Source organism: Saccostrea echinata, unplaced genomic scaffold (assembly GCF_033153115.1).
Source record: "Saccostrea echinata isolate AGI-Se365-2 ecotype Australia unplaced genomic scaffold, CSIRO_AGI_Sech_v1 ptg000003l, whole genome shotgun sequence".
Taxonomy (NCBI): domain Eukaryota; kingdom Metazoa; phylum Mollusca; class Bivalvia; order Ostreida; family Ostreidae; genus Saccostrea; species Saccostrea echinata.
In genome coordinates, this window is record NW_026889752.1 from 13,026,258 (window position 1) to 13,092,500 (window position 66,243).

The 66,243-nt window shown below is 34.6% G+C and overlaps 2 protein-coding genes across 2 annotated transcripts; one reads left to right on the forward strand and one right to left on the reverse strand.

Moving 5' to 3' along the window:
• Positions 1-39,862: 39,862 nt before the first annotated feature.
• Positions 39,863-41,464, reverse strand: LOC133178482 (uncharacterized). Its single transcript, XM_061313176.1, has one exon. It carries the CDS (start codon positions 41,462-41,464, stop codon positions 39,863-39,865), a length of 1,602 nt encoding a protein of 533 aa, XP_061169160.1.
• Positions 41,465-48,488: 7,024 nt separating this feature from the next.
• LOC133178483 (uncharacterized) lies at positions 48,489-60,264 on the forward strand. The gene is made up of 3 exons (XM_061313177.1): positions 48,489-49,385; positions 49,506-49,692; positions 60,188-60,264. Exons 1-3 carry the CDS (start codon positions 48,489-48,491, stop codon positions 60,262-60,264), a joined length of 1,161 nt encoding a protein of 386 aa, XP_061169161.1.
• Positions 60,265-66,243: the final 5,979 nt, after the last annotated feature.

Consider the following 66,243-nt stretch of genomic DNA (forward strand, 5'->3'; position numbering starts at 1 on the left):
TCATTAAAAATTTCTTTCAAACAACTAACATATGTTTCTGCTTTGCCATCTACAACCTCCCTCAACCCAGCTGTAAAAGTTTTTTCATTTGTGGAAACTTCCACTCCATAATAATGTTTTCCTTTCTTTGTTGTTGCATCTCTGTGAATTGTTAAATTATTTAAGTCTTTTACTTCCGAACAAATATGAGCACGACTAATAATACCTAGCTCACTACTTAATTTTGCAACAGTTGATGGATGTGGCAACTCCTCTACACAAACATCAACTAGACCTAACACTTCTTCAATAATGGGATTAATATGTTGAGAAGGAATATTTCTACTTCTAAATTCATATAAAATTTTTCTTAATTTGAAATGGTACGGATTGCCTCTACATTCAGTGTTTCTGAAATTTAATATTTTCTGATTTTCATTTTCTTCATGATGTTCATAGACATTATCTTCCAGAGATGATTTTAAGTTTTCAATTTCTTCTCTTAAGGCATTTATATCCGTTTTTATCGTGTTACATTGGGTACCAACAGTAGTAAAAATTTTATTTTGTTTATTTTTTTCTCTGGATGACACAGACTGTTTTAATTTTATACGGAGGCTGCTGATTGTGGCCTGTAATCTTTGAATAGTGCGTTGATTTCTCTTTAACTTCTGATTCAGGACATGTTCTTTGATATTTTTTAGCCTTTTTTTTTTTTTACTTTTTTGTTTTCTTTTCGCAAATGCTCACAATCAGCACAGGAATCGTGTTCAGTTTTTTGTCTTTTATTTTCTTTTTGTACACTGTCAACTTGGTTTTGTTTCATAGAAGGCAAAATGAATTCTAACTTTAATTTTTCTAAATACTTCTCCTTATTTGGAAATTTCTTAAGTCTTTTAATTTCATTTAAAGTTCGTTTTGCTTTTGTAAATAAACTTATGGGATTTACAAGGTCCTTTTCTATTTGAAGCACTTTACAAATTTCTTCATGAAATGCTCTGGAATCTCCTTGCACCTTTTGAAAAATGTTCTGAATGTCAGAATTATTTATCATGTTGGTGAGTTTCACAACTATAACGAAATATTTACCATATATGCTGTAAATGATAAGCATAAATTTCCATGTCTTAACGTATATATGCATGTATTTTTCTGTATTTAAAACAGAAGAAAATATTTTATACATGTATGGAGGCTTACAAAAAAGAAAATAAAGGTTTGTTTCCACTTATAGCACTGACCCTTATTTTTGTCTATAAAGCTACACAAACAAAAACATACTGGTCTACCTATCCTACTTTTTTTCAATCTGAAAGCGGAATCAGATTTTTTATAGGCCTTATAACATACTCTATTATATACCATGGGAAACTTACACGCTAAGATAAGGCAATAGCAGTGCAGATAACAGAGAATATTTTTCTTTCCAATGAAATTTGTGCACAAAACACACACACAAAATTAGGAAAAGGATAAGTACCTATTTTCTGCATATATGGTACTGGATTTGAATCTGGAATTATGTCTTCTCTACAAAAAATAAAACCAAAAAAAAAAAAAAAATTAAACTGATGCATAAAGTTAAAATAATATTACTTTATTACGATACATCCAGTATATATTAACTTATCTTTATTAATTTCAATTATTATAACTGTGATTGTTATACTGTAATCATCATCATAAATAGTGAAATAAATTATCATTACTATAAATATTTATTTATAAGTAAAAGAAAACATGTAAATACAAATATTATAATTATTTAAGAACTCCACATACCTTATGTGGGCTTACCCATGATGATATAATATAGAAACAAACTATAAACAGCTGATTGAAAAGGGACGTAATTAAAAGAACAAAATACCGCTTCAATATATTTAAAAATGATTGACAAAAATTGCTTCATTTATATCACTTGTGATTTTTCATATATATTTTTTTCATATTTCCCCATCTATTAATCAATGATAGAGCTTGCAAGAAGCAGAAATACCTGAGCAAAAAAATATTTTTTTGTATTCTACATTTCAGTCATATGTTTTTAAATTCTATTTTCTTTCAAATTAATCAAGTAAGTAGCATAAACTTAATAAAATAATCAAACCAAATACCTATACATGTTTAATTTTACTTACCTACACAATGTCACTTCCCAGGTAATGTTCTGCGTCGAGATATATCGAAAGACTGTGTGGCGCGTCTCTGATTGCACGGACTCCACTCCACAAATCACAACTTCCGCTGATTTAGAGTTATCGTTCTTTGCCGCCCCCTAGCGTTCAGTAGAAATGCTAAATAATGTTCGACGTGTCCGACGCCATGTTTGTTTATACTGTTCACTCATGCATCACAGATTCACCTAACTTTTACCTGTGCTATTTATAGGACGGAATGGTAATCATGTCTTCGTGCCTTTTATTGTTCACCGAATTGTTCAATTTTAGATCAGAAATACTAAAATAATACACAATATTTCGGCATTTAACTGCTCTATACTGTTTGTAAACACCTTAAATACCTTCTTTACGTATGTCCTGACTGTATTAATGCACTTTTTTGGATGAAATCTTGAATTTTTTCTCTCTCTGAAATCAGAAATGAAGCGATGTTTCTCCAAACTCACGCATGCGTAAAATACCAGTATATCGTTATACTCCAAGTAATTACTCTGTGTTATGATATAACTGGTAATTACTCTGTGTAATGATATAACAGATAATAAGTGATATGACATACATTGTATTACTACTTTAAGTAGAAATTTCTGTGAAATTCTTTCAATGCACCATTCCCCTTACAGTTATGATCTGATTTATAATAACACTTGGTTCAAAAGAAAACTACACTAAGAAATATAAATCTCCATATCAAGTTTTCATTTCAACAACCGTGGATATAGCTGCTGTTTTACTAAAAATAGAATTTTATGTAAAAACCTTTGAAGGTTTAAAGATTAAGGATAAATTTTAATATGGGAATGTGCAAGAATGTTAGACAATCAATTCTGGCTGGAATTTGTAGTTCTGAAAATTTTCAGATAAAAGCAGTTTCTAACTACACTTTTAAAATATGCTTACCTGAAATGTTCAACAACATGAAAGTCATGTCTCAATAAAATTCTACCAAAAATTTTAAAGAATATAGACCTCAAAGTGGTGTCTATACTCCTTTAAAGAAGATTATTCTTTTCGTTGATCAAGTTGCCCTAAGAGATGAATTACAGTATTTTGTGTTTTCCTTGCAGTCTGTACCAGTGCTGGAACACACTTTAACCCCTTCAGCAAAGACCATGCTGGCCCAGACGATGCAGACAGACACGTAGGGGACCAGGGAAATGTCACCGCTAGCGAGGACGGGGTCGCCAAGATTGACATCTCTGATAAAGTGATTGATTTAGCTGGTTTGCAGTACATCATTGGCAGAACAATGGTGGAAAGTTCTGGTATATTCATTTAGCTGGTCCCCAGTACCTCATTGGGCAAACTAGGTCGTGTAGTTCAGATTTGCATTCAAGAGTTTAGTGACATGTAGCTTTACGTAGCCCCTACAATCTTGAACAATATGCTAGCCTAGCGATAACAAGCGATATACGTACAGGGTGTTCAGTATGACCTAGATATCTAACCTAGCAGCTAGACTAGCTGCTACAATCTTGAATGCCCTGATGTACTGAGTCAGCTGGTCCCCAGTCCACCATGGTGATAAATTCTATTGTATAGAAGGTTTGGTAATGTTGAAGATAATTTTGATGATAATCTAAAGCACATGAGTATATACACGTTTGTCTTGTTGGATGGAGCAAGGTTTAGGGTTAGATACATATTGCACCATGGCAATCTTTCTAGAGTTATCTTCCTTTAACCTTCGTATAATTCTGTCAAGCACTCTAAATTCCTAACTTAAATTGGTAAAAGAATTGAATTACAGAATATATCAGATTAGAATTGAATTACAGAATATATCAGATTACACAATGTGCTAAAATATAGTGCATATTTATTATGAAATATATGCTTGGACTTTTTTTCACAGGTCAAATCATTTTTCAACTCAGATAAAAGTGAAAATGTAAATATGAAGTTCCTTTAAAGTTTTTAGTATTAGAATCTTGAAAATTCACAGAGGTGTAAACTCTAGAAAATTCCTGTTAGAAATTTTCTCTAAGCAAAAGCAATCAGCTTTTGTTTTTTAAAACAGCCTAAGAGAAAGCTGAATTTGGTTGATTTGGATGTTTTTGTTGAGATAAGCCGCATGAGCTTCTTGAATCCCACCCAATCCTCCTTCAACATATACACCAAGTGGCCTAATGGATTTTTTTGGGTATACTTTTTGTTTCTGAATCATTTATTCTTCTCGCACATTAACAAAGCGTTCAATATGAAAAAAAAAATAAAGGAAGGATATAACATTTTATTAAAATCTCATAGTCGCAACCCCATAAAATATAATAACGCGACTATGATTTTTTTTTATATAAAACATTTATTTCACCGCATGGACTTTAGCTTAATGCAACGTAATAAATTTTATATTTTACGAGTTGACAAATCGTAAGTCTACGAAATATAATGTTTAATTTTGCATTGACATGCTAGTACTTTTCATTTAGATTTTGCACACAATAGCTAAAAATAAAAATTGTGATAGTACAATTTACAAATTACAAATTTACAATATACTGTTTAAGAAATTACAATGCTGGACACTATTGCCTTCCATAATTCACAGATTCTCGCGCCATCTAGTGTTAAATCAGCTAATGACTGTTGGTTTTATTTTATTGTGTTTGTTTTGTATTTCATTATGTTTTTGATAATTAATTCTTCCTTTTGCATTAAGTCTTTTCTACCCTTTCCACTGCCCATATCTTTATCTTTTATTCCCTCATCATCTGAATATAATGGTGATTTAAATTTTCTACATGAATAGGAAACTTCCTTTCTTCTTATTCAAGATCAAAAACGATTTTTCCTATAGACAGTATTTTCGCTGCTTAAAACATCCTGAAAATCATGCTTATGAAGATTGACTATTTTCGGGAAGATTTTGCATAGTTAATACCCAACATACTGACATAGAGATACACGATCACTACATAGGGGATGGTCACAAGACTGACAGAAAAGTGGAAAGAGATCTCTATCTAGGTTTACAATGTACATGTAATTTCTTCGTTGACAGGTATGTCAAATATTTTTCCCCGAGCTTATATACATTTGACTATTTAAATCTTATGAAAACAACAGAATGATTGATTGATTGTATATTCTTTTACGTCCCATTCAAGAATTTTTCACTCATATAGAAGACGTCACAATATACCTGTAAAGGGTTTCAAATTTATACGTTTACTCGGCATTCAGGGTCATTGAGCAGTGAGGGTTCTTTATCGTGCCAACATCTACCGTGACTCGGGGCCTCTGTTTTTAAGGTCTCATTCGAATGACCCGTTGCTTTCTCTTCTAGTGCCGTGCGTTTGGCGAAGGAACAGTCACTTCCTAAATATACGTCTTAGGTTTGACGAGGCGTGGAGAACGAGAACCAAAGCAAGGCCTACCAGTCAAGAAGCGACTACAACTAGGATAACGTGACCGGTACAACGGAATGAAGAAAGTATTAGACTTTCGTTTTGAATGGAAAAACACCATAAATTGCAGCTTTTCGGAGTATCCTCGCGTTTTTAACGTCAAAGTAGTTTTCACAAATATTACCTCCTTGAAACAAAAACCGAAAGGGTGACATCTTTAATCAAAAGAGCGTGTTTAATATTACACTGATGATAAAGATCGTACATAGATTACATGACAGTGTTGCCAATCATTTGCATCTACTAAAGATGATGAATAGTGTTATGATAATTTGGAAAATCATAATATAAACTTATTTTTTGATCTAATAAATAATGCAAATACCAGCCAACAGTAAGCAAAATCTCCCAAAAGATACAATAGATACAATGTACACATATTAACAAGAATTATCAAGAAAACAATATTCTTGATATAAGAGGAAATGGTTAAGCAAATTTAATATAATAGTTTTTCAGTTCACTGAAATTAGAAACATTTATGTACATGACATGACATTTTTGTATCTTGATTTATGAATTTTCTTCTCTTTCAATCAGTGCCCTTTTGGTTCGTTCAGTCGTCTTTAAATAATCATAATCGAAGAGACGGAGGTAACCTGCCTCAGCATTCCAACCTACGCACCACAACCATCCTTCTCCGTCAACAGATAGAGATGTAAGACCTAATAATCCGTCTTCTGGCCAAATAATTATCCTTAGAAACTGGCCACTAATATCTAACATGTGAATGGAGCAATTGTGTATATTTGCAACTAAAATGTTGTTGTGTTGATCCAGACAAGTGGTTGACGCAGAAAATAGCACATTTACACTATTTTGAGTTCTCCCATCGTATGTAAACAGAGTATTTAATTGATGATCGTACACTTGAAGTGAATTTCTACATATGATGGCTATTTGTGACTTCGTATCTTTCAGAACGCAGAGTTTTCCTAGATTCGAAGACGAGTAATCGCCGTCCCTTTGATTTGAAACGATATATGCTTGGCCATTTTCGTCTACTCGATAAACTGATAACTTAAAATATTTTTGGTTAAAGGAGATTGAATATTTTTCAGTTAACAAAGATATGCCCATTTTTTCATTTTCTTCTACTGCCAGTATTTTCTCAGCAGCTTGCTGAGTTGAGAACAAAGACATACACCTTCCATTATGTAAATAAAGACCTAGTTCCGATCCATATCTATTGTATCTTATAAATAGGATTCCACGTCCTGACGAAAGCCCAACACAATCACCAATATTTTGAAGTACTTCACGCACAGGATTATCGTCCGTGGTTAAATAGAGCTTGTCGCCAACACACATGAACATTTTTTCTCCAGAAAATAAAATTTCTCTGAATTGTTTTATTGTGTCAACATTGGGTTTAAACTGGAAACAGATAATTCGGTTTTCTTGGACTTTAATTTTCCTATTGCAAAACAATATTTTGCTTACATTTTTGTCATGAAACGGGGATTTCCTCTCAATTTGCCGGTCTTCATCAGAAGACAGACATAAATCATGTTGTACGACCACGTTTCCGAACAGCTCCTCTACTTGTTTTCTACTGAGACTTATATCAGCTTCGAATGCAACGTTCACTGGGTCATGAAGTTTCATTTCCCTTTCCAGTCTTCGTAGTTCACTATGACATTGCAATATTTTAATGCAGTTTGTTTCTGTCGTAGTGTCAAATTCAGGAACTTCTAAATTTTTTACTTCTTTCTTACTCTTTTGAATTTTTTCTACACATTCAGATACAGCATCAGAAACAGTTTTCTTGAGGTGTTTCCCAATGTCTCTCACTTCCGCAACAATGGCTTCCTCTTTGCTGCTAATTTCGTCGATAAGTTTAATTTGCCTTTCTTCTAAGGTTTTATGCTTAGAAATCAGATCATTTTTCATCTTTTCAATCAAGGAATTTTCTCCATGCAAAGATTTCATAAGTTCCCCACGCCGTTTCTGAACATAAACAGATGCCTCGCATATTTTATGTTGTAGATGAGATGTTGTCATGCACTTCATACAAACTGGACATTCACAGTCTTCACAATATATCGGCATAAGTTTTTTGTCGTGAGATCTGCACATTAGATAATCTGCACCGTGATCCATTGTGAAATTTATATGTGTACACACAATTCGGTTGGTGCTTGACAAACTGAACACAGACAAACGGATGGCTGCACACCCTGTTATTGATTTCTGTACAGTCAATGATTACGAAATGCAAATCGTGAAATTATTACATAATTTTGCCATTCTTTCCTTACTTCATACAAGTTTTAAAATATCGTTGTCTTTTATTTAACCATGAATTCTCATACCATACAATATGGAAATGTAAAGTATTAATTGTAATTTTACAAGTTAATGATTTCAGAGTATAATAACAGATCTTAACATGTAATTAAATTAAATGTTAATACTTTGAACCCTTCTGAGATCGAAAACCTTAGATCCGATCCAAGAGAAGACCTGAAACAGCTATTGTAAAGGGGGGTCGTTGAGAGAGAAATGATAATATTTTCAGAAAGTAACTAGTCAGTAAATTTGTAAATAACTGCATTTATCCGTATCTATATTGTCATTGTAAAAAATTTCAATTTTACTATAAGCAATCATCAAAAATTGCATACCTAAAAAAGAAGCCGAGTAGTTACAACGACAAAATTCAGGATAATAGACACAATAATAGATTGATGATTGCATGATGAATGAATAATACAAAGTACCGAGTAGACCTGTTTGTTTGTTGCGTAAAAATCTATACACTAACTGGAATTCTGGGGGGGGGGGGGGACTTAAGTATGGCGAAATTTTGATACCCAGAATTAAACCAATCTTTAAATTAATTTCTTTAATTTCTAAAATAAATATAGGACTTGTCTGTAAATTATACACAGAATAGTGAACAGAAACGGATAGGCAGCTATTGAGAGATGAGCAAGAGTGTCTCTTCCAAAATTGTGAATTTCATAACCCCAGGGTCAGGGGTTCTGTTGTTAGGACAGGGCTCTATTGATTATATAGTGAAAATGCATTAATTCTTCAAAAATCTTCTTCTCTGCTCCTGGGTATCAAATAAAGTAACTTAGTACATAGTTATGATGAGCAAGAGTGCCTCTTCCAAAATTGTGAATTTCATGTACCCTGGGTCAGGGGTTCTGGTGAAAGGGGGGGGGGGGGGCTCTATTGATTATATAGTTAAAATGCATTAATTCTTTGAAAATCTTCTTCTCTGCTCCTGGGTATTAAATAAAGTAACTAAGTACATAGTTATGATGAGCAAGAGTGTCTCTTCCAAAATTGTGAATTTCATGGCCCCAGGGTCAGGGGTTCTTGTGTGAGGGCGGGGCTCTATTGATTATATAGTGAAAATGCATTAATTCTTTGAAAACCTTCTTCTCTGCTCCTGGGTATTATTCAAACAGATGAAGTGCATGGTTATGATAAGGAAGAATGCCTCTTCCAAAATTGTGAAATTCATGTACCCTGGGTCAGGGGTTGTGGTGAAAAGGGGGGGGGGGCTCTATTGATTATATAGTGAAAATACATAATTTCTTTCAAAATATTTTTTACTACGTGGTTATAAAGCTAAGAAACAAGTGTTTAGTTATGATGAGCAAGAGTGCGTGCTTCTTCTTTCCAGAATTGTGAGTTCATGGCCCCTGGGTCAGATGTTCCGGTGTAAGGATCGGGCTTTATTTATTTAATAATATAGTGAAAATGCATTTCTTTGAAAATCTTCTATGCTTCTGGGCATATTCGAGGCAAACAGAGTAAAAGTTTTAATATGCAAGGGTATTTTTACTAGAATTTTGAACACATGGACCATTTAGTCAAGTGTTCTGGTCCTGACCAGGGCTCTATTAACTTGTATTCTGCTGAGCAAAGTTATTCCCCTTTGCCATTCACCTTTGATAATTAATCACTGTAAATAATGTATTTAAAAGGTCAATAGAATACGAGAATTATGCAAGAATATTTATTGTATAATACAAAAAGTACTTTCATAGTTTAAATGATCAGGTAGACTTGGAAATAATAGATGAATAAAAATGAGACAAAAATAACTAATCTTTTTAAATGTTCTTAAAAGGCCAAGAGAGGCCAATGCCAGAAGTATTAATATGGCGTTAAAAAATAGACATTTTGTTACTAGTCTGCATGGTAATAGTGATAAATGGGGGACAGATAGATACAAGACCAATTATTTTGTTTATGCTAATCATACTATTTTTCTTGTTTAGGGACAACAAAGCTTCACTTATCAGTTTATAGATCCTTTAAATTGTTGTACTGTACTCAGGTGACCGTTAAGGCCCTTGGGCCTCTTGTTTTTATAAGAGGAGAAATTGATTCCATTACCAATGTCATACACTGGTTTCAAACATTGTTTAAGTTGCTATTTCTCGAACTATAAAGTAAACACATTGCAAAAAATATGTAATGCAAGTAGAAAATATCAGAAAAATCTTAGATATATGATGCAGGCAGTCTGTCTCAAAACCACCTTACTTAAATTAAGACATGCATCCGGATGATGCATATTGAATATAAACGTACAATTTCAGCGTTCAGAGTTAGTAGAAAAATCTCGACGTGATGGAAAGAAGACGCAAAATCTGATATAAACTTTATCATTTTTTTTTATTTTTCATTCTTCAAGCGAAATCTTTTTTTCGCTTTTTGCAGGAAATGACTTCAGCATATTGAGACTCTTGGAAATAGATGCACATGTACGTCACCATCAAGAGAAACCGACAATTTACGATGAATACATGGAATACTGAACCAGGAAAATCTTGTACGTATATCCATGATACAAAGTGTTCAAAATCTTATGATTGACATGTTGACAAGGAAAACCCAGTACGATACGTTAGAAAAGAAGTTGAAGACCTTCGTAAAGAAAACCAAAAAGATGATTTAAAAGAACTCTGACGTGGGCCAAAAGATAAAAAACCTTAAAAATGAGTTAATCTAGGTTTTTTTTCTTTGGAGAAAATCGTCACGGCAGCTCAGTCGGTAGAGCGCTCGCTCCGTGATCGGAAGGTCGTGGGTTCAAACCCGGTCGCCACTGACCTAAGCCGGGTAGGAACTGTTCCTTCCCCAAGCGCTCGGCACTTTAAAGTGAAAACTGTGGGTTTTTTGGATGAGATCTTAAAAACCGAGGCCCCGTGTCATGGCTATCGTTGGACGATAAAGATCCCTCACTACTTAATGGTCCTGAGTGCCGAGTAAAGGTCAAAAGTTGAAGCCTTTCACCGGTATATGGTGACATCTCTATATGACTGGAGAATTCTCGAACGGGACGTGAAACAACATACAATCAATCAATCTGTCAAAATGTGTCAATTAATAGCACATTGGGGTGTGTTAATGAAGATCTTTTATCAACGAGAGAAATACAGCGAAATGTTATTATGTAGGTGTCCGATTTTAAGGAATGTACGTAGTAATATTGTTTGATAATAATAAATTCTATATCTCTTGTCTTTCATTTGATCAGCTTAAACACATGTATAAGGATCTTGCACCATCTTATACTTGCCATCTTCATGATAAACGCTCACTTTTGTTCGTTTGTTGTTCTTTGTTCATTCAAAACTTTTATGCAGAACTGATCTTCATTATTTCTTCCTTTTTAAGATCATGAGGCCGTATTTTCTACGCACATGTAATCAGTAAAAAGCTAGGGACAAGATGTTTTTTAATACTGCTTTAAGTCAATGAAGGCAATTGCAATGCAAATGGAATCATCACATCGCCATCTTCTGGAGCGCAATTTTTTTCATTGGCAGCACTCAGAAATCCTGGAAACGCAGCCCATTCCTATAGATCTACTGGATAATGGTTTGTACAAATGCAAGACAACTATTAAACAGTTATATCTGGATCGTCGCAACAGATCTGAAGTTTAAATAAGTTTAAACTCTATCATGATTGCATCAGGATATCTTGGAGCATATTTTCCTCTTTCTCGGGATGGCAACAGATTAATATACGGTTTCATTGTTTGCTTGAAGACTACCAAGGACTTTTTAATCCAATGGCTACAATACAGAATTTTTTTTAACAATTACTCAATATTTGCAAAAAAAAAAAAAAAATCAATGTAGTACCAATTGCTGTTCTTTCGGTAAACATCAAGTTGAGACAATTCAACATATTTTCAATTACCGCGAAAAGGTATCCCTACTATAAAGTAAACTTAGCATGCACATTTATCAAACAACTTCAAAAAGAATTGGTCTTAATGTAATTAATATTTTATTAGGTGAGCTAACTTTGACTAAAGGTATTAAATAGAGTTGCAAATTGTCTGACCCTGTATACAAAACGATATACTTTTTCATGTTTGAAAAAAAGGCAAACTGCGAAGTTTGCTGGAACTTCTATTTCACTTATACAAGACATAGAGGTTTGAAAAATATATTGCAAGCCAGAATTTTGAAATGCTAAAGTTTAATAATACCTGGCAAATATGAAAAGGTCAATTTGACAATTTAAAGTCCCTATATAATCTACACAAACGTAAACGGTTCATAACACTACATATTCACTGGATTTGAAGCCGTATTCACAGGAGGGTCAGTGCGCGTGGAGCGGCGAATGTGACGTCACAAACGACATTTCAAACAACGTTGTAAACAATGGTTGGAACGGACAGAGCCAGCTGTGTATCTGAGCAGAAGAAAATGTTAGGTAAGTCTATCACCGGATTATTTTTGCAAACATTTCTATCTTACACACAACGAAATAAAAAAAACACGGAAGTTATAACTTGTGATCTGGACATTTTCAATCTTTCTACGACAGAAATCTGTTACACGTAATACAATGGTGTCATCATGCAGCCTTCAATGTTTTATTCTTTAAATCCAGACTATATAATAAAATGTGAGGGATGAAGTCTATCGCAATATTTTTTCCAAATACTTCTATGTCCTACACAGCGAAAGGAAAACACGTAGTTATAAGTTGTAATCTGTACGTCTTTCTATTTTGTCTTCTACAGAAGTTCGTTAATAAAAATGGTAGATCGTCTTGCAGCCTTCAGTGTCTTATTTATTCAAATCCGGACTATATAATAAAACAATTTTGGACTCTTTTCGTGGTGAATATGGTTTGTTATTCTCCAGAAAAATATCAATATTGACCTCGGCTTCGCCGTTGCCCAGGTCAATATTGATTTTTTCTGGTGAACCACCGAAAGAGTCCATAATTGTATAAAATGTTACAATATGTGAGGTTTTTCTTACTTTAGTGTATTTATATTGATGTATTTTTTCTCTCTTTCTGTTAAAATATATTAACAAGTAGGCTTCCACTTATTAAATGGATGAGTTTGAGTGAGAAAGTGAGCAAATGGGTAAAAAAAAAACAATATGTACTTAATATCGTAAGTTTGTGTTCATATGTACACATACCGCTATTATTTTAATTGTGTAAATGTCATGACTACAGAATTGTCAAATGCGTCTTATCTTTCAAATAGAGTGAATATTTTAAAAAATTAAATGTTTGAAAAATTTAATTAAAGATTGTTTAGCTTTGCTGTAATGTAAAGCATGTATAACAAATGATCATGTGCAACACTGAGGTCAAGTATCGTCTCTGGCTATTTCATTACGAAATTACTTTATTGACCACACTCCATATCCAGATCCATCATAAGGGTTTAACGGAGACGCATAGATTTTGGATTGATTTGTTTGTTTGTTTGTATGTTGTTTAACGTCCCTCTCGAGAATTTTTCACTCATATGGAGACGCCACCACTTGCCGGTGGAGAGCTGCAAATTTCGTCCTATACTCGGCACTTACGGCCACTGAGCAGTGAGGGATCTTTATCGTGCCAGCACCTACTGCGATACGGGATCTCGGTTTATACGGTCTCATCCGAAGGACCGGTCTCCACGTCCCACAGTGAAATTCGAACCCGCGACGTAAGGATCAACTCCTTATTTCGCGACTCTAGAGCAGACGCTCTAACCACTGCACCACGCGGGCGACTAATTTTGGATTGATAATGTGTTTTAAATACAAACATATTTTTCTCTGATAACGTACTCTGTTTCTTTCTTGGCTTTGTAAATAATTATCATTAAACATACTTATGTCTAGTAATTGAGATTTTTAATACCAGGTCTTAACAACAACAGTCTGAATCAAACAGCTTAAAATATACTCCTCTTTTCCTATATAGAGAGTTAAATTTTCGCTTCTACACCCTATGATTCACGCCGATGAAGCTTTACTTCTTTCGAGATATTCAGTGTGCCGACCAAGAGTTACACGAACATGTTACATGTATAGAAAACTTACAGTAAAGGTGAAGTAAGCCATTACAGTGTATATTACATCTCCGTTAAAGTCCTCCGTTAACTCCTACCGGCATATCAGCTAATTTTCTCGACCCTGTTTAGATTAAAAGTCTATCTGCATCCTTTACGTAAAACTTATGAAAAACAACGGAATAAACTAAAGAAACTTACTAATGCTAAATAGAAAAACGCCATGGATCGCAGCTTGTCGAAAAAATCATACTCCCCGTCAATTACACAATAAAAATATCCGTTATCGTTTAACGCGGACAAGGAGAATACTGGTTTATTAATCGTCGAAACCCACTGGTTTTCTGTTCGTTACATGACTGTACGGAGAGAAAAGTTGTGGATTCTGATGATGTTACTATACCCCCCCCCCCCACCCCCCGGGTTAATAATATAAAATAAAAATTGGGAAATAATATTACAGGATTTAATATCAAGTATTTTGCAGACTCCATTCTCATAACTACTGCACCACACTATACAACTGAGTTATTTACATAGATTAAGGTACAGTGGTAAACATGTAAATTATTGTTGTGTCCTATTTCCACACAAAATTGCTTATTGCATACGTCGCGGGTTCGAATCCACTGTGTGACGCGGAGATCGGTCCTACTGATAAGACCGTATAAGCAGAGGTCCCGTATCGCAGGAGATGCTGGCACGAAAAAGATTCCTCACTGCTCAAAAGGCCTTAAGTGCCGAGTGCAGATCTAAATTTGAAGCCCTCCACCGGCAAATGGTTGCATCTCAATATGAGGGAAAAATTCTCAAAGAAACGTTAAACAAACAAATTGTATACATTGCCTTCTGAGGTAAAACTTTAAAACGGCAAATCTTTAATCAAAAGTGTACGTTTTACTCTGATGAGATCGTAAGAGGATGACAGTGTTGCCAATTATTTGCTTCCGATGTAGATACAGTGATAAGACATTGTAGTTTCATATGAACATATAATTTGAAAAAAGATTAGAATGGAAAGACCAACACTTTATAATCAAAAACTCCACAAATAGATGCACAAAACAAAAATAATTAACAATAATTTTGAAGAGGCATTTACTTAATATAACATTTTGATTTACATATAATATAAAGCAACATGCATCACATGATTTGAAAGTTTTCTTCAGTTTCAGTCAATGCCCTCTTGGTTCTGTCATTTGTCTTTAAATAATCATAATCAAAGAGACGGAGGTAACTTCCCTCATTATTCTCACCTACGCACCACAACCACCCTTCTCCGTCAACTGAGAAACTGACCACTAATGTCTAACATGTGGATGGAATTATCCTTTTTGTTAGCAGCTAAAATGTTGTCGTTTTGATCAAGACAAGCAAATGCTGTTGAAAATGACGAGCATATGCTGTTTCGAATACTCCCATTGTATATAAACAGAGTTGATAATTGTTGATCGTACAATTGAAGTGATTTTCTACAAATGATGGCTATTTGTGACCCTGTATCTTTTAGGGCACAGCTTTTTGCAACTTCTGAATGATCAGAATCAGCAAAACAACTTGGTTTTGCAAAGACGTCTGCTTCTCCATTTTTGTTTACTCGATACATTAATAATTTGTAAATCGCAGAACCAAAGCTTTGATTTGATTTCTCCGTTAACAAAGATATACGTAATTTTTCATTTTCTTCTACTGCCAGTATTTTCTCATTTTCGTGCTTTTGGACTGAAAACAAAGACGAACATTTTCCGTTAAGTAAGTAAAGACTCGGCGCTGATCTGTTGTTCCTAATGAAAAGGATTCCACTTCCTGACGAAAGCCCAACACAACCACCCACATTTTGAAGTACTTTCTTCACAGAAGTGTCATCAATCGCTACAAAGAGTTTGTCCAAAACATGCATGAACATTTTCCCTTCATGAGATTAAATTTCTTTAAGTTGATTTATTGCACCAATGTTGGGTTGAATTTTGGAACAAATAACTCGGTTTTCTTGGTCTTTAATATTCTTCTTGCAGAACAATATCTTTCTTCCAGTTTTGTTATGAAAGGGAGATTTTCTCTCAATTTGCCGGTCTTGATCAGAAGACAGACATAAATCATGTTGTACGACCACGTTTCCGAACAGCTCCTCTACTTGTTTTCTACTGAGACTTATATCAGTTTCGAATGTAACGTTCACTGGGTCGTGAAGTTTCATTTCTATTTCAAGCCGTCGTAGTTCGCTATGACATTGCAATATTTTAATACAGTTTGTTTCCGTTTCTGTGTCAAAATCGGGAATTTTTGGTAAGTTTTCTAATTCTTTCTCGTTCTTCTGAATTTTTTCTTCACATTCTGAAATAGCTTCATATACAGTTTTCTTAAATTGTTTCCCAATATCTCTCACTTCTGCAATAATGGCTTCCTCTCTGCTGCTTATTTCGTCGATCAGTTTAATTTTCCTTTCGTCTAAGGTTTTACGCTTAGAAATCAGTTCATTTTTTCATTTTTTCAGTCAGTGAATTTTCTCCATGCAAGGACTCCATCAGTTCCTCTAGCAGTTCCTGAAAATAAGTAGATACCTTGCATGGCCGTAGGAACCGGGGGGGGGACGCTTGCTTGTCAAGGAATTTTCGGTAGTTGATAGTGCCCCCTCAACTGAAAATGTATAGCTGTGCCCCCCCCCCCCCCCAACTGAAATTGCTTCCTAGATGAGAAGTTGTTAAACACGTCATACAAACTGGACACTCACAGTCCTCACAAAATATCGGCATGAGGTTCTCCCCGTGAGATTTGCATATTTGATACTTTGTACTATGATCCATAGTGAAATTGGTACATGTACACACAATTAAATTGATGTTTGACAAACTTTACACAGGCAAAAGAATGATTGCGCCCGCCCCTTTTACTTCCTTTATTACACAGCCAGTGATTACGATGTGCAGATCGTGAAATTATTGACAGTTCTTCCTCTACTTCCTGCAACATTTAAATTGTTGTCAGGAATATGGAGATGTAAAGTATTTTAGTTTAAGGGTATTAAAGTACAGTTACACAAGCAAACACCAGATCTTAACACAATATTGTTTAGTGTACACAGGGAAAAGTTGCTCGCATGATTTTCATGCATTTGCCTTTTCGCATGAAATTTATGCGAAAATCATACAAAAATCATGTGAAAAGTCCCACATGCGAATTTCATGCGAATGTTATCACACAAATTTCATGCGAAATTCATGCGATTTTCATGCGACTAAAATTTCGCATGACATCCATGCAAATTCCACTTTGTCTTTTTTTCATGTGAAAATCGTGTGATATTCACAAGAATATTATGCAATATTAATACCATATGAGGAAAAGCAATGAACAAAAAAATTTAACATTTCAATGTTTATTTAGATGCATCTATCACAGTGAGTGGTAAGAAATTGCCAGTCTCTGATGATCCTAATATCATATTGTTTGGATGCTCCTTATGAATCCATTTACATTAATGATGGCTGTGTTTAAAGGCAGTTTTTCAGTCTTTTTCAGTCTTTTGTTCTGACAAGCATTTCCTACAAAGAAATTAAATCATAATTTTTTTTATTATATTACTACCCATACTGATATTCCAATTGTTTCAGTCGAAGGGGCTAACTCCTATAATTACTGAATAGGATCTGTCATTACATACAATAAATTCCATGTTATCACCTGAAAGGTCCATGTTTTGTCAACTTGTTTATGTTAAACTGCACTGGTATTTCATGTTTTGAGCAAAACAGAAGACCCTGTGTTTTGTACATTAATAACTGCACAATAGAGGCATATGTCAGACATCAGAACATGTTATTGACCATGCAACTCTCTATATAAGTAGTGATTTCCCTAAGAACCAGCTATCGGCCAAATTAATCGCTTCAATTGATAAAAATGACGCTTTGCAATAAAAAAAAAAATAAAAATAAAATTTAATTGTTGTAAGGTCCACAGAGATTTGTCATAAACATCAACCCAAAGCCAGATGCAATTGATCTATACAGCTCTAATGCTTTACTTTGAAATAAAGGGAAAACACTGTATAAGGTTGTTATTGGAACCTATTGTCCAAATTAGATATAATAGTCCATTTTAGTTATGATATTCCAATTGAATTTATGAGTTTTACAGACATTATGATGCTGAAAAGATGGATTTTTTTAATCTGCATAAAATAATTAGAATATATCAAATGCAACAGTTTAATTATTACAAGGAATTTTTCTCATTCATAACCCTCACATTTGTGAGATTAATCCCCAAGAAAATTGGATCTTTTGTGGGACCTGCGTCCTAAAATATTTTGTGTGATACACTGTAAAAGTCGTGTTCGGCACGTCGATTTACCCAAATGGACCCAAATGGACACAAATGGAACCCAAATGGACCCAAATGGACACAAATGGACCCAAATGGAAACACAAATGGACCCAAATGGAAATCAAACGGACCCAAATGGAAACCAAATGGAATATTAAATATATATCATCATATTATCAAGTTGTTACTTATTTAAAATGATGAAAAATAATGAAATGAGTGCGCCTCTCTCGTGCCCCCCCCCCCCCGGGTTGCTACGGCCATGAAATCTATAAACTTTAATATGAAATACTTCCATTTTGTATTCAATGATATGCAAAAGTTATTTCAAATAGAACAAAAAATTCCTATTTTAAAATACAATATTAGAAATGAATAATTAATATTTTCCATTTGCAAGTTTATTATTTTCATCATTTTGAATAAGTAACAACTTGAGAATACGATAATATATATTTAATATTCCATTTGGGTCCATTTGATTTCCATTTGGGTCCATTTGTGTTTCCATTTGGGTCCATTTGGGTTCCATTTGGGTCCATTTGGGTCCATTTGGGTAAATCGACGCACCCGTCGTGTTTACAAGTCTCTGCACGTGTCAGAACAATATACGCAGTTAAAAATCACTTTTAATGTTAATTACTTACTCAAAATTTAGTAAAGCCTTCAAATAAATGTCGCTTAGCATAAAAAATGCATAACTTCATTATGACTTCGATGAAACGGAACCATTCGATTCACCTGGCCGTGTTACGTTGAACTGTTGAACCTGAAACGAAAACGAGATCCGAATTTACTCTGAAATTTTTCGTTGCAAAATGAATAACAATAAGAATCTACATGTTAAACACAAATATGACAAACAATTAACAGTACATACATATTCACCGTCGTTTCAAGGGATTAGAGCACATAAATCCCAAAGGAAACTCTGGAACAAGCCACAGGAGGGTACACTCGGTTTTTTTTCTGTAATAGGAAGTGCAAGTAGAACCTGGCTAAATCGGCCAGTCAATTTCGTATTCATCACAGAATCGGGAAATATCTAAATAACTATAATTTTTGTCCTTTAAATCTTTATTTTGAAAATTTATTTCCGCGTCGAAGTCGGAACTTTGATGACTACGGGGTATACACTTATTTAACGAAACCAAAAGTAGTTTTTTATGGAATGCCGTACGTCACATATTACGTCATGATGCGGCTGAGAAAGCAGACAAGAAAGAGCAGAGTAAATTCAACTGCATATTTTTCTGTAAGTTTGTCATATTTTTATCATCTCCTTTATCACCAGATGAATGTAATATAATTTATTGGCAATATACATGTAAGCTGACAGCTTAATAAATAGATATGTTGAAATAAGATGGACCTGGCACAGGCACTCTTTGCCTGTTGCACCTAGGTCTGGTGTAAACCTCACCAAGCAATATACAGCACTGTAAAGTTATACATGTATATTAGGATATTCCTAATTCTTTTTAATCAGATTGTAAGTCAATCATTTTGTTTTAAAAATAGATACATAATGGAAGGGTGGCCTGGAAAAAAGTGGGGTGGGTCTTTAATTTATCCTTCTCCTAGCTCCCATCCCTTCAACTCTACTATTTTGAATTTCCTTTATCTTCCTCTGTCTGACTCCAACCTTCCCTATTTCTTCCTCTCCAAACTCTCCTTTACACCTCACATTCACCCATCACCACCAATCAAAACATTTATTTGTAAATGTACATGTATAATCACAAAGAGGTTACTATCTCTATATATAGAACCATGATATTTATATAATTGCTACAATGTACTAATGACATGCACAGTGGGGGCACATCTGTTTAGATACATTGTAGTTCATGTTCACTAGTTTGCAAATAGTAAATGAGTTGTGTCCCTTTGTGGGGTCTTTTTTTTCCTATGTGGTACAATCCACTATAATCACTTAACCAAAAGGTCAAGACTTAAAGAGTGAAAAGAATAATGTTTTCTTTGATCTTTTTGCCACCAGGGCAGGCATTGGGGTGTGCTGTGATAAATTCAGTGTTTTAAAAACACTAGGAGGTTAATTATAAATGGGGATAGATATAAAAAATGTTTATAATTCTGCATTTCATCGAGTTTGAAGTTTGACGCTCTGTTTGCAATATTAATAAAAGCAGTAATGTAATATAGCTAATAAATCAATTGGTTTCTGATTGAGCTAGAGATAAAAAGTATTTATTTAGGAGCACTAATGCCACTGTAAACATATCTATACATTTTAAATTGAAAATACAACAGAACTCAGTTCTCATAAAAAGAGGTAAATCTCAGTTGTTTTAGGAGTTAAACTTTTATGCATTCCAAAATACATGCAGATATATAAAGAAGCTTAGTTATAAGAAAGCAAGTCAGAGTAACTTCCCTGTAAATGAGTTGTACTGTATATTCTATTTTGTGTTTACTAATGACATGTTTGAGAAATATTTACTAAAATGTTGTATTCTTAACTTGCAGGTATTTGCTAGAAGATGAGCAGATGGTCCCCCACTATACCACACTGATAGCTTCTCAAAGATTATACATATATGTTACATGCAAACAGGTAAAAAAAAATCTAGAATGAAATATTGATTGCAAAGGTATATAGATCAATATATATAAATAATGTTGTTATTTATGATCAAGTGGCTGACATACTTTTCCCCCCATCTTATTTTTGCAACCTGTCTGCTTTTCTGCGACTACTCCATGCTGCTTTTCCATGATTGGTTTTAAACTCACCTGAGCCAAAGGCTCAAGGGAGCTTCTCTGATCAAAATTTGTCCATCGTCTGTCATTGTTGTCATAAACTTTTCACATTTTCATCTTCTTCTCCACCACTGGGCCAATTTCAACCAAACTTAATACAGAGTATCCTTTATGGTAAAGGGGTTTCAAATTTGTTCAAATTAAGGGCCATACCCTCTTTCCAATGGGAGATGAGTAAGAAATAGTAAAAATTGGGTGTGGATATTTAAAAATCTTCTTCTCAAGAACCACTGGGTCAGAAAGATGAAACTTATGTGAAAGCTTTCTGACATAATGTAGATTCAAGTTTGTTCAAATCATGACCCCTTGGGATAGGGTGGGGCCACAGTGGGTGATCAAAGTTTTACATAGGAAAACATGAAAAATCTTTAAAATTTCTTCTTTTCAGGAAAGTAAAGCCATGATTGGTGATTTTTATGAAGAAGCATCCTTAAGTAGCGTAGATTCAAGTTTGTTCAAACCATGACCCCCGTGGCTAGGGTGGGATCACAATGAGTGAACAATTTTACATATAAGAAATGTATATATATAGAAAAAAATCTTAAAATCTCCTTCTTAAGAACAGCAAAGCCATATTTATATGAAAGCATTGTCAGGTAGTAAAGATTAAAGTTTGTTCAATTCATTACCCCTAGGGGTTGGGAGGGCCTAAATGGGTGATCAAATTTTTTATGTTAGGCACACATGTGAAAAATCTTCTTCTCAAGAACAGTTAAGCAGTGATTAGACATATTTATATGTAAGCATCCTTGATAGTTTACATTCAAGGTTGTTCAAATCATGTCCCCTTAGGGGTAGGGAGGGGACATACTTGGTGATCAAAGTTTAAAATGAGAATACATAGGAGAAATCATTTAAAATCTTCCTCCAAAGAATTGCAAATCCATGATTAGCCATATAAATTTAGAAGCATCCTCAGGTAAGGTTAGGTATAATTCAAATTTGTTCAAACCATGTCCCCTGGGGATAGGGTGGGGCCATAATAGAAGATCAAACATAGAAAAGCAAAAATATAATTGCAGAAAATCAGGATAAGGCCGCAGAAAAGCAGGATTTTTTTTCCTGTGAATTATTTGAATCAGACTAGCAGAACCTTAAGCATTCAGGTTATTTCTGCTTATCTAATTCTTAAATATATTCTGCTAATTTATAGAATAAATGCATAAAAATGCAGTGGTACTAAGGAGATAATTAACCAAATGCTATTGAATTGACAGTATCTGACATTTTTTAATTTTCACTGTAGGCACAGTTAGCATGTCATCACAGCTTCAAATACCAGAGTACCTATATCCTCAGAAGATACATGCAAACAGATTTGTCAGTGGTACATGTAAGTAAATACATGTATGATTTTTTTTTTTCCGACAATTTAAATTTGACATTAAGCTGAACATATTTAATTTAATTATTCCATCTAAGCCAGAAGTTTTAGTATGCTTTTTACTGTCAAAACTTGTCTGTCTGTTGTTGTAATCTTTTGCACTTTCCAGACGTACGTATTACATTCTCTAGAATCACACCTAAATGCCAATTTTAACCATTGCAAACTTGGCCAGTTAGCACAACTCATGTTTTGTTTAAGTCTCAGATTAAGGAAATTCAAGTTTTAACAGAAATGTACAGACTAACCATTTTCCAGTGGGAGAGCATTTAGGGATAACGAAAACAGTGATGTGGGTGTAGTAAAACATTGAATTATCTCAAAAGTCAAGATCACTGGGCCATATATTATTGGTAAAAGCTAAAACTTTTTTGCCCCTACAATGAAGTTATATACTAGCTCCTACAAAGGAGTTGTAAGGGTGTCCTGGAATCACCATGTTTGTTTGTCTGTCTGTAGACATGTTTTGTCTGGAAATTATCTTTTAAACCACTTTATAATAATGCCCTGGTAATCGAAGAGTCCGTGGGTATATAAGGTTTTGCCCCGTCCGTCCATATTTCACATGTGTATTTATTGACTAGACCTTCCTTTTGGTACCAACATATTTGACCTTGACCTTGGAGTTTGACCCACTTTTGTAAAAATTTACCCAACTTTAACCTTGGCCATAACTTTTGAACAGTTGGTGCTAGGGCTTTCAGATTTCACATGTGTATTTATCCTGACAAGACCTTTCCTTGGGTATAAATATTTTTGACTTTTTGACCTTGACCTTAGAGTTTGACCCACTTTTAAAAAACTTTAACCTTGGCCATAACTTTTGACCCACTTTTAAAAAACTTTAACCTTGGCCATAACTTTTGAATAGTTAGTACTAGGGCTTTCAAATTTCACAGGTGTATTCCTTGTGACAAGACCTTCCTTTGGATATCAACACTTTTGACCTTGCCCTTTGAGTTTGACCTACTTTTGAAAAACTTTAACCTTGACCATAACTTTTGAACTGTTGGTGCTAGGGCTTTTATATTCTGCATGTATATTTCTTATGACAAGGTCTTCCCCCTGAATACCATTAATTTTGACCCTTTGACCTTGACCTTGGAGTTTGGCCCACTTTTAGAAAACATTAACCTTGACCATAACTTTTGAATGGTTGGTGCTTGGGCATTTTTGATCTCTCGACTTTGCAGTTTGACTTGCATTTGAGAAAGTTTAACCTTCGCCATAAGCTGCCATATGGGGGCATCAGTGCTTCACAAACACATCTTGTTTTTTCCCTACACTTTGCAATTATATATGAACTAACTGGTAACAGGAATTTACAGACTGATTTGTCAAACTTTTAAAAAGAGGAATAAGAGAATTAAATTCTTATTTGAACATGACTTTGTAACCAAGAAGACAATCTTAGGCTCATAACTGATAGAAAGGTAGCTTGTGTCCAGAGATGAGTCTTGATCCAGTACCAAGGGCATTTTAGATATGTTCAAGGTCAAAAGGGTACAAATGTATTAAATTATTTTCATTCACAACTCTATAATGGAAACACAGTAGACATACCTGAGACAAAACTCGCCTGTGACTCAAAGGTATATCCCAAGACTAACATAGGGTTATTTGAACTAGATATATTGTTTTTAAGGTTGCTTAATTATGACTAGAGGCAGTGAAACAATCCTGCCTGTTGGTCATTTAAGCAATGTAGAGGTAACAGGAATTGAAGTTAAATTCTTGGCCATAACATAATTGTATATTGAAAAAAGTAACTCCCAAAGATCATACTGCCCTAATGGTTGATAATGATCATAAGATATGCCATTTCCAGAACAGAGGTCATAAGACAAGGTCAAGGTCATAGAGTTGATAGAAGTATCTCCGAAAATGCAACTTTTTTTTGGAGTAGTATCTGGAGAACAACTTGGCATACAGGTGATTATGACCAAGAGGTATTAATCCTACTTAAGGGCCTAGGGTAGTCATAGTTAATTTTAAAAAAATATTGTCCATTATGAATTTCAATAACCTGAGATTGTTTACTTTTGTATTTTCAGCTATAACGACAACACCCTCTCAACAGAATCCTCAAGATAAAGAAATCTTATGTGATGAGAACCTCAATAAAGAAGATAGAAAAAGATCAATTTTTTTAGTTTTCAATGTAGAAATTGATGTCACAGATGTCTTTATTTAGTCAGGGAGTCCAGAAACACAAGTTTTGATTCTTTCAAATTCAAAGTTACTTTTTGTATAATCATGCATTACTTGTGTCTGGATTAACTAAGTAAGAAAAAGAGAATTTTTCAAGAAAACTTCATTTGCAAGAAGCAAAAATTCTGTTTCCAAGGAAGAAGGATAGAATTAATGGATTAGGTTTGGTGCACTCATAGATAATAGCTTGATATTAATATCTGGGGTACAAAAAATATGCTTGTCTTCGCATGATATTCATATGAAACCTGAGTTCTTTTTTTCACATGAATTTTGTGCGATTTTCTTTTCGCATGATATTCGTGTGAATTTCATGTGAAAATTGCATGATATTTTCGTGCGAATATCATGCGTGGTCCTTTTCGTCTCCTTCTCATGCGAAGAAATCGCATGATATTCATGCGAATTTTATATGAAGTTCATGCGAGCCACTTTTCCCTGTGTACCCTTATGAAATGAAGTCACCTTATCCATGAGAAGACCTAACCAAGGCTTTTAGTCAATGTAAAAAAAAATGAGGTGGGGTGAGAGTGAGGGAGATTTGATGATATTTTCAGTTCAATTTATAAATAGCTGCATTTATATGTCAATTTCAGATTAAGAAAATATTGGAAAAAATACATACGACAAGAAAGAAACTGAGTGATTACAACAGAATTGAATGAGATAGAAAAAGTAATAGATTGATGTCATATTCAGTGCCTTGTTAAAAGATTTATAATTTGAACTTTAAATTTAAGATAAAAGTTTTTCTGTATGGAAAAGCATTTTACACCAAGGCATTGTGCATGCTCATATAATGCGCCATAGTTTAGGACAATGTACATGTATAAATTACTAACTACCAAGTAAAGCATTTTTTTCGTGCATAAAAACTTGTAAAGTCATTGAATTTTTAAGGAAGAAAATAACGTAATCTAACAGTACACAGGGAAAAGTGGCTCGCATGAACTTCATATAAAATTCGCACGAATACCATGCCAATTCTTCACATGAGAAGGAGACGAAAAGGACCACGCATAATATTCGCACGAAAATATCATGCAATTTTCACATGAAATTCACACGAATATCAAGCGAAAAGAAAATCGCACGAAATTCATGTGAAAAAAAGAACCCAGGTTTCATATGAATATCATGCGAAGACAAGCATATTTTTTGTACCCCAGATATTAATATCAAGCTATTATCTATGAGTGCACCAAACCTAATCCATTAATTCTATCCTTCTTCCTTGGAAACAGAATTTTTGCTTCTTGCAAATGAAGTTTTCTTGAAAAATTCTCCTTTCCTTACTTAGTCAGTTAATCCAGACACAAGTAATGCATGATTATACAAAAAGTAACTTTGAATTTGAAAGAATCAAAACTTGTTTTCTGGACTCTCTGACAAGACATCTGTGACATCAATTTCTACATTGAAAACTAAAACAATTGATCTTTTTCTATCTTTTTTATTGAGGTTCTCATCACAAAAGATTTCTTTATCTTGAGGATTCTGTTGAGAGGGTGTTGTCGTTATAGCTGAAAATACAAAAGTAAACAATCTCAGGTTATTAAAATTCATAATGGACAATATTTTTTTTTAATTAACTATGACTACCCTAGGTCCTTAAGTAGGATTAATACCTCTTGGTCATAATCACCTGTATGCCAAGTATGTTCTCTAGATACTACTCCAATAAAAAGTTGTATTTTCTGAGATACCTCTATCAACTCTATGACCTTGACCTTGTCTTATGACCTCTGTTCTGGAAATGGCATATCTTATGATCCTTATCAACCATTAGGGCAGTATGATCTTTGGGAGTTACTTTTTTCAATATACAATTATGTTATGGCCAAGAATTTAAACTTCAATTCCTGTTACCTCTATATTGCTTAAATGACCAACATGCAGGGTTGTTTCACTGCCTCTAGTCATAATTAAACAACCTTTGTATTTAGTATATATCCTCATAAAAGTTATGATTATTTTATATTTTAAAAACACATCTAGTTCAAATTACACTATGTTAGACTTGGGATATACCTTTGAGTCACAGGTGAGTTTCTACTGTGTTTCCATCATAGAGTTGTGAATGAAAATAATTTAATACATTTGTACCCTTTTGACCTTGAACATATCTAAAATGCCCTTGGTACTGGCTCAAGGCTCATCTCTGACACAAGCTACCTTTCTATCAGTTATGAGCCTAAGATTGTTTTCTTGGTTACAAAGTCATGTTCAAATAAGAATTAATTCTCTTATTCCTCTTTTTAAAAGTTTGACAAATCAGTCTGTAAATTCCTGTTACCAGTTAGTGCATATATAGTTACAAAGTGTAGGGAAAAACAAGATGTGTTTGTGAAACACTGATGCCCCCGTATGACAGCTTATGGCGAAGGTTAAAGTTTCCCAAATGCAAGTCAAACTGCAAAGTCGAGAGATCAAAAATGCCCCAGCACCAACCATTCAAAAGTTATGGTCAAGGTTAATGTTTTCTAAAAGTGGGTCAAACTTCAAGGTCAAAGGGTCAAAATTAGTGGTATTCAGGGGGAAGACCTTGTCATAAGAAATATACATGCAGAATATAAAAGCCCTAGCACCAACTGTTCAGAAGTTATGGTCTAGGTTAAAGTTTTTCAAAAGTAGGTCAAACTCAAAGGGCAAGGTCAAAGGAAGGTCTTGTCACAAGGAATACACCTGTGAAATTTGAAAGCCCTAGTACTAACTATTCAAAGGTTATGGCCAAGGTTAAAGTTTTTAAAAGTGGGTCAAAAGTTATGGCCAAGGTTAAAGTTTTTTAAAAGTGGGTCAAACTCTAAGGTCAAGGTCAAAAAGTCAAAAATATTTATACCCAAGGAAAGGTCTTGTCAGGATAAATAAACATGTGAAATCTGAAAGCCCTAGCACCAACTGTTCAAAAGTTATGGCCAAGGTTAAAGTTGGGTAAATTTTTACAAAAGTGGGTCAAACTCCAAGGTCAAGGTCAAATATGTTGGTACCAAAAGGAAGGTCTAGTCAATAAATACACATGTGAAATGGGCAAAAACTTATATACCCATGACTCTTCGATTACCAGGGCATTATTATAAAGTGGTTTAAAAGATAATTTCCAGACAAAACATGTCTACAGACAGACAAACAGACATGGTGATTCCAGGACACCCTTACAACTTCTTTGTAGGAGCTAGCTACATTGTAGGGGCAAAAAAGTTTTAGCTTTTACCAATAATATATGGCCCAGTGATCTTGACTTTTGAGATAATTCAATGTTCTACACCCACATCACTGTTTTCGTTATCCCTAAATGCTCTCCCATTGGAAAATGGTTAGTCTGTACATTTCTGTTAAAACTTGAATTTCCTTAATCTGAGACTTAAACAAAACATGAGTTGTGCTAACTGGCCAAGTTTGCAATGGTTAAAATTGGCATTTAGGTGTGATTCTAGAGAATGGAATACGTATGTCTGGAAAGTGCAAAAGTTTACAACAGACAGACAAGTTTTGACAGTAAAAAGCTTACTAAAGCTTCTGGCTTAGATGGGAATAATTAAATTAAATATGTTCAGCTTAATGTCAAATTTAAATTGTCAACAACAAAAAAAAATTCATACATGTATTTACTTACATGTACCATTGACAAATCTGCTTGCATGTATCTTCTGAGGATATAGGTACTCTGGTATTTGAAGCTGGGATGACATGCTAACTGTGCTCACAGTGAAAAGTAAAAATGTCAAATACTGTCAATTCAATAGCATTTGGTTAATTATCTCTTTAGTACCACTGCATTTTTATGCATTTATTCTATAAATTAGCAGAATATATTTAAGAATTATAAGATAAGCCGAAATAATCTGAATGCTTATGGTTCTGCTAGTCTGATTCACATAATTCACAGGAAAAAAATTCCTGCTTTTCTGCGGCCTTATCCTGCTTTTCTGCAATTATAATTCTGCTTTTCTATGTTTGATCTTCTATTATGGCCCCACCCTACCCTCACAGGACATGATTTGAACAAATTTGAATATACCTAACCTTACCTGGGGATGCTTCTGAATTTATATGGCTAATCATGGATTTGCAATTCTTTGGAAGAGGATTTTTAACGATTTCTCCTATGTATTCTCATTTTAAACTTTGATCACCAATTATGGCCCCTCCCTACCCAGGGAGGACAGGATTTGAACAACCTTGAATGTAAACTATCAAGGATGCTTCAATATAAATATGTCCAATCACTGCTTAACTGTGCTTGAGAAGAAGATTTTTCACATGTATGCCTAACATAAAAATTTGATCACCCATTTAGGCCCTCCCAACCCCCAGGGGTAATAATTTGAACAAACTTTAATTTATACTACCTGACAATGCTTCCATTTAAATATGACCAATCACGGCTTTGCTGTTCTTGAGAAGGAGACTTTTAAAGATTTCTTCTATATATATATATTTCTATGTAAAAATTTGTTCACTCATTGTGATCCCACCCTAGCCCCGGGGGTCATAGTTTGAACAAACTTGAATCTACGCTACTTAAGGATGCTTCTTCATAAAAATCACCAATCATGGCTTTACTGTTCCTGAAAAGAAGAAATTTTAAAGATTTTTCATATGTTTTCCTATTTAAAACTTTGATCACGCACTGTGGTCCCACCCTATCCCAAGGGGTCATGATTTGAACAAACTTGAATCTACATTATGTCAGAAAGCTTTCACGTAAGTTTCATCTTTCTGACCCAGTGGTTCTTGAGAAGAAGATTTTTAAATACCCACACCCAATTTTCACTATTTCTTAGTTATCTCCCCTTGGAAAGAGGGTATGGCCCTTCATTTGAACAAATTTGAAACCCCTTTACCAAAGGATACTCTGTATTAAGTTTGGTTGAAATTGGCCCAGTGGTGGAGAAGAAGATGAAAATGTGAAAAGTTTATGACAACGACGACAGACGATGGACAAATTTTGATCAGAGAAGCTCCCTTGAGCCTTTGGCTCAGATGAGCTTAAAACCAATCATGGAAAAGCAGCATGGAGTAGTCGCAGAAAAGCAGACAGGTTGCGAAAATAAGATGGTGGGAAAAGTATGTCAGCCACATGATCATAAATAACAACATTATTTATATATATATTGATGTATACCTTTGCAATAAATGTTTCATTTTAGATTTTTTTTTTTTACCTGTTTGCATGTAACATATATATATATAATCTTTCAGAAGCTATCAGTGTGGTATAGTGGGGGACCATCTGCTCATTTTCTAGCAAATACCTGCAAGTTAAGAATACAACATTTTAGTAAATATTTCTCAAACATGTCATTAGTAAACACAAAATAGAATATACAGTACAACTCATTTACAGCGAAGTTACTCGGACTTGCTTTCTTATAACTAAGCTTCTTTATATATCTGCATGTATTTTGGAATGCATAAAAGTTTAACTCCTAAAACAACTGAGATTTACTTATAAGCAACTCTTTTTATGAGAACTGAGTTCTGTTGTATTTTCAATTAGAAATGTATAAATATGTTTGCAGTGGCATTAAGTGCTCCTAAATAAATACTTTTTATCTCTAGCTCAATCAGAAATCAATTAATTTATTAGCTATATTACATTACTGCTTTTATTAATATTGCAAACAGAGCATCAAACTTCAAACTCGATGAATTATAAACATTTTTTTATATCTATTCCCATTTATAATTAACCTAGTGTTTTTAAAACACTGAATTTATCACAGCACACCCAATGCCTGCCTTGGTGGCAAAAAGATCAAAGAAAACATTCTTCTTTTCACTCTTTAAGTCTTGACCTTTTGGGTTAAGTGATTATAGTGGATTGTACCACATAGGAAGAAAAAAAAGACCCCACAAAGGGACACAACTCATTTACTATTTGCAAACTAGTGAACATGAACTACAATATATCTAAACAGATGTGCCCCCACTGTGCATGTCATTAGTACATTGTAGTATATAAATATCATGGTTCTAGAGAGAGAGTAACCTCTTTGTGAATGCATGCATGTACATTTACAAATAAATGTTTTAATTGGTGGTGATGGGTGAATGTGAGGTGTAAAGGAGAGTTTGGAGAGGAAGAAAAGGAGAGTTTGGAGAGGAAGAAATAGGGAAGGTCGGAGTCAGACAGAGGAAGAAAAAGGAAATTAATTCAAAATGGTAGAGTTGAAGGGATGGGAGCTAGGAGAAGGATAAATTAAAGACCCACCCCACTTTTTTCCAGGCCACCCTTCCATTATGTATCTATTTTTAGAACAAAATGATTGACTTACAGTCTGATTAAAAAAAAAATTAGGTATATCCTAATATACATGTATAACTCTACAGTGCTGTATATTGCTTGGTGCGGTTTACACCAGACCCAGGTGCAACAGGCAAAGAGTGCCTGTGCCAGGTCCATCTTATTTCAACATATCTATTTATTAAGCTGTCAGCATACGTGTATATATTGCCAATAAATTATATTACATCCATCTGGTGATAAAGGAAATGGTAAAAATATGACAAACTTACAGAAAATATGCAGTTGAATTTACTCTGCTCTTTCTTGTCCGCGTCTGCTTTCCCAGCCGCTTCATGACGTAATATGTGACGTACGGCATTCCATAAAAAAACCTACTTTTGGTTTCGTAAAATAAGTGTATACCCCGTAGTCATCAAAGTTCCGACTTCGACGCGGAAATAAATTTTCAAAATAAAGATTTAAAGCCTTAGGACAAAAATTATAGTTATTTAGATATTTCCTGATCCTGTGATGAATACGAAATTGACTGGCCGATTTAGCCAGGTTCTGTACTTGCACTTCCTGGTTACATCAACAACAAAAAACGAGTGTACCCTTCTATGGCTTGTTCCAGAGTTTCCTTTTGGATTTATGTGCTCTTATCCCTTGAAACGACGGTGAATATGTATGTACTGTTAATTGTTTGTCATATTTTGTGTTTGAAATGTAGATTCTTCTTGTTATTCATTTTGCAACGAAAATTTTCAGAGTAAATTCGGATCTCGTTTTCATTTCAGGTTCAACGTAACACGGCCAGGTGAATCGAATGGTTCCGTTTCATCGAAGTCATAATGAAGTTATGCATTTTTTATGCTAAGCGACAACTATTTGAAGGCTTTACTAAATTCTGAGTAAGTAATTAACATTAAAAGTGATTTTTAACTGTGTATATTGTTCTGACACATGTGCAGAGACTTGTAAACACGACTTAACAGTGTATTACACAAAATATTTTAGGAAGCAGGTCCCACAAAAGATCCAATTTTCTTGGGGATTAATCTCACAAATGTGAAGGTTGTGAATGGAAAAAAACTCCTTGTAATAAATAAACTGTTGCATTTGATATATTCTTATTATTTTATGCAGATATAAAAAAAAATCCATCTTTTCAGCATTATAATGTCTGTAAAACTCATAAATCCAAATGGAATATCATAACTAAAATGGACTATTATATCTCATTTGGACAATAGGTTCCAATAACAACCTTATATACAGTGTTTTCCCTTTATTTCAATTAAGCAAAGGGTAAGAGATAAATTGTATCAGGCTTTTGGTTGATGTTTATGACAAATCTCTGTGGACCTTACAACAATTAATTTTTTTTTCTTAATTTCAAAGCGGCATTTTTATCAATTGAAGCGATCAATTTTGCCGGTAGCTGGTTCTTAGGGAAATTAATCACTACTTATATTGAGAGTTGGTCAATAACATGTTCTGATGTCTGACATATGCCTCTATTGTGCAGTTATTAATGTACAAAACACAGGGTCTTCTGTTTTGCTCAAAACATGTAATACCAGTGCAGTTTAACATAAACAAGTTGACAAAACATGGACCTTTCAGGTGATAACATGGAATTTACTGTATGTATATAATGACGTCCTATTCAGTAATTATAGGAGTTAGCCCCTTTGACTGAAACAATTGGAATATCAGTATGGGTAGTAATATAATAAAAAAATTTATGATTTAATTTCTTTGTAGGAAATGCTTGTCAGGACAAAAGACTGAAAAAGACTGAAAAACTGCCTTTAAACACAGCCATCATTAATGTTAATGGATTCATAAGGAGCATCCAAACAATATGATATTAGGATCATCAGAGACTGGCAATTTTTTACCACTCACTGTGACAGATGCATCTAAATAAACATTGAAATGTTCAATTCTTTTGTTCATTGCTTTTCCTCATTTGGTATGAATATTGCATAACATTCTTGTGAATATCGCACGATTTTCACACGAAAAACAGACAAAGTGGAATTCACATGGATATCATGCAAAATTTTAGTCGCATGAAAATCGCATGAATTTCGCATGAAATTTGTGTGGTAACATTCACATGAAATTCGCATGTGGGATTTTTCGCATGATTTTTGTATGATTTTCGCATAAATTTCATGCGAAAAGGCAAATGCATGAAAATCATGCGAGCCACTTTTTCCTGTGTAACACTGGTATTAAATACTGATTTCAATGTTGTTTAAATTGCTAATTTCTCGCACACTAATGTTAACACAGCGGAAAAAATATAAAGTGTGAAGAATGTTCTTCCCTAAACAAAATGTCATAGAAGTCTTCGATTTATATAATGCAAGCAGCTTGTCTCCAAACAGGTTTACATACAATGTAAAGTCATCCGATCGATGCATCAACTACAATTTCAGTGTGCAGAGTAAGAAGACAAACCCGTCCTGATGATAGAAATGAGGAGATGAAATTTGATACATGCTGCAAAAAATTTCTTTCATATTTCAAGGGAATTCGACTTCGCTTTTGACAGGAAATGACACCGGTAGTATTGAAAGTCTTGGAAATACTTCATTACCAAGAAAAGCCGATATTTTACGACTGAACCAGGAAAATCTTGTGCGGATGTACATGGTACAAAGTCTTCAAGCTCTGCTGATGGACGTGCGGACATGCAAAAACAACTACATGTATGATACATCAAAAAAGAAGTTGAAGACCTTCGGAGAGAAAAACCAAAAGATGATTGAAAAGAATTGGCAGTTCTGAAAAGATCTGTGACCAGAAAGTAACGAACTTAAACAAGGCTGTTTAACCTGGACCGTTTTTCTTAGAAAAAATTGAGAAAGGACAACAAAGTATCATAGAACAACTTAGTATGACCGAGGAAAATCACCGTGAATTAGCTGGGAAAATGAATAGCACATTGGGGTCTGTTAATGAAGGTCTTTTATCTTAAGAGAACAGCAGCGAAATATTGCAAAATCCTTATCCATCCTGAAGGAATGTAAGTAGTAACATAGTACTGATTAATATATATGTATCTTTTTAAAATTATGTATGTCCGTTAAATTTTAATTAGCTTTATACAGGAATCGTACATTTATATTGTTGCCAATGATTTACACTGTACTAGTATTGTTAACGAAGACCAAACATAAGCATCTGTTAAAAGATGCAGCATAGTTTCAAAATCTTTCCGCTGAATCTAAGTCAATGACCAATATATATACTTTACATGTATACGAAGAAATATATCAAATCCATAAAATTCATAATGAGGGTAAGGGAGTGTCCAGAAGCCATCCCATTGATTTTTCTGCCATGTTAACCATTAAACATTCCCTACATCAATTTCGTTATGTTTTGTGACCAGTGACTGATTCAGAAGCATCCTCTCGGTAAAATAACTAGAGGCTCATGGGCCACATCGCTCACCTGAGCACCTTTGGCTAGGAAAACACAGAAATGAGTTCAGTATTGAAGAAAGTTAAATGTATGTGGTCCAAACCTATGGGGGGGGGGGGGGGTATGATTTGAACAAATTTAAATTTATACTAACCGAGGATGCTTGAATATTTCTTTGACTATTAATGGCTTTAGAAGATTTTTAAAGATTATATTCTATAAGTTTTATCTTCTATCCCCCCGGGTTATTAATTGATTTGAATAATCTTGAATCTACACTATTTGAGAATGCTTCTGTATTAATATGACTAATCATGGCTTTGTTGTTCTTTGTAAGAAAAGGTTTTTCTTATGATCTTTCCTATATATACCTATGTAAAACTTTGATCCCTTATTTTAGCCCCACCCGGCCCCCAGGGATCAAGATTTTAACAAATTTAATGCTACACTGCCTGAGAATGATTCCATATAAATATTTCAAATCATAGCTTTGCTGTTCTTGAGAAGATTTTTTAAAGATTTTCCCTATGTATTCCTAAGTAACACTTTGATCGTCCATTGTGGCCCCACCCTACCCCCGGGGGTCATGATTTTAACAAATTCAAATCTACACTACCTGACATGCTCCCATATAAATATGACCAATCATATCTTTGCTGTTCTTGAGATTTCTTATGTATTCCTATGCGAAACTGATCATCCATTCTGGTTCCATCCCACCCCCGTGGGTCATGATTTGAACAAACTTCAATCTACACTACCTGAGAATACTTCCATATAAATATGACCAATCATGACTTTGCTGTTTTTAGAAGAAGATTTTTAAACATTTTACCTATATATTCCTTTGTAAAACTTTGATCGCCCATTGCAGCCCCGCCCTACCCCCAGGGGTCATTTAAACAAATTTAAATCTACACTACCTGAGGATGCGTCCACATAAGTTTTTTTTTATTTTCTGGCCCACTGGTTTTTAAGAAAAAAAATTTTTAATGATGCCCTTAAATTTTCACTAATTCGTAATTATCTCGATCCCTTGGAAGCATTTGAACAAACTTGAATCTCCTTCAGCCGAGGATTCTTTGTGGCAAGTTTGGTTGAAAAATATCCCAGTCGTTCTAGAGAAGATGATGAAATTGTAAAAAAGTGAACGACAACAACGACGACAGACAACGGAGAAATTTTGATTAGAAAAGTTTACTTGAGCCTTCGGCTCAGATGAGCTAAAAAGGACTAACATATCATGTTTTCAATGCATTAAAGGAAAGTTGTAGATTATTTTTATCATTGTATGATAATCACAAGACGTAATGAACTGATACCAGTGCTTTCATAAACATGAACGTTTTAATAAAGCAATCCATCTCGAAAGAACACCCCTTCGTCGGATACCCACGGGTGATCTCGTCTTTTACTTATATCACCCCTGGACATCGTCGTATGTAATCAATATGCGAGGGTCATTTCATTGGCTACTGGACAGAATCGCGATGGCATATGAAAGAATCACAGTTTACGTTACGTATGTAAGTTCGGCAATGACAAACGCTTTTCCATAGTTAACATACCGATTGCACTCACTGGTATATTTGGCTATTTGAGAAAGGAATTCTCCTATATTATTACTGACTGATATTTGATGCCAGTGACATGTACGACTTGTCTTTTTATCGCTGTAAAACAAAATTAACATGTTTTAACGCCGTGACGATATTAGCATAAATAGCAAACTAATAAACGTATTTTCAAAACTGAAGAGTTCCAACTTTCTGATTAGTTGGCTATAATCAACGAATTTGCATTTTAAAAGACGATATTTCAGCGAGTTTCCCACTGGTGATAAGCAAAAGACGAGATCACCCGTGGGTGTCCGACGATAGGAACACCCACGACGAGCAAAGTCTTGGGCGATACTTGACAAGGTGTCGTTTACGACTGTCACATTTTTGACTTCTTCTCAAGAACCACTGGCCAATTCTAACCAAAATTGTTACAAAAGCATCCTTTGGTAAAGAAAATTAAAAACTTTTTGAATGAAGAACCAAGACCCTTTCCAAAGGGAGATAATCAAGAAAAGACAGATATAGAGTCGGGTCATAAAAAATCTTCTCAAAAACCACTGGGCCAGAAAAGATAATTAAACTTGTGTATTAGCTTCCTAGTGTCGTATGGATTCTAAAATGTTCAAATGGTGACCCCTTGGGATAGGGTGGAACTACGATAAGGAATCAAATTTTCACATTGGAAAATATAGGAAATAAATCTTTAAAGATCTCAAGAATCATTGGGCCAGGGAAGATGAAACCTATGTATAAATTTCCTGATATAGCAGGTATATAGTAAATTAATTCTTAATTGTTCAAATCATGGCCTCCGGAGTTATGGTGGGGACCACAATAGGGGATCAAAGTCATTCAGGAATAAATAGATAAAAAAAATTCTTCCCAAGAACCACTAGGCCAAAATGGATGAAACTTATATACATGTATGTGCTTTCTGAAATAATGTAGATTTTAAATTGTCCAAATAATACCACCTTGAGATAAAATGGGGCCACAACTGGGAATTACAGTGTTCATGGGAATATTCATTGTACAATGAAAAAATCTTATAAATTTGCTAATAACGTACACTACACTTATTAATTTGCAATATTCCCAAGTTGTATGAATTCATTTTTTGAAATTTTACATACTCGGTATTGCATTATTTATGAAACAATTTTTTTTTCAATAACAGCAAGGTCATGTTAGTCATATTGATATTGAAGTATTCCAATGAGGCGTGGATTCAAGTTTGGAATGTCCCGATTCCTTTAGGCTAGGAAGGGGCCCAAATATGGGGTCAAAATGTTTCATGTTAACAAAGAGGGAAACGATCTTTTTTAAAATCTGATGAGGAAGAACATCAGGAAAAGGGTGACTCAGGTGAGCGATGTGGTCCATAGGTCTCTAACTAATTCTTCTCTTGTTAGTTTATGTAGACTGATTCTCATTATTACTTGCTTTTAAAGATTATGGGGTCGCATTTTCAGCATACATGAGCTCAGCAAAAACCTACGTACAAGATCAGACATGGATTTTTGAATCTGTTTTGAATTTTGAATCAATGAAGGCAATCACTTCAACAGTGCAAGTGGAACATTCACATCACCGTCTGCAGGTGATTATGTTTTTTTTTTTTCGTTGGCAACACTTACAAACCCAGGAAATGCAGCACATCCCTATCTGCGAATTAACGGTGTGAACAAGGGCAAGACAGCTTAATTTTAAGCAGCAAGGTTCGAAAGAACAACTCTGGAGCAGTGGTTTAATCTCTATAGTTGTTTCCTTGCAAGAATGGGATCGAGTGAATATTGCATCAGGATTCCTTGGGGCCTATGCGAGGGAAATATTCTCCTCTTTTTCGGGATGGAAACTGTTTTGAAGCAAAAGAATCATGTTCGACGGATTGCGTAGTTAATACATTGAACTTACTCCATTATGTTGTTTTCAGATAGGCTACAGGAAAAATGAACAATCCGATACAATATTGTTTTTATATTATTGATATTGTTGTAAAGACTTGCTTTATTTGCTATAATATTTAAGAGATAGATCGATTTTATGAGCAATAATTACAGTTTAATGGAGACGCATGGGATTTGAATTTATGTGTTTTTATAGATATCAGACGTATTTGTTCTTTGAAAATGCTATAGGGTTATTTAACCTAAATGGTGAATATTGGCGCGACTTCTGTAAAAATGCGTTTATGCAGACTCTTTTTGTTGTTTTTCTGTTTGCGTATGTCTGTTACAGTACAACTTTCTCTTAAAATTCATTCCAAATATTTTATGACATTCTTCCCTGGCGCTCAGAGCGAGGGACAGAATCTCTATTTTTAAGGTAAATAAGATATATTCAAAGGTCATATCACAAACAAATTCCACGATGCCACGATTTTTAACGAGTTGTGTGATATGTAGTAAATATGTCAGTCTCCAAAAGTTGATTCTCAAGATAAATAGACATTTCGCATACTTTGTTAAACAGCCATATGTTGGACCAACGCTATTTTGATATCCTTTTACCCTGTACACATGTACATGCACATATACTCAAACAGACAATTTTTTTTCCTATTCTATCTATATTGAAATAAACCTCTTGGATTTTACTCTTAAAATGATACTTTTTGTGTGGTTATTTACCATCATCAAATAGCTTTCAAACTCTCTCCAGCTTCAGGCCCGTAGGAAGCAATTTCAGTTTGGGGGGGGGGGGGGCACAGCCATACATTCTTCAGTTGACAGTTGAGGGGGCACTACCAAAAATTTCCTGACAAGCAAAAAAAAAAAAAGGTAATCAACTACCAAAAATTCTTGACAAGCAAAAAAAAAAAAAAAAAAAAAAGTCATCAGACGTTTTTATTGAGGGGGCACCAGCATATACTACCTATTTTATACTTATTTATCCTTGCGAATGTAATTTTTCCCCCCAAAGTTTTTTTTCCGGAATTCTTTCAGGTTTTGACATTCCGTTCAAGTTTTCAAAAATATTTAGTTTTTCTTAGGTCATAAAAACCTTTAAAAATATTTCATTGATATTAAACAAAATAAACACAATAAACATATACAATAGTGTTCTGCAAATGCTGATGAAATGGCAAATCCAATTTACGGCAGAAGAATAAGGTGCTGCATGAATAAACAATTTTCCGTCTAACAAAGTAAAATTTTCTCATTTAAGGAGGGATTCTTGTCTGGTTTCTAACTAAATGAAATACTCAAAGTATATTTGCTTTCATGTCTTTTATATTTAGGATTTTAAAGATCATATTTTTCTTTCTTTTTCATAATTGTACAATTTGAAATAGTAATGGTAAACTGACTTTGAAATCTAGCAGGGGCTATATTTTTGGCGGAAGGGTGGCGTATGAAAATATCTCCTTTTCTGCTTCCCAAAATTACTATAGAACAAAGAATTTAAAAAGCATTTTTAAACAATCAAAGGCTTAAGGAAGTTTTTAGTAACTGAATTTAATAATAATGGACTAAAGTTTTAAAATATATCAAATAAATATGATTTTCTAGACAAATGACAATCTTATAGCCTTTGAAAGGTAAGGATTCTAAGAACAGATTCGAGTAAAAATTCAGTAAAAATGTTTTTCTCTCTTATTAAACAATCAAAACTTTTGGTTTTTGTATCATTTTGTACCTTTACAAGACTACTTTACCATATGTAAAAATAATAAAATTTTAAATATACAAAGCATATTAAAATAACTAATATTCCCTAAAAAAATGAAGAAAAATAGAGGAAATTCGGGTTACCCAATATCTATTTGGATTAACCTTTTATCTCAATTTGATATTATTATCTGGTGGACCTTTTGTTGTATCAACTTTTTATGTAAAAAGAAAAAGATTGAAAAATAAGTATTACATGATTGGCAACAATAATTTCTGATTCTTAATGACAAGGAAAAGATTATGACCTTGACCTTTTAATGAAACGGTCAAATATAAGGTAATTGACGTCATCATTTGGTGATATTGTCTTCTTGAATGTGTGAAAATTTCATTTATTTTTTAAATATGATAAACACGAGAAGAATCCCTCCTTAATGTATTTTTCTTCAAAGCTGTGTCTCTGGTTTTTCTGTAAGCGCCCTTTCTTTTCTCTCCATCTTCTTTAGATATTCAAAGTCAAATACAGAGAAGTCACTAGTTCTTTGACGTCCACCTTGTCCTATCCACAACCACCCATCTTTGTCCACTGACAGCCACATAACTGTCATATTATCTTCTGGCCAGATGATGATTTTTAAGAAATTACCATCAATACTTAACATATGGATGGTACTGTCAGACTTGTCTGAGACCAAAATGTTATCATCCGAGTCCAAACACACAGAGGAAGCTGAAAACTTAGCGGACGGATCACTGCCACGGCAACCACTGTATTGGAACCTGAAGGTTAACTGTTGGCTATATGCCGACAAACATCCATCCAGGTCGAAAACTATTTGCGTCGTATCGTTTAATATGCAAATCTTTGAAACATTTACATGTTTTTTAAGATCCATGTAGGATAATTGTTTTGATTCTCCAGTTATATTGACTTGCCACAGTGATACTTCAGACTTCAAAAAAAATCCATTGTAATTAAAGATCTGTTTCACCGATAACACAGTGATACCCGTTTTAGCATTTTCAACCACATCAACTATTTTTTCATCCGACTTTGTAGCTTTAAATATCGAGATAATGTTTCCGTTTCCAAGAAGAAGGCCTAATTCACTTTTTTTTTTAGTTATGACAAGAAGTCCATTTTCAGACGAATGCTCTATATAGTCTGAACAATGCTGGACATCTTTTACTACTTCGTAAACTTTTCTCTGCATTTCTTTGACAAATATCCTTTCGTCTAAATACAAAAAACTTTTTCCATCAGAAAAGAAAACTCCTTTGCAGCGATATACGTCCTCAGGAATTCCATCTCCAAAGACATTAAATTGAATGCAAATAGGGTGACTGTTTTTATCTAGTTTTCTCTCTTTGACTTTGAAAATATCCTCAATACTTCTGCTGTCAAATGGCCACTTTTTCTCGATTGTTCTGTCATCGTCGGACGATTGGGTAACCTCGTTAATTACAGAAACGGTTCCAAATACCTTCTTTAATTTTGTTTTGCTATGACCCTTCATGGCTTCAAAAGTAATATGTACTGAATCCTGATCTTTTATTTCCCTTTCAATCCTCCGTAGTTCGCTTCGACAATGCAATTCTTCAATGCAGTCCGATTCCGTTTCCAGTTTTAATTCTGGCATTTTCGAAATGTTGTGTAAATCGCTATCAATTTGCTTGATCTTCTGTTTATGTTGCAACGCTGCTTCGTCCACAATGTTTCTGTAATCGGCCGATATATCTTTTACTTCCGCAATAATGGCATCCTCTCTTCTTGAGATTTCTTCTATGACCTGTTTTCTCCGTTCTTCAATGTTAGTTTTCTTTTCTGTAAGCTCACCCCTGAGTTTTTCTGATAAGTCTTTACAACTTGACGCCATTAATTCATCCTTTTGTCTTGCTACGTAAGTAGACACGTCCAGTAGATTGTGTTTCATATGACAACCTGTGATACATTTTGTACAAACAGGACACTCACAATCTTCACAATATATCGGTAACAGGCTTAATTCGTGAGATGAACACTTTAACATACTGGTATTCCTCTCCATATTGATGCTGAGATCCACAGCCAGTCTGAACCACTTCAACGATTTACATCAACTACGGAGTACAAAACGTGAAACAAATATATAATGTCAACTTTGTTCCCTTTTCAACATTGATCAATAAAGTAAAGTTCCCCACTTAATAAATAAAAAAAAAATTAGATTTCGATTTAACATAGAGCGGATTTGGGTATTATTGAACTGTCGGGAGATACTGAACATTTTTCATCCAATTAAATAATTCGATACCGTATCGATAACGGCACGTGCGATTTTTTCTAGAAGATTTGGTTTTGAATGATCGACAAACTTCACGCTCCAGGTAAGTGAGAACATCGACTTTGATAAGAAAACGTTGCTATTTCTGGTTACTTCCGGTATTTCCATGACGTAGTACAAAAATTTATAGAATAACACGTGTACAAGTTTAGCTTTTAAAAAAAAGCTTGGAGAGTCAGCCAGTGGATTTTTCTTTTTTCGTGAAAATGTTAAAAAGCATTAGGAAACCGAAATTTTGTGTATTAAAAAATGATTTCAGCATTATTTTCTATTAGCCGATTTGGCCAGTTGATCCAGTTTTTCAGCATGGGAGCGGAGAGTTTGGGGTTAAAACGATCGCATGCATGCAGGTTCTGCATCATTTTGTGAATTAAACACAAAAACGAAAATTTTTATTATTTATGTTCAAATTCTCATAGCATAATTTTATTCAAAGTTAGTAGCCGCTCACATCAGGTTGATCTAGAATTTTATGAAAAGGGGGGGGGGGCGTATTCGGAACAAAGACGTTTAGGCAGCTCTCAAAACCCCCTACACTAACATCGCACCCAATTTACACTACTTTTGCTTTAATACATGGCATTCTGTAGCCAGTTTTAAATTAATTTTCCATTTAATCTTTTTTTTTTGACAACTTTCGTTGATTTTAAGACTTTCATAAGTCTAAACCCCCTGGACCACCACCCTTCTGGATCCGCCGTCTAATCTTGTCAAAGACGTTTACTCAAACTTTATTATTACATTTATTTATTATTTAGGGAAAAAGAGCGTTGAAGTATTCACATCGGCAATTTCTTCTAGACGGAGCTTTGCAAACTTCATTTACGGGTGTTAGTGAAACTTGTAAAGTGCTCTCTGGTAGAGGTTGTCTCGGTCAACTGCCATACTGAACCCCCTAATTAAAATTATAAATAAATGACAATTGCAAAATAATCTTGTAACTTTTAGAATACAAATGTAAATATTTACTGAACAACACAGGCATCATGCATGTAACATCATAAACATAATAGCTTCGTTAGAGCCTGTACTTTGCGTTTTATTTCATATTTTAGTCTATCGACTTTTCTTATTTTACCTAACTAACTTTAATGCTTTATTTGACATTTGAAATAATGTAGAATTTGAAAATAAAATAAAACACTTTTACAAATTTATTACCAATCTTTTCATGCTTATAACTTATAATTACAAGCCAAACTGAATTCCCACAGCCTAATTGTCTAATTTAATGATGGACAGACGAACAAATAAGGATTCAAATATAAACAAGAGGCCCATGGACCACAACTCAACTGAGTAACTTTAGCCCTGCTGTTCTTCACCAGATTTTCCCTCTTGTTATACCTATTGTGGCCCCACCCTACCCCAGGGGGTCATGATTAGAACAATTAGGAATCTACACTACCCTAGGATGCTTCCACATAAGTTTCAGCTTTTCTGGCCCAGGGGTTCTTGAGAATATATCATAGATTTTTTTTATATATATTTCAATGTAAAAATTGGATTCCCTTTTGTGGCCCCACCCGACCCTTTGGGGTCATGATTTAATTTAGATTCTACACTTCTCTAGGATGCTTCCACATAAGTTTCAGATTTTCTGGCCTAAGGTTCTTGAGAAGAAGATTTTTAAAGATTTTTTCCTATATATTTCGATGTAAAACTTGGATTCCCTATTATGGCCCCACCCTATCCACGGGGTCGTGATTTGAACAATTAAGATTCTTCACTCACCCAGGATGCTTCCACATAAGTTTCAGCTATTCTGTCCCAGTGGTTCTTGAGAAGAAGATTTTTAAAGATTTTTTTCTATATATTTCAATGTAAAACTTGGATTCTCTTTTGTGGTCCCACCCTACCCCCAGGGTCATGATTTGAACAATGTACAATCTACACTACCCCAGAATGCTTCCACATAAATTTCAGATTTTCTGGCCTAGTGGTTCTTGAGAAATTTTTTAAAAAAGATTTTTACTACATATTTCAATGTAAAACTTGGATTCCCTATTGTGGCCCCGCCCTACCCCCGGGGGTCATGATTTGACCAATTTAGAATCTACACTACCCCAGGATGCTTCCACATAAGTTTCAGATTTTCTGGCCTAGTGGTTCTTGAGAAGAAGATTTTTAAGATTTTTTCTGCATATTTCAATGTAAAACTTGGATTCCCTATTGTGGCCCCGCCCTACCCCCGGGGTCATGGTTTGACCAATTTAGAATCTACACTACCCCAGGATGTTTCCACATAAGTTTCAGCCTTTCTGGCCAAGTGGTTCTTGAGAAGATTTTTTAAAGATTTTTTTTTCTATATATTTCTATGTAAAACATGGATTCCCTTTTGTGGCCCCACCCTACCCCCCGGGTCATGATTTGAACAATGTAGAAGCTACACTACCCCATAATGCTTCCACATAAGTTTAAGCTTTTCTGGCCCAGTGGTTCTTGAGAAGAAGATTTTTAAAGATTTTTTTTCTATATATTTCTATGTAAAACCTGGATTCCCTTTTGTGGCCCCACCCTACCCCGGGAATAATGATTTGAACAATGTAGAAGCTACACTAACCCATAATGCTTCCACGTAAGTTTAAGCTTTTCTGGCCTAGTGGTTCTTGAGAAGATTTTTTAATGACCCCACCTTATTTTGTCTTTTCTTGATTGTCTCCCCTTGTAAGGGGGCTTGGCCCTTCATCTTAACAATTTTAACTCCCCTGTTGCCAAGGATGCTTTGTACCAACTTTGGTTAAAATTGGAACATTGGTTCTTGAGAAGAAGTTGAAAATGTGAAAAATTTACAGACGGACGGACAGACGGACGGACGACGGACAACGGGTGATCAGAAAAGTTCACTTGAGCTTTCAGCTCATGTGAGCTAAAAAAGAATGCAGCAGGCGAAGCCAGCTGTGTCTCTCTTTATCTATCCATTGCATGCCTTTACAAATCATACTGGCCAATTTGGTAATTAACATCGGTATCGAAATTCTTTAAATGAAAACGAAAGTAAAACCAATAACAAGAGGCCCATGGGCCACATCGCTCACCTGAGCATATTGGCTAGACACAAATCAGTTCAGTATTGAAAAGATTACCGGGGGTTGGGGGGGGGGGGGTGAATTTTAAACTACCTGATGATGCTTCCATGTCAATATAACAAATGGCTTTGTTGTACTTGAGAAGATTTTAAATTTTTTTTCCCATATATTCCTTTGTAAAATTTTGATCCCCCATTGTGGCTCCTCCCTATCCCAGAGGTCATCATTTGAACAAACTTGAATCTACACTACCCGAGGATGCTTCCATATCAATATGACTAAACATAGCTTTTCTGTTCTTGAGAAGAAATATTTTTTTCTATGTGTTCTTATGTAAAACTTTCGATCCCCATTGGGCCCCACCCTACCCCTGGGGGTTATCATTTGAAAAAAAAAATTGATGTTACACTACCTGAGGATGCTTCCATATCAAAATGACTAAACATGATTTTCATTTCTTGAGAAGAAGATATTTTCCAATATGTTCCTATGTAAAAAAATTTTGATCCCCCATTGTGGCCCATCCCTATCCCCGGGGTTCATCATTTTAACAAACTTCAATCTACACTACCTGAGGATGCTTCCATATCAAAATGACTAATCATGGCTTTGTAGTTCTTCATCAGAAGATACCTTCCTATATATTTCTATTTCAGACATTGATCCTCCATTGTGGCCCCACCCTACCCCCGGGGGTCATGATTTGAACAAATTTAAATCTACACTACTTGAGGATACTTCACATAAATATGATCAATCAGGGCTTTGATGTTCCTGAGAACAAGATTTTTAAAGGTTTTTCCTATATATTTCTATGTTAAACTTTGATCCTCCATTGTGGCCCCGCCCTACTCCCGGGGGTCATGATTTGAACAAACTTGAATCTACACTACCTAAGGATGCTTCCATATAAATATGACCAATTAGGGCTTTGCTGTTCTTGAGAAGAAGATTTTTAAAGATTTTTCCTATATATTTCTTTGTTAAACTTTAATCCTCCATTGTGGCCCTGCCCTACCCCCGGGGGTCATGATTTGGACAAAGTTGAATCTACACTACCCGAGAATGTTTCCATATAAATATGACTCATCATGGCTTTGCTGTTCTTGAGAAGAAGATTTTTAAAGGTTTTTCCTATATATTTCTTTGTAAAACTTTGATCCTCTATTGTGGCCCCACCCTACCCCCGGGGGTCATGATTTAAACAAACTTGAATCTACACTACCTGAGGATGCTTCTATATAAATATGACTTATTATGGCTTTGCTGTTCTGGAGAAGAAGATTTTTAAAGGTTTTTCCTATATATTTCTATGTTTAACTTTGATCCTCCATTGTGGCCCCGCCCTACCCCTGGGGGTCATGATTTGGACAAATTTGAATCTCCACTACCTGACAATGCTTCCATATAAATATGACCAATCAGGGCTTAGCTGTTCTTGAGAAGAAGATTTTTAAAGGTTTTTTTCCTATATATTTCTATGTAAAACTTTGATCCTCCATTGTGGCCCCGCCCTACCTCCGGGGGTCATGATTTGAACAAATTTGAATCTGCACTTCCTGAGGATGCTTCCACATGAGTTTCAATTTCCCTGGCTTTGTGGTTCTTGAGAAGAAGATTTTTAAAAGATGCTATTAATTTTTCACTAATTCTTTATTATCTCCCCTTGAAAGAGGGCGTGGCCCTTCATTTGAACAAATTTGAATCCCCTTTACCCAAGGATACTTTGTGGCAAGTTTGGTTGAAAGTGGTTCTTGAGAAGAAGTTGAAAATGTGAAAAGTTTACAGACGGACGGACAGACAGACAGACGGACTTCGGCTCAGGTGAGCTAAAAACTGAAAGCTTCAAAATCTGAAATAATCCAATATTCATGCCGCAGAATTGAATACACATGTAAAATACATTAAAGATACTTTTTAAAAGAGTTTCAACTGACGCGCCAAACACCGAGTAAAATGAATTTATACAATTTAAATTTATGCTTCATTGCGTAGAACACACGTTTTATGAATAGATCTATGCGAACCAGATAAATTACTGCTAACCAGATTATAAAACTGTTGAAAATGCAATCTACAAAACCTCAATATTAGCAGTTTTTCCAAAGAAATCAGCACAAAAAGCCTTACTGTGTTAACCTGTTTTTACATTTTATTGGTATATGGTGTTAAAATAGTGATTTCTTTGTTTAATCAATATTGATTTTACAAAAACGAAAACAAAAGGAGTGACTTACTGTAAGTCAACCTCCCAGAATCGCTTGGAACACCTCGGAGTTTTCACAGAAAAAGTGTGAAAGGCCCGAGGTGTTTCGGATGAGTCAACCTCCCAGAATCGCTTGCGCTCCTTAGGTTAACCAGTGTCAGAGTACCAGTCTACCTCCCAGAATTCCAGAACACGCAAGCGCATTTGAAGTTCTTCGTAAGATAACTAGTCAGCCCGCGGGCTGACTAATAAATATAGAATGATAACTCGCTTCCTTTTCCGTGAATGATCAATTCTGCAATGTAACAAGTAGAGCTTTTTTTTTTTTAAAAAAAAAAAAAAAAAAAGCTTACCGTCTTTAGCAACAAATTTAAACAGTAAACTGAGCTAATCTATCAGGCCGTATAATTCTTGAAAATTTCTTGATTTTGTATTTCTTCATTTGTTTTTTCTGACATAAGCCCTACCAAGTGAAGCAAATGAAACGTCAACATATGCTCGGCTGTCTCCGTAAGCTGAGATCATTCGGCAAACCTCGACTGATTCCGTCACCTTTGTGATAATTATGTAGATGAGTACGAATCGGCCGAGGTGTTGTCGAGTGCTGCCGAGATTAGAAAGACAGTGCAAAAAAAGAGGGGAAAAGAATACATACAAGCTGTAAAGCTTGCATACAATAAAGATCAATTCTGTTAACAATGAAAATATAGAAACGCTTTTTGGTAATTGCTATAAAAAATCTAGCATGTTATTTCGAATTGCTGCCAATTTCCACTGTTCGTTTTATCATATTTTTTTACGATTGAAAATCTTGAAAAATTGTTAAGTCGTACGAAAATTAAACCATCAGAAAATTATCTCCCTTGCCTTGAACAGCATTTAAACCAATGAAATAATTGAAAATTTTCTCATCATGCAATTTCTACCAATCACAAAAGAGAGGAAGTGCACAGTCCGAAGACTGTAAAATACTTCAACTCTGTATACCGTCTTCCAAGGAAGACGGTAATAACCGGAAGTTAGTGGTGTAAAACTAAATTCGAAACCAAATTCATTGTGTCTTTACGGGATCATCTAGCCAATACGTGTCCAGTAATTGCCTACAATATTATTTGATGTCGGATTATATTGAACAATCAAACATATTTGAGATAGCATATACAAAAACACACACAGAAGTTATTTTATTAGTTTCTTTAACATTTTAAATAAAAATGAGTTTAAGATAAAATCAAATAAAAAAACTCAGAAAATTTTAATAGAATAGATATTAGATAGACACCTTATGAAAAGCAGAATAAGTTCTATTTTTTTTTAATTTAAGTGCAAATGAGTCTGATGATCTATTTCCTTTTCCTCTTTAAATATCATACAATTTTAAAAGTCTACTAAAATATTTTCTTTTTAAATTGATTAAAATTGGATTTAAAAAGAAAACAAAACATAACAAAACAAAACAAATAAACAAATGAGGTCTACATTTTGTCAATTTTCAAATATTTAATATTACAGAATGAGTCGTCAGATTGGAGTTAAACGAAGAAAGCAGTATGATACTAAATTGTTGGAAGAAGCAGTTATGCTCATTAAAAATAAAAACATCAGTTTGAACAAGGCTTCAGAAATATACTCGATACCAAAAGCCACTTTATCATATAAAGTTAATGGTAAGCTGCCACTGCTTTGTAAAAGTGGACCTCGTCCAGTTCTTACAGAAAACGAGGAGGCAAAGCTTGCAGACTGGGCATGCAAAATGGCTGCAATCGGGTTTGGGCGAACAAGAAATGAGCTTTTGGATACAGTTCAAAAAATTTTAGAGCGAGATCAACGACCAAACCCATTTAAGAACAATCGTCCAGGAAAGGATTGGTATTATGCCTTTATAAAGAGAAATCCTATCATTAATGAAAGGACGCCTCAACAGCTTGCAAAGGAGAGAGCTGTGATAACTCCTCAAAAAGTGGAACTGTGGTTCAGTGATCTCAAAAATTATATTGATCTTGACATCAAGGACCCTTCTCTTTGGACTGACCCGTCAAGGTGGTTCAACGCGGACGAGTCAGGATTTCCACTGTGTCCTAAAAGCGGGAAAGTCTTGGCACCAAGAGGGGTTCCAAGTATCTATAATTTTACTTCCTCTGACAAGTCTCAAGTTACTGTGCTAGCTTGCATGTCTGCTAGTAGGCATTTTCTTAAGCCTCTTATTGTATTTCCTGGCCAGAGGTTTTTTTATAATCCCCTTGATGGTTTTCCAGAGGCAGTGATGGGTAGGACTGCTACTGGTTGGATGGACAAGGAGCTTTTCTACACATGGATGAAAGATGTTTTCATACCTCATATCAATGTTTCTGGTGTGAAGAAACCTGCTCTTCTGCTTGTTGATTGTCACTCAACCCATCTCACTCTAGAAGTATGTGACCTATGCAGAGAAAATGGGGTTGAACTTTACTGCTTTCTTGCTCATGCTTCCCATATTATTCAACCATGTGATCTGCGCCTCATTAATTGTCTGAAAGATTCTTGGAGTTAGGGAGCAGTTAGGGATTACCAATTACAAAATATTGGTGAATACGTCACAAAAACAAAATTTGCTAGTGTATTTAGAAACGCATGGATGAAATCCACCACCCCAGATGTTGCTGTAAAAGCATTTAAAGAGAGTGGATTGTTCCCATTTAACCCAAGTAAACCCCTCTCCACTGTCAAAATGCAGCCAAGTTACATATTTCAGTCTTCTACTTCTTCTTGTTCAACAGTTTCCTTATCATCACCGAGTGCCTTGCCCCAACGAGATGGTGCTTTAAATTCGTCTGGGAATTCTTCTTGCAACTTCAAAACTCTGCTCGTCGAGTGGAAAAGTCGAATTCAACCATGAAATGGTATGTGCTAATCCCGCACAGAGATTTTGATTGGCTAAAAATCTGTTTCTAAAATTACATCGGATAAACATCGTAATGTTTTCAGGGAAAATCAGACGTAAACAAGTTCTATTTACTCATGCATGCAATATTTAAACACTGGAATTGAATTTTTAAACCCATTCATTTTTTAATTTTGTTCTCTGTGCGGGATTAGCACATACCATTTCATGGTTGAATTCGACTTTTCCACACGGCGAGCAGTGTTTTGACGCTGTTTACGGAGACTAAAGAAAATAAAGACAAGCATGCCATATATGGTTGTGTAGATAAATTATCGTAGAAAACATAGGTATAAACAGTTTGTCAGTGTATTTCCTCTGAAAGTGTAAATGAGTGCGATTCTGGGGGAGGGGGGGGTACTCCGTGTAATTCGGAGTTAGATACCTTGTGTTATTATTATACTATGGGTTAAAAATTTATTACCGAAACAAGTGCCTGTGGACCGGTATACTAGAAGTGTTCCTAACATCAACATTGGGGTATACATAGCATTTCATCAATTAATCGGTCAAAACCAAAATCAAACATATTTAAAAAAAGAAAAAAAAACTTTCACAAATTATGTGAGCATTTTACAGGCACTTGGGGTATGGAACCCCCCCCCCCCTTTTACATTTTTTCTTTTGAAATCTGGGGTTGTGTCACCTTTTTTCTATTTTTATATTCTAATATGCACTATATGTTATCAACAATGTAAGTCTCTTATATGCTGTTTTATATATACCGTTTCCGACTGATACATAAAAAGAGATCAGTCGAAAACGGTATATTTAAAAACAGCATATAGAGACAAAAGAGTTACATTGTTGATAACATATAGTGCATATTAGAATATAAAAATAGGAAAAAGGTGACTCGACCCCAGATTTAAAAAGAAAAAAAAATGGAAAGGGGGGGGGGGGGTCCACACCCCAAGTGTCTGTGGAGCATTTAAGAAAATTGAAAGATTTTTCAGACTGTCCAACCAACAACCCCCCCCCCCCCCAAAAAAAAAAAAAAAACACAAAACAAAATCAGTGGAATATGGAATTCCACATACGACAGCCAACTGCTTACTGCCAACTGCTCACTGCAACTGCCACTGCCTTGTATCTTTTACAATAGCTTTAATGCACATGCTTGAGAGCAAGAAAAGAACTGCGAACGATAGTAATATTCTGCCGCGTATATCCGAGTTAATTTAAAAAGTAAACATATTTGAATGATTTTTCAGACAGACAGACAGACAGGCAGACGGATAGATAGATAGATAGATAGATAGATAGATAGATAGATAGATATGTGAATTTTCAAAATAAATCATAACTTTTTGGGAAAACAGAGAGATAACTCTATATTTTTTGTAAAACTTGTTTTTTTTTCACTATAGAAATCGAAGGAAAACGGAAAATATTTTTAAAATATCCCCCCCCCCCTTTGAACAATTACTTTTTACAGGTATTATGAATTGTCATTTCACAAATTCATAAAAATGAATTTATTGTTTCAGGGGAATGGAGTGTTTGGGGAGAAGGGGGTGTAGAACACGTTTACTGACTAAAAGCAGCATATATAGCCATTTTATTGCCAATTTTAACTAGATTAAATTTTTAGAAAATGTACTTTATCAATCTAATATGTTGACTTTCACATTAAAAGTTAAACTTACGGAGAGATTTGAGGGTCATTTTTCCATTTCCATGAGTATTTGAAAATCTGTTTATATTTTAAAGCCCTATTTTAATTGATAAAATTTTCTAACCCCCGCCCCCCTTTAAGAAAAAATTGTAAATAAGAGAAATTAACTTTTTGACACTGGTTTTTAAATTATTAATCCATTACTAATGATCTCTTCTTTGCACTCACGCAAGTTTTAATGGCCAAACTGCCTTTAATATTGAATTAAATGGATGTAAACTTAGGCGAGCTATAATAATAAGAAAATTTGACAGATTCAAAAATTTTTAAACTGTGAAGGCGAGGATAGAGTATATCGGAAGAAGGAGTATTTCCTCATAAAAACAAAACATCTAAATCCCACATTTTCTTTCAGGTAGATGATTCGATTTTTTTGAAGGGGGTGCGTGGGGTGAGGTGGGGTGGTAGGGGGTTGGAGGTGGTTGCTTATATACGACAAAAGAACAAACTTGGGGGGGGGCGCAGAAAGTATGCAAGGGGTCTGGGGGTGGGGTCCGGGGGGCGAAGCCCCCGGAAGCTCCTGCATGGATTCTAGAGATTTTGTAGGGTAAAAATGAGGTCCCCCCCCCCCTTAAATCCGCCACTGTGTGTATTTAAGCTAGAAATATTCCTAAAAACTCATAATTACATGATAACTTTTGTCTAAGGTAAAACATCTAGTACATGTATATAATATCGATCTTTACCCTATATAAAAGTACATGTATTTATGATTTTTGATATGTGTTGTATTTAAATCGAATTAATGGGTAATGTCTGGTCTGTAGAAGCATTGATGGTGGTGATTGGGGGGTGGGTGGAAGTGGGGTGGGGCTAGGGTGTTCACAATAAATTGCCAACATATACTATACAATTATTGCTGGTTTTTGAGGTCAATACGATGATTTAGACACCTGAGGAGTACAATATTCACCGAGCCCGAAGGGCGAGGTGAATATTGTACTTCGAAGGTGTCTAAATCATCGTATTGACCTCAAAAAAACAGCAATAACTGATTTATTATATGATTAAATGATAGCAAACTCCTACAAGACTGTTTTTTTTTTTTTTTTTTGCTTTAATTGAAAGTTTTAACGAGAAATTTCAACAAGAACACATTGTAACATGAAAAAATGGAACAGGAATAATTCATTATATTGACCTGCAATAATTCCTTATATTGACCTGGAAGGTCACGTGTAGGTCAATATAACGTAGTATTTTTCTTACATTGTTGGATCTCAGCCAATCAGAAAGAGGGAAATTATTCAATCATATAATAAAATACAGTTATACTCCATCAATAATGACGCCTGTGGCCTTTTTCATTTCTTGTCAAGGGATTTTTGTTGGGTTGTGCCCCCCTCTCCAAAGAAATTGCTTCCTTGCCTAAGATGTACTATTTTTCAATAAAATAAAATGCCTTGTATTATGATTTTCAGTAGTATTTCTCGTATAAATACATATATCAACAAATGTTACCCAAAGATTCTACTAAAAGTTTGTCCCCCCTACCCCGTTTTATCTCACGTTATATAAACGCCTTTAACCCCCCCCTCCCCGATCAAAAAACCTATTGAATTATTTTCCTGCAATGCAACGCGAAAAAAGGCGTGAAGTGAAAAAAGGATATTACGCCATTACTATCGTTTGCAGTTCTTTTCTTAGTTAGCATTTACATATGTTTATGAACTCATTATACTGTACTTCGAAACTGTATGCTATTCATTTACCACACAAACATATATTTAAATACTATGAAAATACATCGGGATTGATTAATAAAATGATAAATATATATATTTCTAATAATTTCAATTTAATTATTTATTTGAGGGTAAGGGAACCATATTTTATCTGATTGTCAGATTCTATCGCAGTCTTATACTACCCATGGATGCCATTTTTCTTTGAATTCTCTTAAATTCAGTGCAATTTCATGCCTCTCTTTGGCCCCGTGATTGGTCAATAGAAATAATTAAACTAGTACTTTCTGTCGTCTAGATAACTGGATAATGTGCTCCATATCTTAGATGTCTGTGTCGAGAGGTATGCTAATATATGAAAACATTCTCATTCCTTAAAGGGGACAGAGGGTCCTAGCCCACTGTTTCTTGTTTTGTTTTGCTATGTGTTAAATGCCCTTCTCCCTTTCAAAGAGGTGTACATACATGGCGTGCACTTAACAAACATAGAAAATATGTTCATTATTTTATAATAATGAGTAATTCTGCAAGGCTATAACCAAATACAAATTACACAAGTACGGGAGGGGGGTATTAAATTTTATCATTTCAACTTTTTCAAGAATTTTTTTTCATTGATAACTATTACCGGTATATTACCGTAGGAGAATTTGACCATACTGCAACAAAAAGTGTGGATGGAAGGGGAAGGGAGGTTGACCAGCCTGTCAGTGACTATACATGTATATCCAGCGATTATTCTCTATTCTCGTAAAAAAGTAAGGGTAGGGGAAGGCCCCATAAATAAAACTTTCTGTATTCGGTATTGAATTTCAATTATCGCATTTTCTAAAACATTCTTAAATTGGGCTACATGAACACAAAAGACACCGCCTTTGGGTATATTATATACAAGCCTAATGGTTTACTCTGATGTGCTTTTTGCATTTGAGGTTTCTGGTTCAAGTCCCCCAAACTCCATCCCAATTCTCTTTGAACTTATATTTGATTTAAGTTTTATTATATATAAATTTGTCTTCAAATGCACACATCAATCGAGATAAAACGCAATGGATAAGTATCCAGCAGTACCATGCAGTCTTTTAATTTATTTTACAAAAACTGAATATTTGAACGGAATATATTTTCAATCATGTTTATGGAAAGAAGAGACATAGAAAAAGAGAAAATTGGTTGCGTTTCCGACATCATGCAGTTACATGTAAAAATGCAGCAATAATTCCAAAACAGATGAAAAAAAAGTAAAATGGAAAAAAAAATCAAAATGAAAACAAACATACAGACAGACGGATGGACGGACAGGGCAATATATACCTTAAACCCCCGAATCTTTGATAAAAGTAATGAAAAAAAAAATGAATGAAGGAAAACATATTATTATTGTTATAATAAAAAATAAAAAGACATTTTATATGCATATATAAGCGGAGAGTTTATTTGTCGTGAATTAACTCTCAGACCTTTAAAACATCATTCTGAGTGTCACTGGGTCACGTTCAACCTAAACCCGATCGATTTCGAACGGAATGGACCGAGTTTGCGCTCTAAAGGCTGGCATATGTTCCTAATCGGCAAACCTCGATGTATTCCGTAGTTAGCGCGGGAAGGCGAGAAAACAAAGTGGAGAGAGAAAAATAGGCCGACGTTTGGACACTTTTTGTTGACAATTTGAAGAAATACACAAATAATACAAGACAGTGATGCTGGTATGTATTTATCTGATGTGTTAATGAACTTCATGTAACGTTTAAACCATCTACGATGTAAATATATTCAGGCTGTAGATCCAACAGGGGACTTGCAACCTTGATTAAACTGTTAATGGTCACCCTTCTTTTAACATTGTTACATGTAAGTCTCTCTAGTAAGCTACTCAGCTTGAATTAGCTATAGGCCTATAGCTTTATCAAGCTATTCACAATAGCTTGATCTCGTATTTTATCAGCTGTTTATCACGTTTTTCTTAAATGTACGTGTTATTTTCTTATTCTCTTTAGAGAAGTGGACAGGCTTTCGCCTACATCCACTTCTCTTCGCAAGCCTTCATGTTTTGATTCTGGAAAATGTGTAAATCTCGAACCGGTGACGGTCTACACTTCAACTGACATTTCGTCTAAAATACGTCTGAATGTACGTAATAGACGTGTTATATTATCAATTTTAACATAAATACACACAATTGTCACAAGAAAACTGACCTTTAAGTATTGTTAATCCATTTTCACAAGTTCTCCATCCCGGATTTAAATTATGTGCAAGTAACTCTTGAAGTATTCAGAAATCTCTAATTCGGATAAAAATGGAAACTATTTTTACAAAATAATAATGAAAGGAGAGAAATCGTCTACTCTGTTTAAACTTACGAGACAGTATTTCCTCAAGTTTTGTTCAAATTCTTTTGATCTTTATTTTCATTTCTCGGGAAAGGTAGAGATAATATCGTTTAAAAATAAAAGAAAATATTTTTTAGTATTGTCAGTGAGGAAGTAATGAAGTATTTTTTAAGATTAAATTTACATTTAAATTGTATCAAAATAGTAAAAATAAGTATAGGTAATAATATTAATTTTGAATAATATGCTAAATCAAAAGGGAATTGTCAAAAACTTTTTTTGAACATTAAAATACGTCTTCGCCAATTTTTCCAAATTATCCGACTTAAAATTTTCAATTTTTTCTAATAAGCTGTGGTAGATAAACATTAGTTTAAATCCGGGATGGAGAACTTGTGAAAATGGATTAACAATACTTAAAGGTCAGTTTTCTTGTGACACTTGTCTGTATTTATGTTAAAATTGTTTAATATAACACGTCTATTACGTACATTCAGACGTATTTTAGACGAAATGCCAGTTGAAGTGTAGACCGTCACCGGTTCAAGATTTACACGTTTTCCAGAATCAAAACATGAAGGCTTGCGAAGAGAAGTGGATGTAGGCGAAAGCCTGTCCACTTCTCCAAAGAGAATAGTTATTTTCTCAGCATGTGTAGGAAGTTGCACCTTTGTGCTATGATAGTATTCAACTTTGAACTCATCAACGCATAGAGACTTTGTACTCATAAAGTTAAAAAAAAGGGGGGCTTTATAATTGATCAGTGACTAGGGCTGTGAATGAAGCAAAAAATTTCGATACAATATGATATGATATTCCATAATGTGATATGCAATAAAGTCATATATAATACTTTCATGTAAATTAGTTGAATCTGATTTGTCGAGAAACATTTGTTAAAAAACACTAATACCCGCTGAATAATGAAGCCATGCCCTCCAGCGTAGCAACAGTCAGCATTGCTTGACCATGGGTACGTGATATTCCAAAAAATAGTGACTGCACAGAGTTTACACATCGATAAATTCTCAATCAAAACTACTTTCTTGTCAGACCTAGCTTTTATTGAAAAAAAAAAAAATGTAACAAATCGTTACTTCTATTCTGTGTTTTAGCTAAACACTTACAGAAACTTGAAATTAAATCTCCCTCTCCATTCTGTATTTCACAAATACACTACTGACAAAGGTTTGAAAATGAAATTAAGAATAGGAGCACATCAATATAATTAAAGCAGATTTTATATCAATGCTAGGAGTGAAATGGTTCACCGCGGTATCGACTCACCGTGGTATTTTTTCTCAGTTTGATACATGGTACAAAATCTCTTATTCTCGGTTCGGTTCATATTTCAGTCGTGATCGTTATTCAGTCGGGTTTGGCATAAGGTAAAACACGTTACTCAGTGTAAATTAGACTGGTATTGCCTGTCTCTATCATACGAATCGCGCATATCAGACAGGCAAGCCAGTCTAAGTATAAATAAGTACAGCTAAACTTCGAAATCTCGAACACGGATATCTCGAATACCCCGGATATGTCAAAGTAAGGCCGCGGTCCCGACGAAATTTGCTTTATAAATGATTAAAATAAACCCCTCTATGTCGAACACGGTAATGTCAAATGCCCGGGTTATCTCAAAGTAAAATTGTGTACCCATTCATTAAAATCACATGCGTTATCTCGAAGTCAGGATAATTTTCCGCTCTGATGATCAAGTCCGTTATGTAAACTGAATGCTGTATTGATAACAACCACCTGTCGGTCATGCTCTGGTTACCTGTGTTCCTGTGATCAACAGATAATAGCGCGATAATTATACGAAGTGTATATATGGCTTACCTTGATTTTAATAATGCATGCCAAAGGTTGTGTGTATTAGTCTAATGCATACGCGTGGATGACACGTTAATTGTTTTGTGGCTTGGGTACGTTTATCTTGATAATCGCTATTTAATGCTGTGAAATATGCGTGCATACATAGTTTATGCATACGAAAGTGAAAATTATAAACATCGAAGTAAAACAAAATTCTGTAATTTAATGCAATTAGAATTTATTTTTCCTATATGAGCGTGGAGAATTTACAATCGTCCGTACACATGCACCATCATGTGAGCTTGTGTCGCAGTGAAAACTTGTGCTATAGTGCCCTGAGATTCAGTGTTGTTCTGTTGTTAGACAAAAGTGCTTGATTCTTCTTTTGCATTTGATCTTATTATGGTAAAATAATTTTCTTTTAACTGATTATGCATGTATGAACATGTTTTTCCAATAAAAAAATGTATATTTTGTTTTCATTATTCTGACAGCAACTGGTTTTAAATTTACAATTGAAAGACGATATCCGGTTATGTATACATGAGAAGCGATGCTAGCGGTTGACTTGCTGCATTGGTAGTTCTAAGGATTATACTTCTGTGCATATTATATAAAGTTTTTATTTTGTGAATTATACAGAGGATGTAAAAATCTTTTTATTGCTAAATACATGTACATGTATATATAAATTGTATACAGAATTTGGAATTTGACATGTTTTAACTATTAAGTACATGTTCGCTGCACTAAGTTTATTTGAAGTTCATTTGAATTATAACCCTCGATATGTCGAACCCCCGGATATCTCGAAGTTCATCAACGGTCCCGTCAACTTCAAGATAACGAAGTTTAACTGTATACAAAAAGTAAATTTTTTATGAAAGAGTGTTTGTTAAATAATTTTTGACAGTCAATTAATTCTAGTAAATTTCTTCTAGTCAATTTGCAAATAAAAATTCGTAAATTAAGTGACTAGATTTAACATAGGCATAAAATTAAGTTGAATTTGTTTCCTTCTATTAAAATGTATTGTATCGAAAATAACCGTACCAAGACAAAATTATACAAAATAACATATCGAACCGTGAAGGAGGTGTATCGTTTCACCCCTAATCAATGCCAGATGACTTAACATATTCGAACACAATGTCCTAGTTAGCACAAAACATGCTACCTTACAAGTCATGTGACAGAATTTAGTATTCTCAAAGTTACCTGAGGTACAAAATCACGTGGTGAATTATAATATTCAACATGTCACAACCCTTGGTTACAACACAGAGAGCAAATGTAAGAAGAAGCAGTTTTTTCTCTTTTTTAACCATGAGTGCATGTTTTTTCTATTAATCTCCTTTTGACACATTATTGACACATTATTATTTATGCAAATATACAACTACTGTTAAAGGTAGAACAATTTTGATAGACAAACATGTGCTGACTATGTATGAAGTCAGTAAAAAAGTGGGCGTCCTCATTATCGAATGAAGACTCAAGAAATTGTGATGACACCTGCCTTTGAAAGCAGATTTGAACTTCGTAAATACACACTTTTATTAAACTTAATTACATAAAGTTGTAGATTGGATGTTGACCGTTCTTGCAATGAAAAGAAAAATGCTTGTTTTGAAAGTTAATTTTGTTGCAAATTTCACATGTCCTTAAGTGCAGTCATCCTTTAGGTGGAGCCACAATGAGCAATCAGTTTTACACAGGAAACATTGGAAAAAATCTTAAAAAATTCTTCTGCTCAAGAACAACAAAGCCATAATTATTAGTAATATTGATATGGAAGCATCCTGAGGTAGTGTAAATCCCCCACCCACGGCCCCCACCCATCCTATAAACTTTTCAATACTGAACTGATTTCTGCTTTTTCATGGCAAATGTGCTCAGATGATCAATGTGGACCATGGGCCTCTTCTTGATAGTACATAGTTCATATTAAGTGAATAGTAAAATACACGTACTTGCAATTTTTTGTCCAGCTTTATCAAGCTTAAAGACTATAAAGAAGTAAATATAATGAAAAGTTGAGTAGACATTTGTACATTAGGATTGTGTATCAAGGTCAATGAGTTGACCCCTTTATATGCAAAGAAAAATAGAAAAGTTTCATAAATTTTATTGCCATATTTCTCTGTCCTGAGTATTCCTACACATTACAGTGCCTTGACTACTAGGGCTGCGTATTGAGCAATAATTTTCAATACGATGTTTTATAAAGCGATATGTGATAGATTGGATTCTTTAACAAGTTTATCAAAAAAAGTCTTTAAAATTATGTAACATGTTTAATACATAAATTTTATAAAACAGTGTTTTATAACCTATTTTGAAGTTTTTGTCTCACAGTCATTACAAAGTACGCTTCAAATTCAAACTTTTTAACGACTGTAAAACCAGCATGTTAAAATATTGTTTCAATGTATCTTGTAATAATTATTTATGTGCTGTCTCCTTGATGTTTATATCATTACTGATCAGTTTTAAACGAAACAGTTGAATATATTCTTTGGTGATTGAAATTACCAACTTTTTCATAGAATTAGAAGAAAAACTGCCTAACCCAATACGTGTTGGATGTTATTTTTTTGTGAATATCGATACAATACATACATGTGTATCAATATATTGACACAGCCCCATTAATATTGACTATGGTCAAAATGGTGCTTACACATAGCTGCATCATTACCCATTGATCTCATGTCATGTATATTATATTTATGTATGATTTCTTTTAAAGTCAACAGATATTCCTTCTTTTTTCAGGCTCTGGTATGGAACAGGCCTGGAACAAAGAATTGGTGTTTTTGGAGATGTTTCCCTCAGTTCTGCAGCAAGGATGATGGATGCTGAAGTTAGAGCAAATGTAGCATTTAATTTTAATCACTGGATGACCTTAAAGGTAATGAGTATAGAAAGTTTTCATTAGGCCTAAATTAGCAAGCATTATTTCCCATTTGCTGCCGTATTGGAGGTCAACATGCTCATATTCCTTCATTATTCAATCAACTTAATTTTTTATACTGGCCATAAGTGTTGGGTAGGAAGCATTGTTTTTCTGAATAATATATATTTGTTAAAGCCTCCTTTATTTCATAGTTTTCATTCTGTAAAGATTTTTCCCAAAATATTTCTGCTACACCCTCTTAGATTTGGTAAGACAAAGACATAGGCGTCGGAACCGGGGGGGGGGGGGCTTAGCCCTCCCCCCCCCCCACTTTTTTTGCAAAGATAGACATAATATAGGCATTGAAAATTGGGGCTTACTTTTTAGCTCACCTGAGCCGAAGGCTTAAGTGAGCTTTTCTGATCACTTTTTGTCCGGCGTCCATCTGTCTGTCTGTCCGTCTGTCTGTCTGTAAACTTTTAACATTTTCGACTTCTTCTCAAGAACCACTGGGCCAATTTCAACCAAACTTGCCATAAAGTATCCTTGGGTGAAGGAGATTCAAGTTTGTTCAAATGAAGGGCCACGCCCTCTTTCAAGGGGAGATAATAAAGAATTAGTGAAAAATTAATAGCATCTTTTAAAAATCTTCTTCTCAAGAACCAGAGGGCCAGGAAAAATGAAACTCACGTGGAAGCTTCCTCAGGTAGAGTAGATTCAAATTTGTTCAAATCATGACCCCCAGGGGTAGGGCGGGGCCACAATGGAGGATCAAAGTTTTACATAGAAATATATTGGGAAAAATCTTTAAAAATCTTCTTCTCAAGAACAGCAAAGCCATGATGAGTCAAATTTATATGGAAGCATCTTCAGGTAGTGTAGATTCAAGTTTGTACAAATCATGACCCCTGGGGGTAGGGCGGGGCCACAATGGAGGATCAAAGTTTTACATAGAAATATATAGGAAAAATCTTTAAAAATCTTCTTCTCAAGAACAGCAAAGCCATGATGAGTCATATTTATATGGAAGCATCCTCAGTTAATGTAGATTCAAATTTGTTCAAATCATGACCCCCGGGGTTAGGGCGGAGCCACAATGGAGGATCAAAGTTTTACATAGAAATATACATGTATAGGAAAAATCTTTAAAAGTCTTCTCCTCAAGAACAGCAAAGCCATAATGAGTCATATTTATATGGAAGCATCTTCAGTTAGTGTAGATTCAAGTTGTTCAATTCATGACCCCTGAGGGTAGGGTGGGGCCACAATGGAGGATCAAAGTTTTACATAGAAATATATAGGAAAAATCTATAAAAATCTTCTTCTCAAGAACAGCAAAGCCATGATGAGTCATATTTATATGGAAGCATCCTCAGTTAGTGTAGATTCAAATTTGTTCAAATCATGACCCCCGGGGTTAGGGCGGAGCCACAATGGAGGATCAAAGTTTTACATAGAAATATACATGTATAGGAAAAATCTTTAAAAGTCTTCTTCTCAAGAACAGCAAAGCCATAATGAGTCATATTTATATGGAAGCATCCTCGGTTAGTGTAGATTCAAGTTGTTCAATTCATGACCCCCGAGGGTAGGGCGGGGCCACAATGGAGGATCAAAGTTTTACATAGAAATATATAGGAAAAATCTTTAAAAATCTTCTTCTCAAGAACAGCAAAGTCATGATGAGTCATATTTATATGGAAGCATCCTCAGTTAGTGTAGATTCAAGTTGTTCAAATCATGAACCCCGGGGGTAGGGCGGGGCCACAATAGAGGATCAAACTCTTAAATAGAAATATATAGGAAAATATCTACTTCTGAAGAACTGCAAAGCCATGATTAGTCATTTTGATATGGAAGCATCCTCAGGTAGTGTAGATTCAAGTTTGTTAAAATGATGACCCCCGGGGATAGGGTCGGGCCACAATGGGGGATCGAAAATTTTACATAGTAACATATAGGAAAATATCTTCTTCTCAAGAACTGAAAATCATGTTTAGTCATTTTGATAAGAAAGCATCTACAGGTAGTGTAAATTCAATTTTGTTCAAATGATGACCCCCAGGGGTAGGGTGGGGCCCAATGGGGGGTTGAAAGTTTTACATAAGAACATGTAGAAAAAATATTTCTTCTCAAGAACAGAAAAGCTATGTTTAGTCATACTGATATAAATCTTCTCAGGTAGTGTAAATTCAAGTTTGTTCAAATGATGACCCCTTGGATACGGAGGAATATATGGGAAATTTTTTTTTAAATCTTCTCAAGTACAACAAAGCCAATTGTTATATTGACATGGAAGCATCATTAGGTAGTTTAAAATTCAAGCCCCCCCCCCCAACTACCCCCCCCACCCCCCATTGGTAATCTTTTTCAATACTGAACTGACTTGTGCTTTTGCCTAGCCAATGTGCTCAGGTGAGCGTTGTGGCCCATTGGCCTCTTGTTTTCGTTGGTTTAGCCCCCCCACTTTCAATTAGCCCCCCCATTTCAATTTGCTTCCGACGCCTATGAAAGAGAAAAAATTACCAGGTTGACCACCAAGATGGCGGCCAAGGGAAATAACTGGGAGAGAAAATACGTCATGAAAACTATCTATTTCCTGTTTTGAACCCCGAATTTGGATTGTTTTTCTTCTTTTATGGTCATCCACCATTGTTTCCAGGGTTTAATCGACCCATTTAGGTACTAGGTCTTATACCACTTCAATTTGGAATGTTAAATTGAAAAATGGACAAAATTCATTATTATTAATGTTTAAATTTTACCAGATGTGTTCAATTTGTTAACTCTGCTCACATTACTAAGCACAGACTGACAATTCTGGTTAGTTGCATGGTTTTGCTTTCTCACATTTAATTCTGCTCTAAATTTTCTGGATTATAGTTTCAATATTTTTCATTAATACAAAACAGAATTTCTACTCTTCTTTAAGTATTATGGATTAAGTTTACTTCGTGTAAGTGCAAGGATATGTGGAAATGAAAAAAAAAACCCTGTTGCATTGATCAATATTTTTAACATATTGAAAGGGAATTAACTCAATTTTCTATTTTTTCATTTCCAAGTAACTATAAATTCTATATTAACAAAAACTTGTATGGATGATACATGTACACTACCAGTATTGCTTCGGATGTTATATCTGACCTACATTTTCTGGATGAGTGACCAGGTTAAATTTTTGATCACTGGTCTCATTTCCAAGTAAGTATAAGCCCTATATTGACTTGACTTGCATGGATGATGCATCTAGGGATGGACACTACCAGACATGCTTCAGATGCTGGATCTGACCTACATTTTCCTGGGGAATGACCAGAATATTTTTTATGCCCCCTCCATAAAATGGCTGGGGCATATAGTGTTACCCTGTTCCATCATTCATTCATCATGCACTTTCCATACATTATCTTTGCAACAGTTGCACACATTCAACTCAAATTTGACATATCGATATGTCTTAGGAATACGCAGGTCAAGTTTGAATTTGGTCATGGTCCGATGATTTTTGACAGAGTTATCCCTTTTGAACTTAGGAAAAAATAAGAAATTTTCAATTTCCACTCTCTAATATTTGTAGGGATGTATGTACCGTAAGGTTGAAATTGCATATTCAGGTATTTTACCAGAAAATACAGGTCAAGTTTGAATTTGGTCATGGTCTGATGAATTTTGATAGAGTTTGAATACAAATTTAAAACTAAATATTGCATTTGAATTTTGGCTGCTTGCGGGGGCATTCAAATGACACATCTAGTTTAGAGCAGGTCCCTATTCAAGTAATTTAATGACCTACCTAAACCAAACTTGCATGACTTTATAATGCATCTAAGGATGCACACTACTAGATTATTAGTTTAATGTGGGACTTTGCTTTACTTAAAGACATTTTTTTGAGGTGAGCTCTGTAATCTCTGATTACCTAATATGTTTTTGACTACAAGAAAGTTAAAATCTGCTTCAAAAAATTAATGAATGAATGAATTACTGGTATTAGAAAATAAATGAAAGACCTGCCTGCTGCATTAAATTTTAAAATTTTTGGCTTGCTGAGAAACTTGAGATTAATTTTTTATGGTCTAAAATGAACCAACTTTTATGATTATATTTCCTGAAATGCACTGTTTTGGAATTGAGTCTCTTGGCAGTGGTGTGCAATTACAAAAATAAGTTACTAGGGCTAGTGGCAGTAACAAAGTTAATAGCCTGAGGTTGCCAGTCACTAGCCCATTAACTACCGAAAACAGTACATGTACAAGTATAACAAAAAGATAAATAAAACATTTAAGTTGAAATAAATAAAACAAATAATGGTTTGCGCTTTGTTATTGTCAGGTACTTCTCCCTATTTTTGTCCCCCGCTTTCACTGAAAGTGGGGGATATTAATTTGGGTCTGTCTGTCCGTCCGTCTGTATTTCTGTCTGTAACACTTTCATTTCCATGCGATATCTCAAGAACCCTTTCAGCTTTCACAATGAAATTTTGCACAGCAACTCCCCATGATCAAAAGAAGAACCCTATTGATTTTGAGGTCAAAAGGTCAAAGGTCAAGGTCATAAATTCTGTCTGTTTTAACACTTTCCCTTCCGTGCGATATCTGGAGAATCCTTTGAGCTTTTGCAATGAAATTTTACGTAACAGCTCCCTATGGCCTAAGGAAGACCCCTATTGATTTTGAGGTCAAAGGGTCAAAGTTCAGGGTCGTAAATTCATACATTCCGTCTGTATGTAACACTTTCTTGTAAAAAACGGGCGATATCTGAAAAAGCTTTTGAGCTTTTGCAATAAAATTTTATACTATAATGCCTTAGGGCCTCTCTCGCCCCTCTCAAAGTGTCCTGCCCTATTTTTTTAAAAATTATTTATTGTTATAAAAGTTGCTTGGCACTATTTTTGGCACAGGGGCATGTGGAGAGTTATTACATATAATACAGGTTGTCGGCGGACTTTATATTCTTATTACAGACCTGTTTACTCTTACGATTTCGCCATATTTTGTATGGATTTTCAGTCCAAAATATGTCTTATGTTTTGTTATAATGAAAATACGGAAATCCGTTCATATGGATTTTAGCAATTAGTTTTCGTTATCTGTCTCAGTTTGTCGCTTTTTACTCGCTAAAGAAGAAAATTTTTTCAAACATTTAAGTTGCCAAAACGCAGTGGTTTAAAAAATGACAGAAATCACTCAAAAGAGAGCAGTGTATGACGTTTTGCTTTGTTATTAAACCATGTTTTGGTAATCAGAAATGTAGTTGTTTTCTAGTAATATATTTACAGTCGATGAAAAGTGAAATCTTGCGGGCAAATGCCAAATCTCAGAAAAATACTGAGAGACAACAATTTGGGTAAACAGGTCTGTTATTACATCTATTAGAACTGTTTAGTGAAGGCTAAATTAGACGCCATGTATTGTGTAAAATTTTGACAATATCGAACGTGAATATAAACATTATATGTAATCTAATGTTTGCATTTAATTTGCTGTATAATCAAGTGCCTCCGTGGTATAATGGGTATGACTCTCGCTTAGCATGTGAGAGGTGCCGGGTTCAAATCCTGGACGAGCCTCTTTTTTTGGAAATTTTTTGTTTTTAGGTCACCTGAGTCACTCAGGTGTCCTATTGCTATCTGTTTTTGTCCGTCGTCGTGCGTCGTGTGTTAACATTTGAACATTTTCAGCTTCTTCTCTGAAACCGCTGAACCAATTTCAGCCAATTTTAGCATATGGCATCTATGTGTAAAGGGGAACAAAATTTTTGAATATCATGGTCCCTGCCCCCCTGGGGTCTGAGGGGTGGGGCTAAAACCACCAAAATTAATGCAATCTTTAAAAATCTTCTTCTTTACTCCTGGACATCAAGCAGTCAAACTGTTGGCATGATTGTAATAAGCATTGAGCCCTCTACCAAAATTGTGAAATTCATGGCCCCA

What these genes read in the sequence shown, in the direction of transcription:
- LOC133178482 (XM_061313176.1), bottom strand. Translation starts at nt 41,464, where the DNA reads ATGGAGAGGAATACCAGTATGTTAAAGTGTTCATCTCACGAATTAAGC.
- LOC133178483 (XM_061313177.1), top strand. Translation starts at nt 48,489, where the DNA reads ATGAGTCGTCAGATTGGAGTTAAACGAAGAAAGCAGTATGATACTAAA. An exon ending in CAACCCATCTCACTCTAGAA is followed by an intron (nt 49,386 to 49,505) that starts GTATGTGACCTA and finishes TCTTGGAGTTAG; the next exon opens with GGAGCAGTTAGGGATTACCA. An exon ending in CACTGTCAAAATGCAGCCAA is followed by an intron (nt 49,693 to 60,187) that starts GTTACATATTTC and finishes TTCTTTTTTCAG; the next exon opens with GCTCTGGTATGGAACAGGCC.